Consider the following 72,089-nt stretch of genomic DNA (forward strand, 5'->3'; position numbering starts at 1 on the left):
GCTCCTGTTACAAGTGCGGATCAGTGGACCACTTCATTAAAGATTGCCCGAGGCTGTCTGAACAGAATGTAAATCAGAGTGGGAAACCGGGTGCTACCACTGCTCGAGGTAGACCATCTAGAAATATGGGCAATGCTAGTGGTGGTCAGAGAGGATCTAGAGATGCTACGACCAGATCCGAGGCTCGTGCACCTGCTAGAGCATATGCTATACGTGCCCGCGAGGATGCTTCTTCGCCTGATGTTATTACCGGTACATTCACTCTCTTTGATACTAATGTAATTGCTTTGATTGACCCCAGTTCTACTCATTCTTACATATGTGAAACCTTAGCATCCAGTAAGACTTTACCTATTGAGTCTACTGAGTTCGTAATTCGGGTGTCAAATCCCTTGGGTCGTTATGTGCTTGTCGACAAAGTGTGTAAGAAATGTCCCCTGGAAATTCGAGGTTCCTGTTTTCCGGCGGACTTGATGCTTTTGCCGTTTGATGAATTTGATGTTATCCTTGGTTTGGATTGGTTGACCGCGCATGATGCGGTTGTGAATTGCAAGAGCAAGACCATTGATTTGAGGTGCGCAAATAACGAAGTAATCCAAATTGAGTCTGCGGACTTGGAGGGGATGCCAGCTGTAATATCAGCAATGTTGGCACAGAAATATGTAAGAAAAGGGTGCGAAGCATACCTTGCGTATGTACTTGGTGACAAAGAATTAGAAAAGAAACCCGAATCTGTGCCGGTGGTTTGTGAATACCCGGATGTTTTTCCGGAAGAATTACCGGGTTTACCACCTGTTCGGGAGGTAGAGTTTGGTATTGAGCTTGTACCTGGGACTACGCCGATTTCGATAACTCCGTATCGTATGGCACCAACCGAGTTAAAGGAGTTGAAAGCTCAGTTGCAAGAACTGACGGATAGAGGTTTCGCTCGCCCAAGTTTCTCACCTTGGGGTGCACCAGTATTGTTCGTGAAAAAGAAGGACGGAACCATGAGGTTGTGCATTGACTATCGTCAGCTGAATAAAGTGACGATAAAGAACAAATATCCGTTGCCGCGCATCGATGATTTGTTCGACCAACTGAAGGGAGCCTCAGTGTTCTCAAAAATAGATTTGAGATCGGGCTATTATCAGCTGCGAATTCGAGATCCCGATATTCCTAAAACTGCCTTCAGAACGAGATATGGTCACTACGAATTCTTAGTGATGCCGTTTGGGCTCACTAATGCCCCTGCAGTATTTATGGATTTGATGAATCGGATCTTCAGACCGTATTTGGATCGGTTCGTAGTTGTGTTCATTGATGACATTTTGGTCTATTCAAGAGATGAGACCGAACATGCTGAGCATCTGAGGCTAGTGCTGCAAATTTTGCGGGATAAGCAGTTATATGCTAAGTTCAGTAAGTGTGAGTTCTGGTTAAGAGAGGTTAGCTTCTTGGGTCATGTGGTATCCGCGTCGGGTATTCGAGTTGACCCGAACAAAATTTCAGCCATACTTGACTGGAAACCTCCGAGAAATGTTACTGAAGTTCGGAGCTTTTTGGGGCTCGCCGGTTATTACCGACGATTTATGAAGGGTTTCTCGATGATAGCCACACCAATGACGAAGCTACTTCAAAAGGATGTTAGGTTCGAGTGGACGGAGAAATGTCAGAAAAGTTTCGACCAACTAAAAACTCATTTGACTGAAGCTCCAATTTTGGTGCAACCCGAATCAGGTAAAGAGTTTGTCATTTATAGTGACGCATCCCTACTTGGGTTGGGTTGCGTATTGATGCAAGAAGGTCGAGTCGTGGCCTATGCGTCGAGACAATTGAAGCCACACGAGAGGAATTATCCGACCCATGATCTCGAACTAGCTGCCATCGTATTTGCTTTAAAAATATGGCGACATTATCTGTTTGGTGAGAAGTGCCATGTATTTTCGGACCACAAAAGTCTCAAATATTTGATGACTCAACGAGACTTGAATCTGCGACAAAGACGTTGGCTTGAGTTGTTGAAAGATTACGAGCTTGTCATTGATTACCACCCGGGAAAGGCTAACGTGGTTGCGGACGCCTTAAGCCGGAAGTCATTGTTTGCTTTACGAACGATGAACGTGCATTTGTCTGTTCTACCAGACAATGTGTTAGTAGCTGAATTAAAAGCTAAACCATTATTGACTCACCAAATTCGTGAAGCTCAGAAAGTCGATGATGAATTGGTTGCAAAACGGGCTAAGTGTTTTCCGAACGAGGGATCAGAGTTTCAAATTGATGACGATGATTGTTTGAGGTTCAGAAATCGTTTGTGTGTTCCAAGGAATTTGGAACTCATTTCGATGATTCTGAACGAAGCCCATTGTAGCCGAATGTCAATTCACCCGGGGAGTACGAAAATGTACAACGATTTGAAACGTCAATTTTGGTGGCATGGTATGAAACGGGACATCTCCGACTTTGTTTCGAGATGTTTAATATGTCAACAAGTGAAAGCGGAACATCAAGTGCCTTCAGGATTACTCCAGCCGATCATGATACCCGAGTGGAAATGGGATCGAGTCACAATGGACTTTGTGTCCGGACTGCCCTTGTCAGCAAGTAAGAAGGATGCGATATGGGTTGTTGTTGATAGACTGACTAAGTCGGCTCATTTCATCCCCGTACGTACGGATTTTTCATTGGATAAACTAGCTGAATTGTACGTTTATCAAATTGTGAGATTACACGGGGTACCTGTTTCTATCGTGTCGGATAGAGATCCGAGATTCACCTCACGATTTTGGAAGAAATTGCAAGAAGCTCTGGGTACCAAGCTGCATTTTAGCACTGCTTTTCACCCCCAAACCGATGGTCAATCCGAGCGGATAATTCAGATACTTGAGGATATGTTGAGATGTTGCATCCTCAAGTTCAGTAGTTCATGGGAACGGTACTTACCTTTGATTGAATTCGCTTACAACAATAGTTTTCAATCAAGTATTAAGATGGCACCTTACGAGGCTTTGTACGGTCGTAAATGCCGTACACCATTGTTTTGGACCGAGCTCGGTGAAAGTAAAATTTTCGGAGTTGATTTGATTAAAGATGCTGAACAGAAAGTAAAGGTAATCCATGAAAGTCTGAAGGTAGCCACGGATCGTCAGAAGTCGTACGCAGATTTGAAACGAAAAGACATCGAGTATCAGGTGGGAGACAAAGTGTTCCTTAAGGTTTCACCTTGGAAAAAGATACTCAGGTTCGGCCGTAAGGGCAAGTTGAGCCCAAGATTCATTGGGCCGTACGAAATCTCCGAACGAGTTGGTCCGGTTGCGTATAGATTGATTTTGCCCCCGGAGCTTGAAAAGATTCATGACGTCTTTCATGTTTCGATGCTTCGACGCTATCGATCTGATCCATCGCATATAATTAGCCCATCAGAGGTTGAAATTCAAGTCGATATGAGCTATGAAGAAGAACCGATGCGTATCCTAGCTCGTGAAGTGAAGGAGTTGCGAAACAAAAGAGTTCCGCTAGTAAAGGTGTTATGGCTCAAACACGGGATCGAGGAAGCTACTTGGGAGACCGAGAGCTCGATGAAAGAACGATACCCAACCTATTTACCGGTAAGATTTTCGGGGACGAAAATTTCTTAAGTGGGGGAGAGTTGTGACAGTCCAAAGTTGACCCTGTCGAAAAGTGGTTTCGGGACCACGAAACCGAGTCTTATAAATAATTAAAAGTTATATTCTGTGTTTATGATGTGAGTAAATGCATGTGTGAAAGTTTCATGCATTAATTTGATCATCTTTATGTGAATTTATTAATATGGACTTATATGAAACTTTGTTGGAAAGTGAGAGGCTAATTTTACAATGGTCTAATAGTACATGCATTGAAAGGAGTGGTTTTGCATGTCAATTTACCCATGATAAACATAGTGGCCGGCCAAGGAAAGAATATGCTCCACTAATTCAAAAATTAAAATAATTTTGTATTAACAAATGATTTAATAATTGAAATAAAAGGAATTAAATAAAAGAGAAGAAGGAGGATGGTGTTCATCTTCTTCTCATACCTCCCTTAAGCCGAAACAAGGAGGAAAAGAAGAAGGGAAAACTTACCTAGAGCAATTCGGCATTCATCTTTAGCTATTAGGAGGTAAGCTTTGAATTTGTTGATTTGGCTTTATAATATGCTAAGTTAAATTGTGGATGCACTCTTGGTAATGTCAAGAAAGTTGAGATTTCTTATGGTGATTTGAGCAATATGCCGAATGATTAAGTGTTGGAATTAGGGGTTATTTCATGTTGTATGGAACAATGGGGGAATGACTAGAATGGGGTAAAGATTTTTGGATGAGTGGCTTAGAGGAGCCTAGTACATTCGGTCAAAGATTGAGTCTATTTAGAATGTAAATTTCTTCCTCTATGATTATGTTCCTTGCATGTTAAATGGTTCTTGATAAGACCAAAGGAATGATCAATAGGCATTAAAAGGCTAAATGTGTGAATTTAAGGTATAAGAACCTATAGGTAATTACATAGGTAATGTTGAAAATTAATATAGTATATTCGGCCATGTAGAGTATATCCTAGAGATATTATGTTTAATTCTCTATAATCGGCTAAATGAGTGATAATGGTTTATAATGTTGAATTGAATTATATGTATAAGTAGTTAGCAAAGTGATTAAACTACCGAATTTAATTATTAAATGTGTTCTAAGCTTGCTGAATTTTGAGATGCGATTGGGAGTAAATTTGTCATGAGCATATTTTGTTAATGATAAATATGATAAATGTATATATAGCTGAATGTGATATGTGTGAATTATATGTTAAATTAAGGTTTGGTAAGCTAGCTATTAAGGTGAAATGCTAATGTTAGTATTTGATTTGGTAATAATCTGTTTGGGGACAGCAGCAGTAAGGTGATTTTGGAAAATCGCCATAATTTGTAGGAGTTGAATTAGAAGCTGAGTGAATTATGTCATTAAAGCTTCAAGGGTCTATTTTCTTACAAAAGAAACTATAAAAACAAAAGAGTTACCGATCTAGAGATATTTGAAGTATTGTGGGGCTGAGTCAAAATGACTGCTGGATTCCCTGTTCTGTTTTTAGAAAATCATTATAAATTGTACAAAAATGATTATAAGATAAAATTTATATGCTTAGACTCCTTAATGAGTCTATTTTCAAATGAGATCAAATACAACACATTTTGAATTCTGTAAAATGAGAAATTGGATTCGTAGTGAAGAGTGGTCAGAATAGTCAAACAGTGAAACAGGGGAAACTTTAAGAAAAATCTGGTATTGATTGGCCAAGCCTAAAATTCTGAAAATTTTATGGATGGAAGATATACGAGTCTATATTCAGGGAAAATTAACGGCAAGTAAATTGGAGTTTAGTAGCTCCAGTTATAAATAATTTAGTAACTACTGCTTAGGAAAACAGCTCGTAGTGAATATGTGATTTTGTTGTAAACATTAATGAAAGTTTGCCAATGAATTATTTATTGATTATTATAAAGCTTACTATAATCTATGTGTGTGAAAGTCGGATCAATATATATATTATTCTGAAAGTAATACTTGAATAGTCGATTAATGACTATTTTAAATTTTGTTGAACTTAAGCTCAAGAGCAAAGGGGAACTAGATCCGATAAAGGGAAGGAAAAAGTAATTGAATAGCCGTTGAAGTCGTTCGATGACATTTGAGGTAAGTCTTCGAGTAATGACCCTACTTGAATTATATTGAAATGAATAGTCATACTATGACGGATAGTCGAATGTGCTTAGAGACTATGTTATAAAGCCAATTGAAATCATGCTCTTTGTGTGTGGCTACTGAGCCGAAATTTGAAAGGCTTAATAAATGTTTTGTGTTTGAGCCTTAGTAACGAAGAAATGATATGGATGTGTTATGATTATTGATATATGTGTGCATGAGCATTGGAATATATCCGGGCTAAGACCCGAAGGCAATTATGCGAGTTGATATATCCGGGCTAAGACCCGAAGGCAATTATGCGAGTTGATATATCCGGGCTAAGACCCGAAGGCAATTATGCGAGTTGATATATCCGGGCTAAGACCCGAAGGCAATTATGCGAGTTGATATATCCAGGCTATGACCCGAAGGCAATTATGCGAGATGATATATCCGGGTTAAGACCCGAAGGCAAATGTGTTTGCGGCTGTATTCGGTTAAATACCGAAGAAACTTGGGTTTGAATGTGAGCGTTTTGTGCTGTAACTAATTCAATAAATATGCTCGACCAACCCGAACGATAAGGTATGTTTGCATGTGCATTGGAAAAGTCGATTCGTTTTAAATAGTATTCGTGCGATCGGCTAACGAATTTTCGGCTTTTAGAAAGGTTGATACCTTGTGTATATATGTTGATGAAGTGTGAAGTAAGTATGATTATGAGAATGTGTGTTAATAAAGTGACTCAGTTAGCTATGTGAATGTAATACTGTAGTCAAAGCCGATTTCATTACTTGAGACTTACTAAGCTTAAAATGCTTACCCGGTTGCTTTGGCTCTCTGTTTTATAGATTTTGTTCGTTAGCTATCGGATTCGGGATCAGCGAAGTCGAAGTCATCTACACTATCAAAGCTCTTTTGGTACTCTTTTAGTTGAACTCTGGATATGGCATGTATAGGACTACCCCCTGTTGTTTAAGTTCTTTTTGTGATGTATGTGTGTAAAGCCATGCGAAAATGGCTCGTAGAAGTGGAGTATGGCATTAGACCATTTGTGTTTATGTATGTATATATGGTTTCACGATGTGACTATGGTTTGAAATGGAAGTGTTGGGCTAATGATCAGCCATTGGAATGGCTAAATATGATCACATGTGGACCTATGTATGGCAAAACCCTAGTTGGTCCATGGTAACCACAAAATAGGTAAAGTTTACCTTGAAAACAGATGCTGACAGCAACAGTGGTGTAGATTTGAAAAATCACAAAAATTCGTAGGAGTGGAATTAAATAGTGAATAAATTATGTAATCGAACCTTGATGAACCTACTTTCATATGGAAGTAACGAAACAATCATATGAACAGTACAGTAAGAGATATTCCGGTTCTTGTGGAACGGGGCCAAAACAGTTTCTGGATTCCCTGTTCCGCCTTTGGAAATTCACTATAAATTGACCAGAGATAATTAGGGGTCATACCATATATGCATAGATTTCTCTCTGAGTCTAGTTTCCATAGAAACAAACGGCATCAGTATTGAAGCTCTGTGCAGTGAGATATCCAAGTCGTAATGGGAAGAGGTCAGTGTAGTCGACCCCTGTAACATGGGAGACTTTGACTAATAAACTGTACTAATTGGCCCGACCAAAAATTCTAGAAAAAAATACATAGGTGGGGACGTGAGTCTAGTTTCAGGGAAAAATCACAAAACTGATTTTCGAGTTGTGAAACTCAAGATATGATTTTTGAAGCGACTAGTACTCAGACTGGGCAGTGTCTGGAAAAATTTTTAAAAGTCTGTCAACACCTCGTATTCGACTCCGGTGACGGTCCCGGGTTCGGGGTGTTACACGAAAAACAAAGAACCCTCAAACGTAAACACAAAATTCTCTGAATGTGTTATGAGTTCTTATCTAATGGGTGTCTCTTTCAATTCTAAGATTGTAAAGGAGCCTATTTATAGGCTAAATTAGTAAGTCAAATAAACTATACTAATAAATGCTAAATATATTATACTAATAAATACTAAATCTTCTAGAAAGAAAATATATTTTTGTTTAACTTGACTTGCAAGCAATCTCTTAGAATTTGGTTCACACAATTCTAACACAATTAAAATTTACACCTTTTTCGATTAGTCTTTTTTAATTAACTAATTAAACAATAAAATTTCTAAATCGAACCTTCACATACCAAAAATAGTAACTCCATAAATATTTAATAAAAGTATTTACGAATTCAATTTTCAAAATCAAGGTCCTGATATCTTATTTTTCAAAACCACTTGACTTTCGAGACAACCATTTATACTAGCCATTTATTCAATTAACTAAAATTTCATCAAAATAAATATATTATAAATTATAATTGACTCATATAATTTAAATACTAATTGTTTTGGATTTACTCGCCGGATTTGTGGTCCCAAAACCACTATTTTCAACACCACTAAAATCAAGCTATTACATAAAATAATTTAATTATACATGTATATGTATTCAAATGTTATGATCTTGTTATATGAAATACTAACTTATTGGTTGTTTTGGGGAGTTGTATACGAATGAGTAAGGATGCTAAGAATATGTCAAGTTGTGTTTTTTAGTTCAAATACTTCAATTGTTATATGTCAAGTTAATTTTCATATGAACTTACTAAGCTCCACTAAAGCTTACTTTGTCTCATTTTCCTGTTTCTTGTAGTTATCGTTTTGCAGAACTCAGTGATCGGATCAACTTGAATATCGCACTATCTAGCCTCTATTTTGGTAGACTTTTAATCGTTTATTTTGGTTGTGTGGAATGTAATAGGGGTTTAATTGTATCTAAATGTTTTGTAAAAGAAAAGTGTAATTTGTGATGTATATAATATGTATGTTAGATAGCCTTTTGATATGTTTGGTTATGATTTGAAATGTTGATTTTGAATATGGTTGTTAACCTTTTGAAAAATGAGATATTTATATGAATGGTTGGCATGATTTAGTTATGTTATGAATTGATTAAATAGGTGAGATTTTGTTGGAGTATATGGCATGATAGTTTGAAGCTTGAATTGCATGTTAAACACGGGTATGGTTTAATTCTAGTTTTGGTAAGAAATGGAGTTAAAATTTTGGTTTTGATTTGGATTTTAAAGCTTGACATGTTAATTAGTTTTGGTATCAAACTTGGAAGTTATATGGACTTGGCATTTTTGGTCATCTTGGATGATTGAAAGTTGTGTTTTGCTTGTATAATGGGAGTATGAGTGGTTGCCTCTTACCTTAGCATGAATTAAACTGAAATTTGGTGTTGTTTCATGTTTGTGATGATGTCTTATGACATATTGGTTAGAACTAGGAACATAATATGTTTTAGTAAGCTTTTGGTGTATCTTGAATAGGTCTATTGAATGTTTAATGGCATGGTTATGGCATAGGTAAACAATTGATTGTGTAACTTGATGTATAAGACAAATTTTGACACACACGGGCTAACACACGACCATGTGTCACAAATGGGTATGTGACACTAACATGTGCTCTATATGGTCAGGGTGGTTTTGGGTAAACATGGTCTCAATCTATTACACAGCTTAGTGACATGGCCTCATCTTGTCACACGGCTATGTGACCCTACTTTACACTTTTGCCTAATCTATTCTACAATGTTTTAAATGAGTCTCTGTTTGTTTTGAAATTGAATTTAGAGCTTTTGTAAGCTTGAATTAAGTTCAAATATGTATGCAAGACATATGACATAATTTTTTTGATGAGTTGATGATTTAAAATTGTTTTGAATAAAATACTTGAACTAAATTGCATGCTCTAGCTTTGTTATTTACTGTATCATTCTGTAACTTGATTCTAACAACGGAGACGGGTGAGGGGTGTCACAATATTAATAAAGAAATTAAGAATCGTGTAAAATATTTATTTTGTGGATGTTTCATGTAATAATGATATCGTAAAATAAATAAGACTTTAAAAGTGAAAACATAGAGGAAATTAAAGAATCGGGCATAACTGATAAATTTGTGTCATATACTTATCTTGTGATATAAAGTATAATCATGATGTTAATTAAAGAATACTGTTAAAAAGAATAAATCATATAAAAGCCATGGTAAACTAGGTAGAAATCGTGGGATATAATTGGCATGCCATAGGAAACCTAGCACACTCGTGTAATTAGCATTTCGATGCTCGTGACTTGATTATTAGCACTTATGTGCTTCTGTTTCAAGCACTTCTATAACACCTCTTACTTGAGCCCGAACCTAAACTCGAGCAACAGATGCTACATTTAAATATTGAGTCACTTCCATTCTAAATTCACTAATTATGTTTCATTTCAATTTATAAAAGCTTATTTAATACAAACTACTTTAATTTCCAATAAGTCAATTACATTCCCATATTTCATAAGCTATACTTGACTTTTAGGTTCCCACTTCTTTATAATTCATGTCAATTTACGTATTGTTATTTCATTAATTTTCCTCCTCCTCAACATTCCACGCCCAATAATATATATAAAAGAATCATTTAATTTAAGTATAGCATTCATATACAAAATCTATTTAATATAGATTAAAATCAAACATTATATTTCTTTCACAAATAAAACACAAATATGATAAGATTACTAAGACTCTTACCTTTCTTCTTGAATTCCATCTTCAAATCAAACTATTCACACTTGTATTTATTTTATGATTTTCATATTTTAGCATACTTTTATTTCATTTACAAATTTAGTCTATAAGTCTTAAAACTTAACAACTTCAACCAGTGTAGTCCAAAATCAAATTTCATTTGAAATTTCCGAAACTAGACATACCATCCTTAATATAAAAGTTATGATCAAAATTTTATGTCAAGCCAATTAATTCAGTTTTTTCTTCAAATCCTCCGCTGTTCTACTGATAGGGAGCTCTGACCCTTTTCCATAGAAAAATATTTTTTCTTTCAGTAAAACATTTATATAATATTTCTACTCATTTATCTTTAAATTAGACTCTTTAAGCTTTTTGGAAATATAAATTTCATCTTCTCATTATTTTTGTACAAATTTTAATGAGTTCTCAAAATTAGAAACAAGGAGTCCAAAATTAATCTAACTTTGTCTCACTTAACTTTATTTATCTCATAATATATAATTCCATTATTTACAAAATTTATTATATACAAAAGCAGACTCAATATGCTTCAATATCATGTTTGGTTCAACATCTAAATCAATTTCTCTAATTTTTGGTGAATTTTCAAATTTGAAACATTGTTATTATTTTTTTTCCAAACAACTTTCATATTCATGAAAGAATTTGTTTTGTCAATTTCTACAATTAAGTATTAATCATTGACACTATAGTACATGATTTTTATAACATAGCAATACACTTAACTTATCACATAATTCACTTTATTCTTTTGAAAAATAATCAGGATTCTTTTTAGTACTTATCTCTTTTTAGCTAGAATTTTCACTTCCTTAGCTTCACCACTTTCTTTTGTCATCTTTGTCATCTCCTTTTTTTTTCTCTACAACGTTCTTCATCACTTACTCTTCTTTCTCTTCAGTAACATATTAAGAACACAACTTTATATGAGAAACTCTACTTCAACATCATTTTCATGCTTCTTCAACAATATCAAGCTTTAAAACATAATGAAATCTTTATCTTCTTACCTTCTCCTATTGATTTCAAGCCTTAGCTTGATTTTCTCTGTCCTTCAATTTCAGTTCTTTTAAATCAAAGGTGATATTCATACTCACCATAGTCTTCTTATCATTTTTTTCCACTTGGAGGCTATTGAAATTCCTTTGATTTCTAGGTGAAAATGGTGAATTTTGATAGAAAAGACTAAATTGAATAAAACTCAGGGCACGTTTGGTTCGCTGTATTGGATTAGAGGTGTAATGAAATAGAGGTGTAATAGCAAATCAACTGTTTGGTTGAATGTAATGGAATAGAGGCGTAATAGTAATCTTGTGTTTAATTGAATGGAATAAAGGTGTAATAGCATAATGGAAAAAACTAAAATGACTAGAATACCCTTAGCATAAATTTATTTTGGTAAATGATTATTGTTATTGTTATTTAAATTTTAATAAGATTATTATTATCAATAATAAATAATTTAATCATATTTAAACATAATTATTATTAAATATATTAAATATATTATAATTAAAATATATAATTTAATAAAATTCTTAATAATCAATATTCTTATATGAATTTATATACTCATTTCCTTTTATATATTAATATACCACATTAACCGGTTTATATTTATATCAGTGGCACAAAAAATTTGGGAGAAGATTTTTGAGGATTGCTTTTGTTTGCAAATAACAACATTCATTCTGTAGGGAAAAAATTATGAATGAGCCTGCTTATTAATTACCTTTTTTATTTTGTACTGAAGTAGTTGCCACTGGTTCAAAAGTCGATATATATGTAATATTATTAAAATAATATTTTTATTTTAATTATTTAAAAATATTTTTAATTAATGCGATGTATATGAATATACACATTTAATTAGTTTTATTTTTAATAAAATTTTTCTAATTTATTCATTCAATTTTAATCACCTTACAATTTATTCATTGTATTATATCTACTGATCCAATTTTAATATATTGAATATTTGTTTTTTAATCAAGTTCTTTACTTGATTATATCTAATGTTCCAATTTTAAAAAAATTCGATTAAAATTTTTGAACTACATCAACTTAAGAAATTCGATCCCAAATTCAAATTAAATATACCAATAAAAATCAACTTACTACATCACCACTTGCAAAATATAACTCTCCAAACATTACTATGGAGTAAACAAAAAAAAAACAGAACATATATATGTCTTACAATTTTTCTTTAGTTTAGAAGGTTTGATAAGTTACCAAACCTCTTGAATTGCAACTACAGCTTCAGCTTGCCAACGATTTATGTCTGGAGCAAATCGGTAGCTAACAGTCCAATACCTACAAAATTCCACATAGAACATCAATTTACTGGAACAATAGTGGTCAGAATAATAATATATGACTTATGTAACTATTCACAAGTAATGGTACTATGACTTGAGAACAATTCAGGGACAACATGAAACTGAAAAAAGATCATCAATACAAACTACTACAGCAGCAATAAAATTATTATTGCAATTCCACCCAAAGTATATGGACGACATCCCATTGCCTCAGCACTAACATAGCACATTATTTTTCTTAATTGAACAATTGGGCAATAAACTGATTTAAACAACAAAGTTGAGTTAGTAAAGGAAGATATGGCAGCTATTAAAAAAACATATCTTACATCTAGATCATAGTTTTTAAAACAATCTTCACATAGTGCCCTATCATATGTCCTCTTTGTTTTATTTATTTTCCACATTAGCATGTTGCATCAAAGCTGGACATTGACAACAAATATGCCCCTCACTATAATCACTAAGGAGGAAATATTTATATTGGTAGACAGTGTCATACCGGTTGGAAAACTACTGGTTTTTTGTTGAGTTAGGAGCTCTGTCAATGGAAGAAACAAATGTATAATGATTTGGTACCGGAAGAGACAACCGAAGCAATGAGCCCAATGAAGTTAAACACAATTTCAAATAACTTCAGAGGTTTCTAGCAAGCAGTGAAAGATTTTATAGGTTCTGGAAAAGAAATGCAAACCGAAACTCAATCATTCGGTTAGTTGATTATGTGGTTCTGTTTTGGTTTTAGAAGTGTTCAAACCACCGTGAGGCAATCTTAATGTAGAAGACATGAAATATTATAGTTTGTGCGGAAATGTGCATAAGAATATTGTGTATTGTTGTTGTATTTGATTGTGGAGCATATGCACAGTAATCCCAGAATTTGTAATTGATAACTCAAGGAATAGATATGATTTCTGCATTTACCTGTTACAAAATGGTTGAGTTGATGTTTATCGATGCTTAATGCAGGCTAGCAAGCAAGCTGAGGACGCTCCCAAGAAGATAATCAGAGTTCAAAAGCGCTGTTGGAGATCCATACCACATTTGTCGAAGCCAGGAGAAACAACTTCGAACTTGATGAAACCAAACAGAAAATCCCCACAGCCTGAAATAGTGGATGCTAACAACATGCTATTGTATTCTCCCTAACTCATTCCTTAAATATAAATAGGTTTGTGCAAGCAAGGTAAACCGAATAGCTTGCATAGGCAACTCTAGTTTGCAAATCCAATGAAAATAGTTGATGATAAGTGAGATATCAAACGAAAAGCTTTTGATATGATAACAAAAAGAAGTAATTCAGATTGAGCTAATAACCACATGATAGTCTTAAGATGTGGAAGATAGATGGTAGGAAATCATTTTCATTCACTCTCTTCTGAATCATCACCACTACTGTCTTGTGAATCAATTTTCATAGCCTTCACAGCATTTCTTGCTTTAAAATCTTCAACAGCCTTGTCAAAAGTGCACCTCACATGCCTACACATCAACATCAGATTTTGACATGCCTCTTTCAATACCTCTCTTGCTGGATCACCTGCAAATTTTCACATAGAACAACTAAAGGAACTTGAACCCAACCAAAGTACTTGAAAAAGAGTGTTATATTGAGTTTACCAGTGGTTTGAACTCTAATATTAACTCGAGCCTCTGAAGGATGAGGAATACTGTAGCCACAGAATGTAACCATTTGGCTGCACAACATAAAAAGGATAGCTTCCACTTTCAATACAATCACTTAAAACAAAGAAAACCCAGCATGAATCAAAGCCAAAAACAGAGGTGAGTGAATTGACTCTTGATTCAAAGTGAATCTAACAGCTTTAGCTATGGTATGATCCTCATCAGTTAAAGAAAAAGTGGCAGCACTATTATCAGTGAAAGACCCGTGTTCCATTATTTCCTTTAATCCAATTTCTAAATCTCCAAACCAAGAAACAAAACTATTAAAAGGATGAAATTGAATCCAATAATCATTGGGAAAACATATTTTTAAATAAAAAATAAGGTTGTATCTTCCTTACCGGTTCCAATGGACAGAACATAGTTTCACCGATGGAGAGGAACGGAAAACGTGAGAAGGAGGCTGCTTTCTGATCGGTGTTCGAAGTCCAGTTGTGACGCCAAAGAGAGGTAAGACAGAAAGGTAGAAGCTTGAATCGGTGGAGATAGAAAGGTAAGACAGAAAGGTGAGGAGAGTGGAGAAGAAAGGTAGAAGGAAGAAACAGAAGACGGTGGATTTTGGGCAAGACAAAAGCGTGAATCAGGAGGGTAAAACAGGGACCAAAACTCAATTCGGACCTAAACTGAGCACAAGGAAGGGATTGGAAATCGGTGGAATTTGGGGATTAGATCAGCAATGTAATAGACCCGTATTAGGATAATACACCCAACCAAACAATGTATTGAGTGGGGCCCACGATTAGGGGTGTAATGGCTATGCCAATACACCTAACCAAACATGGTGTCAAACTTCACTTTTTCTTCTCATGGTGGACAACAAGTAGTACAATGACGGGAAAATATATTATTTTCATCTTTTCTTCATATTTACTTAACTATTAACCAAATAATAAAATATTCTACGTAACACCCCAAAATTTGGGCCTAGAAGAACTAGGTTTTGAGCAAGGGAACAGTTAGGAACTGCACATAAATACTTAGTTGTGCAAGGAAGTAACATAAATGAATGTCTGCTTCAGTGGTTAAGTGATTTAAGAGTGTTTGGGAGTGTCTAAGAAGTCTTGGGTTCAAGCCTTAACTTATGCAATATTTTTATTTTAAGTGAATAAAATCCTTGGATCTAGATAGTAGGTTCTTAAATTATTGTGGTTAAAATATGACACAAAATAGCTTGTGGTCTAGTGGCAAGATGGCATGTGGTGTAATTGTGAGATTTGAGGTTTAAGTCTTGGGTTGCGTAATGGAGTATTTATTTTACTGCTTGAACTGTGTAGGTAGTGGAGTTGGATTGAAATACTGCTAAATGGAGTTTGAACTTGTCATAGAGAGATTTGGGGAGGTTGTTGTTGTGGAGTGATAATAGTAGAAAATTAAGGGATTTGGGGGTTATCAATTGGGATCTTTATTTTCTTTTTCAGTTCTTTTCCAAAATTTTAGACGTTTCAATTCTCCCAATCCCCTGCCAATTTTCTTTTTGTTGATTTTCCTTTCCCTTTTCCTCTCTTTCGTCTTTAGCACTTTTCGGTTCGATATGGCTCGATTGCTGTTGGTGTTCTTGGTGTGTGTTCTAGTAAGTTTAGTTAACGTGATTGAAATTTAGGTTCTGATAATCATTACTTAAGGGGTTGTCTTGTGTTAGGAGAAGATTAAGTGACTGGAGTTCTTGCCTAACAGAGTCGCTGTGTGTGGAATCGCCAATGTTTAGTCAAAGGTAACGACTTTTGTTGTTGTTAAAGGTTGCTCGTCTCGCTAGGGTTGCGAATAGGTGTTAATTGAGTGACTGATTGGAGTTTTAATTGATCAAATTTAGGTTCTGCTGGTCTCGAGAGTGTTTCTGCATCAAATCACATCAGGTGTGTAACAGCACTCTATAAACGATATCGGTGAAATGCCGAGAAGTGTGTGTAATCACACCTCTTTAACTGGAAATCGGTAAAGAATGAAAAGTCAAAAATAAGGATGTTTGAGGCCACATGAGCGTACGAACGCTCGTGGGGTAATTCGAGCCCATGAAACATGGTGCTTGACTATAGAGGCCGCCATGAGCATTCTCATGGGCTTAGGCCGAAATGGGCCACGTTGGGCCGAAATGGGCTGTGTGGGCCTAATGGGCTTGTGGGCCTACACGGATGAAATCCATGAATTGTGACAAATACTGAATTGGGCTATGTAGATCTCATAGTCATGGCAGAATCTGGGCTAAACGGGCCGCACGAGAGTGTGGGCCCACTTGGGCTAAGTAATGGGCCTTGGGCCCATTTACACTGTTATGACCATTTAGGTTACCTGAGTCGCTCAAGGCGACTACAGACCTTCCGAGAGGTCGAAATCTACACTGAGACTCCAAAATAGGTAAAATGACCAAAATACCCCTGAAGGATAAAATAACTATTTTACCCCTAACAGATGAAAATGACTAAAATACCCCTATAGGGTAAAATGACTGAAATACCCCCATAAGGTAACATGACCGAAATACCCCCGTAAGGTAAAATGATCGAAATACCCCTATAGGGTAAAATGACCGAAATACCCCCATAGGGTAAAATGATCGAAATACCCCTATAGGGTAAAATGATCGAAATACCCCCATAGGGTAAAATGACCGAAATAACCTTATAGGGTAAAATGACTTTTATACCCCTAGGAGATAAAATGACTGTTATGACCTTATGTTATGTATGACTGATTTGTTCTATGATATGTATGACTATGATTGAGCATGACATTTTGCATACATGTATGATATTATGTCACGACATGTTGCATGGGGTTGGGTTGTTATATTTGGAGGAAGTGTACTGTACTGTTAAGGCCGCACGGGTCGCCTAAGACGATTGTGGACCTACTGGTGGCTTTGCCACATATACTGTTACTAGCAACTTTGCTACGATACTGATACTGGTAGCTTTGCTGCGATATTAGTGTATTGGCTGGGTGGGTCGATTTTATCCCCATATGGTGTGTTGGTGGTACGGAGTGGTGTGTTGGTAGGATTGGGATGGGTTACATATTGCATTACACTGTTACTGTATTGGGCTAAGGCCCACACTGTACTATCACTTCATAGAGCTAAGGCCCACACTGTACTGTCACTTCATAGGGCTCAGGCCCAGACTGTTACTGCATGCTGTTTACTGAATGACTGATAGGGGATTACACACTAAGTTTTCGTAAACTCACCCTTTCTTTTATTTACTTACAGGAAATCCTCAACCATAGGAGATTTGGTGTTGTGAGGGACTCGGAGGTGGACACACTACTGCAGCTGTTTATTACTAGATTTTATTTAAATTTAAAGTTTGTGTTGGGTTTGTTCATGTAATAATGGCCTTTTAAGTTTGTTTAAGTTTTTAATTGGGCTTTTGCTTATTTCCTTTAAATTGCTAGTTTAGGGAAGATGAATTTTCAAAATAATAACTGTTTTCAAAGTCACGAACTTTAAACTATTGAAGTTTTCAAATTCTTCTGCATTTTAAAAACAACTATTATAATAGTAGCAGATATTAAGGCAAATGTTTTAATTAGATGATTGTTAAATAATACTAAAGAGGCTTTAAGCTTAGTGATAAAGGGTTGCGCGCGGACCAAGATCGAGTTGCCAAGTCACGAGAAAACTCCTATGAAGGCTCTATACGATCAGATCTGAAACGAAACAATAAGATCAACTTTTAGAATTTCCAGACTTGAAATTAGAACCCTAAAGTAGCAAGAGATGATCAAGAAACGAAACACTTATGAAAAGAGATTTCTTGGAAGCCAAGAACACGGGATAGCAATTAAGATCAGCTCCAATCTGACGAATATGAAAAGGAGGAAACAAATAGCAAGTTAAGTTTAACAAATCAGCAAATCGTTTGAATCCTAATATAGAGAATGGGACGGCAAAAATTCTGGAATTAAAACAGATCTTGTAGTTCAATGTTATGCCGATTTGCTCAAATTAAAACAGCCAATTAATTTTCCCCAAAATTCCAGCAACCAAATCAACTAGATCTGGAAAGAGGAAATCGGTAAGATCAATTGGGAAAAAGTAGGATTTAATCGAATTTGGCTGCCAAGGAAGAGTGCCGATTGGTCTTCTTCAATATTAGAGAGGGCTGGAAATTCAACAAGAAGATTAAATAAGTTAGATAAAGAAATTAGACACAAGCAGAATTAAAGAAAAGAAATTGACAGCAAGCAAATAAAAGATAAGTCCTAAGAAGCCTTGAAATCCTAAAAGATTTCACAACTCCCTTCAAACGGCTCTAATCTCCCCTCCAAAGAATATCAATGGCAAGAAGAAGGCTGAAGATGGCTCCCACAATCAAAATATTGTTAAAACAACTTCTAAAGAAAACTCAAGAGCGAATTCTCAGAGAAAAACTCAAAGAGAATTCTGCACTTAAACAAATCTGAAATTTTCAATATAATTGAGAAGTCACTACAAGGGTGGCCGGCCATGCCTTTAAATAGGCCTTATACTAGTCCTAATCTCATTAGGAAAACTTAAGAATAAACCCTAATTAACAAAAAATAAGAGGGAAATTCGGCCAGGCATTTAAATGGGCTGCTTAGGGCCGAATTTTAACATATAATATTCTTAAAGCTAAAAATTAATTTAAACAATTAAAATGTTTGTAAATTGGGCCCTTTAACAATTTGGCTTGATTTTCAAATAAGTATGGGTGGACTTCTTGATTGGGCTTAGAATCTTCTTATTGGGCCTTGCCTTCAAGAATTTGGGCTTGTGATCCATCCCCTACCGAAATTAGGTCATTGATGCTCGTAACGGAGATCCAATGCGCTTTGGCTACAAGATTTGGTTTATTGGACCAAGATTTCCAAGATTTGAAATCTTGATTTTCTTGATTCTTGAAATCGCTCCAAACAGCAAAATTGGGCCAAGATTCGGTTTCTTGATTTTCTTGAAAACAAGAAAATGAATCTTGATTTTCTCGTTCTTTCGTGTACGCCTCTAAGGCCTTGCTAACAAACTCCTGAATGGTCCCATTTAGTTTGGAAAGCATTTGTCGAGCCTTTGATCTCGTATCACTTAGAAACGATTTTTTTTCCAACGAGACAAATTTGCGAATGACACTTCAATGTGACACGCCAGATTCGACCATAACGTCTAGGCCAGGTTTAGGGTGTTACATTCTACCAATCAACATCCAACACCAAATATTCATTAATTACTATCATGATAATACACCAAATATCCTTGAAATATCACATAATCTGTTAAAATTATAATTTAGTCCTCATATTTCTTCACTTATTCAATTTAGGCCATTCTTATTAATTCATTTTCCACTTTGGTCCATTTAACCTTTAGAATATTTATACTTTTGGTCCTTTAATTTTTTTGAATTTACACTTTAACCCCTCAACTTTTTCTTAATTTTACTTTTTCCAACTTTCTTCGACACTTAATTATCATCTTCTTTACTTAACACTGATAATTCCTATTCTATTTATCATTAAGGATCTATTTCATATTCTTTCCTAATTTGCATAGTTTATGACCGAAGGGGTTTCGGGGATGTTTCAACTTCAATGCTTGTGAATATTAGCACTTGCTTGCTTGTGATATCTTAGCACTTTTATGCTCGTGTTATTCTGAGTATCATTCATGGTTCTTTATTATTTACTCAAGGTATTTATGTATGAAATAGTAAGCAAAGGTCTGAAAAGGATAAAGTTTGAGTCGTGACCAAAGCAAATAAGGTTTGTGCTAAGGAATAATAAACTTTAGTATGTGTCTTGAAATGAAGTGATAATGTGTTCTTGATAATTTGATTATGAATAAGTAAATTGCAAACAATTATGATAACAAAGAATTAGCGTATTAAATAGATATTATAATATATAATTAGATATAGTAGAATTCATCCAAGTACTTACTAAGCTTCTATGAAGCTTAATGCATTACTTTTAATGCGTAGTGTGCAAATAATGTTAGAGGAGAAGAGTTCGATTAAGCTAGGTAGATCACATCTCATCTTCAACAAGGTATTGAATATGAATTATGAAGGTAAATTATAAAATTAGAGTTGCATGTACATAAATATTTTAGTGGTTGAAAACTAATGATTGTAACAACCATTTTTTAGTGGTATCGAAAATGGTGATTTCGGGACCCAAAATCTGACTAGTGAGTTAGTAAATATTATTTATTTAATATTTATAAGTCTATTAGAGTGTTGTATTAAAGTTTGGTTTAGTGATTTTGATGTTTGAATAGTTAATTAGGTAAAAATGACTAAATCATAAAAGTTAATCGGTACGGATTTTTATTAGTTAATAAGTTTGAATAATAAAGGTACATTGGTTATGGGGTAAATATACCATAATTAAATGGTAGTAATGGTTAGTGCTTGATTTTTTTAACTTAATATATGTTATGTTAATAAAATTAAATTAAAAGAACAGTAAATTATAATAAAATAAACTAAAAACATGTCATCTCTTTCATTTGTTCTTTAACCCCACCGAAAACCACCATAGAAGGAAGAAGAAAAGCTTCAAATTATGCTACCCATTCGATATCTTTCTGTTGACTTCGCTGATTGCTTTAGGACTTAGTTATTTTTATGTTTTCTTATGTTTTGTTTCTATATTTATCTGCAAACTAATAATACTTTATAAACACATCTAAAGTTTAAGTATATGAATATAGTCAGATTTGATATTTTCTTAAATTTCAAGTTCATACTTAAGCATTGAATTCTATCAGAGTATTCACCATAAGCAAAAGCATGAAATAATCAAAACTGTCTAACTTATACAGAGTTTGCCAAAGTTGCTGCGAGGTGATAAGGTTGACAAACTGTGCTAAGTGTGATCGGAGTGATTAGCGAACTGCTACTCGTGAACCCTTAATAAATTTTGATATAAGGATATAAGAGAAACCTTGCGAATCGTGTTCAAAGTATCTAAACATGTAAGGGTAGTGTAACACCCCTAACCCATCTTCGTTGCCAGATTAGGGTTACAGAGTATTACCAAGTAAAACGGAACATTCAACTTTACCATAGAAACAATTATACAACATTAATGTTAACATGTAAAAATTAAATCTAATCATGAGAAATATACACTTATAGGCCTTAAACAGAGCCTACGGGGCCCTAAAATTAGTTTGGGAACAATCTGGGATCAAATTGAAACAAAATAGAAAATTTTGGAAAAACATGAAAATTTGGGAAACAGGGGTCACACGGCTGTGTGACATTGCCCAAATAGTGTGGACATTAGAAGTATAGACACACGGCCGTGTCCCAGCCCGTGTGTTTATTGCGTGTAAAATAACTAATGCAATTGTGTAAGTGTACAAGTCATTCAAGTAATAAAGTGATAAGTAAGTATCGTCTCCACAGGGATGGAAAAGTGGTAAGAAATTGAGTATGTTGTTATAACACTGTTAATTATACCAAAATATCATGAAACAATCTCAGAATGAATAAAAAGCTAGAAGAATGAATTACTAAATTTAAATGATAAAGAACAAAGAATTGATATGGCAAATAAAAAGATGTGGCAATTCTCAGAGAATATCAAGAGTATTTCTGTTGTTGAATAAATAGGGTTAGAATTATTCAGGAGAAATACTCGTATCAAGATAACACCAAGGAAAAATATTGTCTAATCTACTGCCCAAAGATTTGCTACTATGACCTGCCTCTTTCGATAGCTCAATCTTAAGCAAAAAATCTAAGTTCATGTACGTCTACAGAACATGGGATTCATAACTGTAGTGAACGTCCTCTCTGTACAACTTGTAACCTCTCTGTACAACTTGTAACATCTATGTCTAGAGTACTACGGATATTATGTTGAGTATTCACTTGCACCAAACGATTCAAGATCCAGTATTCTTAACCTTTTCAGAATTAAAAACACCTAAGAACACGTCATACATTCAACTATGTCTAGAGCTTGCATGCATGTATTTAAAATAAGCATGAATAGAGTGTAACAGTGATATAGACAATTTCAAATCCTAGACATTAAAGATGATAAAACATTCACCCAAACAACTCCAACCTAAAACAGATTTAGTTCATGGGTGGAAAAGTAAACATCAAAATAGAATCATTCATTAACATTTCTCAATTAATTTCGAATCACAGAAAATTCAATTTAGAAAAATAAATGCATAATTGCAGGATGTTCATTCCACACTCTAGCTTCTCTTTTATCTTCCGATTGTGTGTGAAACTAGGATAGATTTCTCTTCCCCTTCCTCACATCTGTATTATGTTCTCTTCTAAACTTTTACCCTTTCTTTCTTTGGAATTCTCCAATGGAGTTCTTCTTTGCGCACACAGAGAGAGAATTGTTGTTACCAATCTCTTTCTCACGCTGATTATCCTCCATTTTTTCTTCTTCTCTCCTTCTTTTATTGGGTAGAACTTTCCCACCTCAGTACACATTTTTCATTCATCTTTTCAGCTTTTTTTTGGTTCATGTTAAGCTGGCTGAAAATGAGGTGGATAGAGTGCTGACTCATCTTCCCAGAATTCCCATGGCAATTCTGTTGGCAATAAATCTTACCAATTGTCATAGAAATGTTTCACTTCCCTTATTTTGTTTTTGCATCCTTTTCATCCTCTTCTTCTACCTGCACCTGTGTTCACACAGAACCACACATTTCCTCCTCAAGTGACAACAGTAATAAATAATGGCCAATTTAGCGCAATCCAAGCTTTGTTATGCAATGTTCTAAAATTATCCTAAAAATGCATATGTATTTACTTAATTTCAAAAAATTAATTCCATTTAGAGGCCTAAAATATAACTCTTTTCAAGAGTTATCACACACCCTAAGCATTAATTATTACTTGTCCTCAAGCAAATAATTTATCAATATGCATGAATGCATAGAATTGCCAAAATAATCAGTCACAAATTATACTGCCAAATCATAATGAGCATACTATGTACCTCTATTCTTAGCAATCTTCTACTGAAACAAAGTAAATGTTCCTAAAAGTAAATGTTTCTAAATATTTTAGTAATTAAAACTACAGCTGATTCTTCTGAATATACCTAGGTTATATCTCTCCTAAACTCAGTTTTTATTTTATTTTATTTATTATTAATTTCCAACACAAAATTTTTCTAGGGAATTCATATATTGTCATATGATTTTTTACTTGAGAACCTCAATAGAGCATACACTAGACTACCATGTATTATATCATGTCACAATTTGAATATAAATCACTCATGAAACAAAAGCTTTTAACTAAAAAGATGGATGGAACAAACAACTACCATCTTAGCAATTTAGCTTCAAGATTCAGTGAAGTGTCCCTAAAATATCTACACTTTTTTTAAACAAACACTTATATTTGAACTCATTTTTCTGGTCAACAATATAATGGAGCAAAACAAAATATTACTGACCTACTTAACAGGTTCAAACATTGGAGTATTCATATTATTTTACCATGATAAAAATTGTACCCTATTACTATATTGAAATTAAGTCAAGAAGTCCTAAATTTATTCAAAGAATGCTACTATAGCCTAATTGAATTTATGTTTCAATTATTCTACTTTTAGAAATTCATTTCAAGAACTGTCATATTCTAAACATGCCTAAACAACTATCACCATATTTTCTAAGTTTACAAAGAAGAGATATTATCCTCATTGAACATCATTGATAACCATATACTCACATAATCAGGTAGTTGAATGGCAATTGAATGTTATGGCAAAAAGACTATATGAACAATTAACAATGTAGTATATATGCACAACACACCCCCAAACCTAAGGGATGCAGTGTCCTTAATGCATGAACATGAAAAAATAAAATGAATAAAAGCTACATAAATGCATGAAACATATAGAAATCAAAATGAATGATCATGAAAATATAAAAATCAAAGCTTGGAGGGGAAGGAAACTACTTCACTTGGGTTGTATGGATTTCCTTGCAGCTCGTTTGTAACATTGCGGCCTGTCCTGGTTATCACTATCAGTGTGAATGATTTTACCAACAGCCTTCTTGAATCCTTTTCTCTTAAGTTGGTTAATAGACACTTATTCCTCATCATCGTCGGTGTTTGACTTTGTGAGTTCATCAATCAGTTGATGAACTGCACGTTCCTAGGCAGTCATAGGGGCCTTGGATTGTGATACAGGTGCAGTAGTCTGAGTGGTATCCATTCTCTCATCATCAGATTCAATGTGGATAGATTTTGTCCTGGCTTTATCTCCTTCTAGTTCTTGGTTGTGCATGGGAGCAGTTCTAGCTTCTTCATCTTCTGTATCAAGATTCAATAACAGTTCCTTAGGAAAAACAAGAAATGGTGGCATTGGGCGTGAGAGGTTCTTTTGCAAGGATTTACAAATACCAACATCACATTGGCAGACATATCCCTAAAAGATGGTCATCTCCTATTGAGCTTTGCCAAAGTCAGTGATAAGCATTTTCTGATGCTTTTTCAACATACACAATTATTGTTTCTAGCCTTCTATAGCTTCAATCATTCGCCACTTAAACTCAATGTGAGAAGTCGATGGGATAGCAGAAGTAGACATAGGGGGAGAAGATAGAGATGTGCCAGTTTGCCTTGGAATTTCCTCGCTAGCCAGTTTTTATGCAATGAGCTTAGTAATATCCTTTGTTCAATAGGTGGTCTTCATTTGATGACAGGGGAACCTTGACTCTTTGGCATAGTATAGTAATTAGTGAGGGGAAAATTAAAGTACTAGCATTCTTTTGGGCACTACGATGAATCTCACAAAGGATAATGTTGCCAATATTAATCTTTCAACCCACCATTATGAAGTGAAGAAGCAATAATTGGTCCTTAGAGATTGTAGCATTATGTGTAGAAGGAATTAGACGAGTTCTCAAGAAATGGTACCAAATCTTGCATTGAGGCTTCAATGAGACTTTTTCGATGGTGTAACAGTCATTTCTTGATATTAAACATTATGTATGTTCCAAACAAACATCAGTGAGAACCTGGGCTAAGCACTTTGGGGACATTGTCTTCACAAAGTTAGCATGCTCGTCAGGACCTTCAAATAGCCCATATTGGGCATTGATGGAGTCCTTATGAAGTAAAACTGATGCGCTACGCCCATATATAAATATGTTGTCAGGAGAAGTAATGTAGGCATAAAACTCTTTCACTACTTTTGGGAAGACATCATCAAGATGAAGATAGAAGATCCCCCACCTATGCTTTTCGAAAACTGATGATATGGCTTCTGTATACCCCATGAAAGTATCATCCTGAAAAAGGAATCCTTTTTCATACAGAATGGTCGTTTGGTACTATTTTTGTGGTATTTTTCTTCCACAAGTTTACTGAAGAAGGTGTATGGAGAGGCAGAGGTTGAAGCAGAAGCTATTTGGGAAGCCATTGAAGAGAAAATAGAAAGCTAGAAAATGAAAAATGCTAGATTTTAATGCGGTTATGAATGAAATAGAGAGTAAAAGCAAAAAATGAAGCGGAATGAAAATGTGGGAAGAAACTGAATCGGCTAGGTTAAAACATGAGAGAGAAGTAATTGTGACATGTGTGATAAGACGGGCCTTAATTGTAGGTTGACAAGGCAAACAATTGACATTTAACGGGAAAAGAAAATGGAATTAGCATAAATTTATGTGAATTAAAAGGATTTGGGCCAATGGCTTTAGTTTGTATGTGTTTTGGTCCAAGGGAAAACCTGTAACAAGAGAAAATAAACAGTTAAATAAATTTATTAGGTAACAAATAAGAAAAAGAAAAAATAAAATAAATAAAGAAAATTTCTACGAAATAACAATTATTAAGTATTTCGAAGAGAAATAAATTTTTTTTCGCGCATTATAGGAGCTCCAAAATAATGTTTCAGGCGTTGACCATTGACTTTGAAAATGGATCCTATTTTTCCATCTTTAACATCGATAGCTCCATGAAGGTATATACACTCGACTTTGAATGGTCCAGACCATCTCGAGTTTAATTTGTCAGGAAATAGTTGAAGTCTGGAATTGAAGAGTAAGACTTGTTGTCCAGGTATAAATTACCCTGGCAAAATTTTCTTGTCATGCCAGCGCTTTTTCTTTTCTTTGTACAGTCTCGTATTCTCATAAGCTTGAGCTTGAAATTCATCCATCTCATTAAGCTCCAATAATCAATGATTGGTAGTAATACCCTAGTCCATGTTTACTTTCTTGATTGCCCAAAATGCTTTGTGTTCTAGCTCAACTAGGAAATGACATGGTTTTCCATAGACAAGCTTGAAAGGTGACATTCCCAACGGTGTCTTGGAAGCTGTGCGATAAGCCCACAAGGCTTCATCCAACCTCGCTGAACAATCCTTGCATTTGAGATTGACAACTTTCCTTGCATTTGAGATTGACAACTTTCTCTAGAATTTGCTTGATTTCTCTATTGAAAATTTCAACTTGTCCATTTGTCTGTGGGTGGTATGCCGTGGAAATTTTATGTTTAACCCCATATTTGTTCAGAGCGTTGGCAACTAATATGTAATCAAAATGTGAACCTTCATCACTAATTAAGGCATGAGGGGTACCAAACCTGGCAAAAATATTTGTGTGCAGGAATCTCAAAACTAATTTGGCATTATTTGTAGGTAAAACCATAGCTTTAACCCATTTAGAGGTATAATCCACCGTGACAAGAATGTAGATTTTTCCCCAGGATGGTGGAAATGGACCCATGAAATCAATTCCCCATACATCAAATAATTCCACCTCTAAAATATTTTGCAGCGTCATTTCGTGTCTCTTTGATAAGTTACCAGTTCTTTGAAAGTGATCACATCTTTGACAGAATTCATGAGCATTTTTAAACATGGTGGACCAATAGAAACCAGATTGTAGAACCTTTGTAGCAGTTTGCATGCTTCCAAAATGTCTGTCATAAGGTGCAGAATGACATTGATACATGATACTTTGAATTTCATCATCTGGAATACATCTCCGAATTACTTGATCTACACACTGCTTAAATAGGAATGGCTCGTCCTAGTAATATTGCTTGACATCATGAAGAAATTTCCTTTGTCCTTGATGATTGAGCGTAGGTGGTAGCAGCCCACTGACTAGAAAATTAAAATATCAGCATACCATGGCAATGTCATAGCCAACGATAATAGCTTATCAGGGAATTCGTCTTTAATCATTTGACTATCACCATAAGTATTTCCTGCTTCCAGTCCTGACAAGTGATCTGCCACTTAATTTTTAGTGCCTTTCCTATCTTTGGTTTCCAAATCAAATTCTTGCAGCAATAATATCTATCTAATGAGTATGGGTTTGGCCTTTTTTTGTCTCCAAGTATTTTATGGCAGAATGGTTTGTACAAACTGTGACTTTGGTGCCCACTAAATAAGCTCTGAATTTTTCAAATAAAAACACCACTGCTAACAATTCTTTCCCCGTGGTGGTGTAGTTGAGTTGTGAATCTATCAGCGTGCGACTGGAAAAATATATAGCATGAAACATCTTGGCTTTTCTTTGCCCTAGTAGTGCTCTGACAGCAAAGTCACTTGCATAACACAGCAGCAAAGTCACTTGCATAACACAATAGTTCGAATGGTAGAGTCTAGTCTGGTGTAGTGACTATAGGTGCTATAATTAATTGCTCCTTTAACTCTCCGAACGCTTTTGAGCATAACTCGTTAAAATGAAATGGTCTATTTTGCTCCAAAAATTGATAGAGAGTTTTGGATATCTTAGAAAAATCTTTGATGAAACAGCGATAAAATCCAGCATGACCCAGGAAGCTTCTAATTCCTTTCATTGAAGTAGGTGGTGGAAAATTTTCAATAACTTCTATTTTTACTTTGTCGACGATAATTCCTTGCTGTGAAATCTTGTGGCCCAAAATAATGCCTTCACAAACCATGAAGTGGCATTTTTCCCAATTCAGCACCAGATTTATTTCTTGACATTGGCAAAGTATTAACTCCAAATTTTTTAATCAATCTTCAAAAGTGTTTCCAAACACCGAGAAATCATCCATGACTACTACAAGGAACTTCTCCACCATGTTGGAAAATATTGCCATCATGCAACGCTGGAAGGTTGCTGGGGCATTACATAACCCAAATGGCATTCTTCTGAAAGCAAATGTTCCATAAAGACGAGCGAATGTAGTCTTTTTCTTCATCAGTAGGAGATATAGCAATTTGATTGTACCCCGAGTATCCATCTAAAAAATAGTAGAAGGCTTTCCTTGCTAGTCTGTCCAGCATCTGGTCTATAAAAGGTAGAGGGAAATGGTCATTCTTCGTTGCTTTGTTAAGTTTTCGATAATCCATACAAACTCTCCAACCTGTGATGGTACATATGGGAATGAGTTCGTTGTTATCATTGCTGACTACGGTGACCCTTCCTTTCTTGGGTATACACTTAACAGGGCTCACCCAAGAACTATCAGAAATCGAGTATACAATTCCATCATCCAACCATTTGATAATCTCCTTTTTAACTACTTCTTTCATTATAGGATTCAATCTCCTTTGTTGTTCAATAGATTTTCCATGGTAATCTTCAAGTTTTATTTTGTGCATGCAAATTGCTGGTCTAATTCCTTTGATATTCACAATTGAACGTCCTAATGCTTTCTTGGATTTTTTTAAAACCTTTAATAATTGAATCTTCTATTGACGAGCGAAGAGGGTTAAAAGATCAATTTAATAAGTCTAATGATTCAAAACTCCTCCTAAATCCATTTCTAGATTGTTGAATTTCTATCAGTTCTCTATATTCTTCAGTCAATTCTGTTTTAGTTAATTCAACAGAGTCTGCATCAGAATTGTGGTGCATATGTCTTGTAAATTCTTCCTAAATTAAAACATCAACAAACTCAATAGCATGCATTCTTGATATGGGTCTGCACAATTTAAAGCATCAAAACACATTAAATGTCAACTATTGATAAATAATTTTCACGGTTAACTCACCTTTTTGTACATCAATCAATGTTCTATCAATTTCTATGAAAGTTTGTCCAAGTATTATAGGTACCTGTATATCTTCTTCACATTCCAGAATAATAAAATCTACTAGAAAGATGAACTTGTCAACTCTTACCAGTACATCTTCAATTTTACCTTCTAGATGGACATATGATCTATCAGCTAATTGTAGTGTAACTGTAGTAGGCCTTGCCTTTCCTATCCCAAGTTTCCTAAAAACAGACATATGTATTAGATTGATACTTTCACCTAAATCGCATAATGATTTACCTACATAATGGTTTCCAATCAAGCAAGGTATAGTGAAACTCCATGGATCTTTTAATTTTGGTGGCAATCTATTCTTCAGCATTGCTGTGCACCCTTCAGTAAGTGCAACGGTTTTGAACTCCTCTAACCTTTTACTATTGGATAGGATATCTTTCATGAATTTCACATAGTTAGGCATTTGTTCTAATGCTTCCATTACTATGGCATTTTTATTGGCTTTACAAGATGAATATGCTTCTATATACTCCCTTTTTTTTATTTGTTCCACTACTGACTTGGAAGTTTTGCTTTCGAGAACTTTCAAACTTTCCTCCTCAATAAAGGCATCAGTCACAACTCTTAGCAGCTTAGTGCCACTCCGAAGTGTTATGGCCTTACGTTGTTCCTTTCCTTGAGATCGAGAACTTTCTGTGTCACTAGACAATGCTCCTTATTGTCTAGAACTTAATGCAATGGCAATTTGTCCCACTTGATTTTCCAGAGCTCTTACGGAAGCTGCCTAGCTCTGAATAATTGCATCATTCTTAGCCATATACTCCTTTAATAGAGCTTCCATAATTGATGTTGAAGATGGAGATCTTTGTTGCACATTTTCCCATGACATTGGTTGACTGTATCTAGGTGGTACACCAACCACATTCTATCGATTAACATTGCTGGCATTTCCCATTCCCTTATTACTCCAATTGAAAGTTGGATGTTGTTTCCACCTTAGATGGTATGTTTTAAAGTAGGGATTGTTCTCGCTACGATTAAAATTCCCCATGAAATACGTAGAGGCGCGATTGGATGGGTATTCATAAAAAACATGATCTTCTCTATAGTATACGCATGCTAGTTCTACAACCTTCATCTCCTACACTGTAGAGGGTCTTTTTAGAGTTTTAATCATATTTTTTAAAGATGATACCCGAGAAATTAACGATGTAATCACATCAAGTTCCATTGTTCCAACAACTCTTCTACCAATTTTAATTCTGGTAGTGGGGTACTAATAATCATTGTTTGTTATTCTTTCCAGAATTTCATATGCTTCATTGTAGGATTTGTCAAGCAACGTTCCATTAGTAGATGTATCCACCACCATTAATGTATGAGCATTTAATCCATTGCAGAACATTTCCATCTAAGTCCAATGCTAAAAACCATGTATCAGGCATTTTCTAATTAGTTCCTTAAAACATTCCCAAGCTTCATATAATGTCTCATCTCTAGATTGCTTCAACGATGTAATGTCGTTCTAAGCTTGGCATTCATGTTGGGAGGATTGTACCTAAGCAAAAATCTCTGTTATAGTTTATTTTAAGATGCCTTCGTACCTGATGGTAACGCATTCAACCATGGTCTGGCACGATCTCGCTATGAATAAGGGAACAATTTTAATCTAAGGGCATCTTCAAGAACACCCTGCTGCCTAAATGAGTCACAGACTTCAAGAAAAAGTCTCAAGTGCAATCTTGGATCTTTAGTAGGTAGACAACTAAACTGCCTTACCATCTGCAGCATCTGAAACATTACTGGTTTTAATTCAAAGTGTTGAGCTTGAATATGTGGCCTAACAATTCCTGAATTTAGATTATCAAAAATAGGCACTTCATGTTCTCTGATGGGTCTACCTCTATCATTTGTAATTCGAGGAATATCAACATTCCTTTCATTCAGGAGTACCTGATCTTCTGTAATTAGATCATTTATAATCATCTCCATTTCTCTTAACTCTTTTCTTCTTCGCCTTAAGGTTATTTCAATTTCAAGATCAAAACAATATTTTGTGTCCTCTTGAATATTTCTTCTCATGCACTAATACAAACTTGAAAAATCAAAAAAAATTCTAATTAATTGCTCTAACAAAAATAAAAAGAATAATAACAAATCAACTTTTCACCAATGTTCCTAATCCCCAACAGCGGCACCAAAAACTTGATGCCTGTGAAATAACTAATGCAATTGTGCAAGTGTACTCGTCATTCAATTAATAAAGTGATAAGTAAGTATCGTCTCCACAGAGATCGAGAATTGGTAAGAAATTGAGTATGTTATTATAATATTGTTAATTATACCAAAATATCATGAAATAATCTCAGAGTGAATAAGAAACTAGAATAATGAATTACTAAATTTAAATGATAAAGAACAAAGAACTGATATGGTAAAGAAAATGATGTGGCAATTCATAAAGAATATCAAGAGTATTTCTGTTGTTGAATGAATAGGGTTAGAGTTATTCAGGAGAAATGTTCGTATCAAGATAATGCCATGGCAAAATATTGTCTAATCTATTATCAAGATAATGCATGCTATTGCCCAGAGATTCGCCACTATGATCTTAAGCAAAAAACCTAAGTTTATGTACGTCTACAGAACTTTGGATTGATAACTACAATGAACGTCCTCTCTATACAACTTGCAACATCAATGTCTAGAGTGCTACGAATATTCTGTCGAGTATTCACTTGCATCATACGATTCAAGATCTAGTATTCTTAACCTTTTCAGAATTAAAAATACCTAAGAACACATCATACATTCAACTATGTCTACAGCTTGCATTCATGTATTTAAAATAAGCATGAATCGAATGTAACAGTGATATAGACAATGTCAAATCCTAGGCATTAAAGATGATAAAACATTCACCCAAAAAACTCCAACCCAGAAAAGATTTAGTTCATTGGTGGAAAAGTAAACATCAAAATAGAATCATCACCAACATTTCTCAATTAATTTCGAATCACAGAAAATTCAATCTAGAAAAATAAAGGCATAATTGCAAGAAGTTCATTCCACACTCCAGCTTCTCTTTTATCTTCTGATTGTATGTGAATCTAGGATAAATTTCTCTTCCCCTTCCTCACGTCTGTATCCTAGTCTCTTCTAAGCTGCTACCCTTTCTTTCTCTGCAATTCTCCAATGGAGTTCTTCTTTGCGCAGAGAGAGAGAATTGTTGTTACCAATCTTTTTCTCACCCTAATTCTCCCCCCTTTTCTCTTCTTCTCTCCTCTTCTTTTATTAGGTAGATCTGTCCCACCTCAGCACACATTTTTCATTCATCTTTTCAGGTTTGTTTTTCTTGTACACGTTCAGCTGGCTAGGAGTGATGTAGATAAAGTGTTGAATCATCTTTCGGAATTACTATGACAATTCTGTTGGCAATCAATCTTATTAATTGCCACGACAATATTTCACTTCCCTTATTTTCTTTCTGCATCCTCTTCTTCTACCTGTACATGTGTTCACACAGAACCACACATTTCCTCCCTAAATGATAAAAGTAACAAATAATGGCCAATGTAGCGCAATCCAAGCTTTTTTATGCAATGTTCTAAAATTATCCTAAAATGCAGATGTATTTACTTAATTTCAAACAATTGATTCCATCTAGAGGCCTAAAATATAACTCTTTTTAAGAGTTATCAGTGTCTGACCGTGTGAGTATTCAAAAGAGGGCCACACGACTATGTTGCAGGCCATGTGCCAAACCGTATGTGTATTCAATGTTGGGTCACACAGCCGTGTCGCCAGCCATGTAAATCTAATAACTAAAACAATAAAGACACACGACTGTGTAGGGTGGCCGTGTGTGGCACACAACCGTGTGACAGCTCGTGTCCTAGGCCGTATGCTCCAATTTTAGCCCCTAAAACAAGCCATATCAAAGCCTATTCTTACACACCAAGACATACCATTTCCATATACATTCATATCATCAAAACACACTCAAAACATACCAATTCAATCATCCTATAAGTTCTAACCATTATGTCATTCAAAGGCACCATAATTCATACACCAAAACCATTTAAGAACAAGATTACAAAACCAAATTTCAATCATATAACATGAATACTAAAAGACCATTTCATCTCAATCTATACCATCACAACTTACCACTTTAGATAGGCATAACCAAAATGACCATATCCAAATAAGTTTTAATATATACAAGCCAAACCAAAACCCTATATACAAATAGGTACAAGTATAGCCAAAACACACCATATGATCAAACTAATCTAAAGTACCTATTACTACAAAGTCCTATACATGCCATTTATAACCATTTTTTTTCAAAATAACCAAAAACTACAAAAGTGGTCAGTAGATAGTGTGATAGAGCTTCGACAAGATTCCAACCGGTCGAGCTTTCTGAAGATCTACAAAATAGAGAAAAACAACTACGTAAGCAACCAGTGCTTAGTAAGTTCATACAAAAGAACTCAAGCTTACCAAATAAAAAAATTCATGATTAAACCATTCAAGCATTGTTTATTCCCCATATGCACATTTCTTCCTAATCACACCACTTCACAAGTTAGTAACCATATACATATATAAGAACATATTATTCATAACATGTAACATATTGTGCATAAGATTTCAACGTATAAATCATCAATCATACATTCAATCATCTTCCATTTCAATTCAAATGTACATAACCATTCCATATCACACAACAAACCTTTACTAAATAGTTCATTTTATGGTTTCCTTTTCATTTGTTGTCATTTTTGGATAACATCCTTTTCAACCTTTTCATTTGATATCCTTTCTGGATAACATCATTTTCAACCTTTTTATTTGTTATCCTTTCTGGATAACATCCTTTTCAATCTTTTCATTGATTCAGAAATACCGAATGTAATGCCATGGTATCTTTCAACCATGGTCTTTTCCTTTTTGAGTATAATACCATGATGTATTTCAATCACGGTTCTTTCCTTTTCTCAAATCAAGACAATCTTAAACATCAATACATAGATACATATATAAAGATATCAATTAATCTTATAAATTCAAATGTAATATTTTAAAATGATATACGAACTTACCTCGACAAAAACTATTGTAGAAATGAAGCCGATAACTAATCCAACACTTTAGCTTTTCCTCAATTTAACTTCAGTTGATTCGTTTCTTGACCTAAATAGTAATTTAACTCAATTAAATAATTCAAATAGCTTAACTTTATAAATTCTAACTTATAACTCATTTTAATGTAAAATTACAAATTTACCTCTAACATTTGAACTTTTATGCAAATTAGTCTCTAAATCTGAAACTCACAATTAAACCACAATCAATGAAAGATCATCATATTTTATTTTCTCTAAGGTCCATTACAGACCATGTCTTTCATTATTTCATAAAATTATCATTGACTTTTACCATTTTCTCAAATAAGTCCTTAAGCTTAAATTCATTAAAATCACTTAACAAAATGTGTTTATTGAACAACCAAGCTTAATAATCTATCAATTAAATTCACTAACACTATAAACTCATTCATGGAAGTCCCTAAAATTTTAACGATTTTACAAATTAAACCCCGGCTAGCTAGATTAAGTTAATACGAGTTCAAAAATGTAAAAATCATTAAAAACAAGCATCAAATACATACCATGCATCCAAAACAAAGCTTGGCCGAAAGTTTTACTTCTCAACTATGGCAGAATCAGTTTTCAATAGAAAATGGGTAAAATGATACTAATTTTTACCTTTTGTTTTGTTTAACATATCATTTAATTATTAAATTACAAGATTAACTTTTAAAAACTATTATAATTACACTAAAACCTATCCATAAACATCCACTAACTTAGAATATGGTATAATTATCATCCAAGTCCATTAATTTACCTTTTCAAAACTATTTGACCCTATTAGCTAATGGAAATCAACGTTTTCACCTTTTTCAATTTAGTCCTTTTTACTTAATTAACTATTTAAACTTAAAAATTTCTTAACGAAAAATTAAAACAACCCTCATATAATCCTATAAACATTAAATAAATAATAAAATAATGACTTACTTGTCGGAATCATGGTCCTAAAACCACTATTTCTGATACCACTAAAAACGGGCTATTACAGGTAGTTCGTAAAACTTACCCTATTTAAAGAGTATTACACTGCAAAGACTTAAAATGTGCGAGCTACACTAGGAGCGAACCTTGATGTTGAGATGTGTCTACTATTTACTTAAATTTAGAGTACCACCTAAATAAAAGTTTGTTTAAATGTATTGATGAAAGTACTTAAATGATTTTTCGCTGCATGTTAGCAACTTAAGCATATTTTATGTTTTAACTTGTAATGTGTTTGGAGGTTAGGTTGGTTGTTAATGGAGAGTCACTTAGGTGACTAATGTGGTGTTCGATAGCTAGGGTTCAGCAACTAGACTGGGTATGAGGTGTTACAACATAACCCTTTTTTTATGCTTCTTATAAAAAAATCAGTTAATACAAACAAGGTTCATAGAAATGCCAATGGCCAAATTAATATAGTAGTTCTCATTTTTAAGTTTATAAAAAATATTTCCAACCAAAATAATTCAAGACTTAAAAATGACAACAACTATACTTGAAATTATATATTGGAATCAACCCAAAAATCAAATTAGACATTCCTCAAAATTTGTCATTAAAATGACTTTAAACAAACACGTTTGATGTGAAATAATATTTAATTGTTTGGTGTGAAAGAATCTTGATTTTATTAATATATGTAATGACTTTAATCATTGTTGATTAAGAGAATTTTAAACAATATCAAAGTCCAAAAACATATGATGTCTAGATTTAGAAAACTTGTATATATAAATTGAAACCATCAAATAAACATATAAAACAACTAGTTTAATGATGATTGAGAACAGATGTAAGGTCACATATTATGATGAACCTTAGGGCTTGATTAATAAAAATGACCGATAATATTATGAATCGTGATTTAAAAATCTATCAATTTATAACATTAAAATTAATCTATCACTGTTCAGAAATAATTACCAAGTAATTATCAAATAGCATATATTAATAAAAAAAATTTATGAACAAAAATACAAATACATATAAGCATATAATGTGATAAGTGAAATTTACCTCAATTTCTTTTCTTCTATGAAAGTTTTAATAGCAACTTTCTTGTTCAACGTTGAGTCTTGATGATTTTATCAAAAAGTAATCAAATTCAAAATATATTGATAAAAAAACTTTTATTTCAAAATAACTTATATGATACTAAGACACCCCAATGTTAAGAGCACCGAATCAAAGTCCATACCGATATTAAATCTTTCACCATTCATCTAAGATCATAAAAAAAAGTTAATCAAAACAATTATAACTGACCACAAATTAGCTAAAAAAAATCAGATATGAAACATTCAATAAAAAAACTTCCTCTAAAAAATTTGCATCTTGTCGTCTAAGATATTGGAAATCATAGAGGATAATTTTGATCATCAATAAAAGGAACTGCACTTTGAGCAATATTATAATAATAAATATTCTCAATAGTAAAACAATCGAATTATTTATACCAAATTTACGGAATAATAATATGTATGTCAAATATTGGCATAGAGAGAAGTAGTCAAAATAATAACTTAAAACAAATTGAAATAATGAAATTTCTTTTAGTAACCTTTAAAAAATGGTGAATAAGCCAAAATAATTTAGAGAAGAAAAAAATTGATTTGTATGCTTTGAATATTTCTCTTTCTATAAAAATATGATGAACAAATTAAAATAATGATGAAAATACGTATACCATAAATAGTTTAACGGGAGCTTTATGGGCAAGTTATATATAGTCGCAATGACGTGAACTTCACTATGAACTTATAGAGGCTCGTGTTGATAACGTGTTATAAGACTTAAAAGAAATATATAATGAACAAGAGAGAAGAACAAAAGATAAAAGGGTGATTCAACTTTCACATTGGCATCCAATAAGCTTGTACATGCCCTCTACTTATAGGCTTCAAAAACCATAGGTTACAAAGCATTAAGGACCAACATTAAGTTACTCTATAAATGGTTTATGGATTACAAGATAATGAATTTACGAGTTATGGACATTCATCTTTTAGGGGTTACAATAGGATAAATTTAAGGGGTTATGGACATCCATTTATCAATAGATTTACAACGGAAATAAGATTATAATCTTTCTAATATCAATTATGTTTTTTCAAATTTTAATTAATTAATTATTATGTTTAATGTTTTCAATTATATTATTCATGAACAATTAAAATTTTAACCTAAAATTATATAAATTAATTAAATAAAAATTTATTGTTAAATACAATAATCTCTTACTCAAAGATAAATGAAACTAGTTTGTAATAATTATAAAGGAAATTATTTGATACATTGTCATCGAAATTTTTAGACTTCACAAACAATGTTAGAGTTGAAAACTGTCATATAGAAGTATAGTAAAATATTAAAAAATATATATTTTAAAAAAGAGATAAATGTTAATTTTTCAAGACTATTTGTGAAATTAAAAAAAATACATTACTAGTATACCAAATGCTAAACCCCCGTACTTTATTGTGTTGGAGTTCTAAAAGTGCTTTTCCATCACAAAAGCGACCAAGAACACCTAATTTTAAGGGTCAAAACTACAATGGAAAAGTGTTTTTCTATCCAAACAAAAAGTTGGGGTTTATGTGTTTTTTACTTTTGACTTTTGCATTTAAAAATAAAAATTATCAAAATACTCTTATTTTTATATTAATTATTTAAAAAATATATAAAAATTAAATTAAATTAAATTTTTTGTATTTTTATAATAAATTATTTGAATATTTCATATATCATTATATTACATTATTTAAATATAATATATATCAATAAATTTATAAATAATTTATATTAATTAATTAAAATTATTTGAAATTTATATTTTATGTATTATTATATTAAATTATTTAAATATCATATAACTTAAATACATTTTAAATTTCTACTATATAGCATTTAAAAATGACAATGTAACTTTTAATCTCATTTTTTTACAGCAATAGAGTACTAAAAATTCAGAAACACACTTTTAAAAACCTCAATTTTGTTTCTAAAAGCATTTTTAGAGAACATTTTTCAACTGTAACAATAACGAAGGTCTAACCTCGACCCTAATTTTCAGGTAGGAAAAACCACCAGACAGAGCCTTAGGGGGCAAAATTCGTTTGAATTGCTATGAAAACTTTAGCATTTTACTCCATTTTTTTACGGAATCGTGATTTTCTTTTCTTTTTATTATTTACTTTGCTTTATAGCAACTTTGGAGGAACAAAGCTAATACAGGGGGAAAAAGACGTAATTACTTGGCAGACATTATCTTTTGCGTTTTATGAACATTCTTTTCTTTGCTCAATCATTTGTGTCTTTATGTTTTCCAGAGGATCACCACTCTTTTGGATTGGAGTAGGCATTGGGCTCTCAGCACTTTTTACATGGGTGAGCAAGTGGATGCTTTTTCTCGGGTGATATCTTTAGTATTATTGTATTGATAATGGCAATGGTTTCTTTTTGGTACATATTTTGATGAGACCGTATGAAATGACAGGTAGCTTCAAGCTTAAAGGTGAGGGTTTCTCTTATATGAGGTATAGTTGTATTGCTCTTGCCTGTAATCTTTACGATAGAATCGTTGTTTGAGTTTTGGAAGTAGAATACTTAAATAAAGCAATTAAAATGGTGACGGGTAAAATTCCATTTAATGTGAATGCTTTGGATGTTTTCTAGTTATTGGAGGTCTTAATTATGCTTCTGGTGCCATTTGAAGATAGGAAGTTGATGTCTTCCATTAGTTTTTCAAGTTTCCCATATACTACCTAAAGGTGCTTTCTTTTATCAGTCAAAACATTTTTTTGGAGGGTTTAGGTTTAGCTGTTGTCAGAGTCTGTATGTTTTGGTCTAGAAGACTTTACATTATTATAGTAAATCATCCAGCTTGACGGATTCTTGAAGAAACTGATGAAAAAAACTAGAAGAGTAAACAAGAAACTTAGAGTGAAAAGATATATATCTTTGTAATCATTCAACCATACATCAACACAACTACTTTACTGAATTTATATGTATCAATAAAACTGCTCTTCAACTAATAACTGCGTAAGCTAACTGCTAGCACATTTATCACATGTCTAATATTGTTTACAACAAGCACACCAGATATAACCACTATAACTGCTGCAGTTGACTAACTGAACTGACTTCATACACTAACACAGCTGACCTAATTTGAACAAATTTGTTTGGCCATGTACTTGATTCTAATTGTTATATATTATTTGGAATACCAAAATCCAGGTTATCATAGATAGTGGTAGTTCAAAGCAAAACTGGGGAATACAATATTTTCCTAGGCAGCCTTGAGTTGACCTTCAAAATTGTGGTTTGATATATTCAAAATATTTTTCTTCATCCATCCTAGAGGAAGATGAACCCCTACCTGGTTGGGCCCAATTTCTGGGGGTTTCAGAGCTGATAACAAAGTTGTTAATGGAAATTAGTTATCTGGGATATAAAATTGCTAGTCAGTCAGTAAGTTGTGCCTCTTTATTTATTTTCCGATCTTAGTTGAATGGTGTTGAGAAGCTGACTTAGTGGCACAAAGTTGCCTTGACATACTGATTACAGAGACATGATTTATGTCCCCTGTATTATGGCACCGAGAAAAAGTATGTCAATTTACAAATGTTGAAAATAATAGTATGATACTGAATATTTTGCTACATTCAGTTCCTTGTGTCATAAAGAGGACCAAAGCCCTATCATGGCTTGTTAGATATGTAACTATACTGTCTTTCATGGGCTTCTGTTTTGTAGCTGAGCTGTGTCATAATGTATCTAAATTATGGTCCCTGTTTTGGGTATGCTTAACTTTCTTTATGAGCTTAAGATGGTACAAATGGCAAAACTTTTTAATGTAACTCTGCTATTTAGGTCCTGACATTCCCTGATACGAGTCTCAAAGGCCCAACCCAAGCCCAAACAAGAAGACAAACCATGCTTACTTGAAAATCAGGTCAAATTGTCAAAGTGACCCAATTTGTAAAGTTTTATTTTTCTTTAATTTTTAGTTTAAATTTTTATGTAAATATTCAGTCCAAGAGGCCCAATTAAAAGCCCTTGGCCGAATTTCCATTTAAAATTAAAATAATTAGGAGTTTGTTTAGTTTTAGTTTCTAATTAGATTAGGAAAATATTTGAAAAGCCTATATAAAGGCTTGGCCAGCTATCGTGTTAGATACTTCTCAAATATATCAAAAATTTCAGATTTGTTTAAGTGCAGAATTCTCTTCGAGTTTTTTCTCCAAGAATTATCTCTTGGGTTTTCTTTAGAAGTTGTTTTAACAATCTTTTGATTGTGGGAGCCATCTTCAGCCTTCTTCTTGCCATTGATATTCTTTGGAGGGGGAGATTAGAGCCGTTTGAAGAGAGTTGTGAGATCTTTCGGGATTTCAAGGCTTCTTAGGACTTTTCTTTTATTTGTTTGCTGTCAATTTCTTTTCTTTATTTTTGCTTGTGCCGAATCTTTATCTAATTTATTTGCTGTTCTTATTGTGTTTCCAGCCTTTTTCTATCTTAAAGAATCGGACAAAAATCCCCAATTTCTAGGGTTCTTGCTGATTCATTCATACTCTTTTTGGGTGAAATTAGATTGCCGAAATTTGGAGAAAACTATCTTGGTGTTCAATTGGGCAGAATCGCAATCTCCTTTAGGGTTTCAAGAACCCTTATTAACACTTATTTCTATTCTCAATTTGATTCTTTGCTGACTTGGGGATTTTATTTCAGATCTGGAAATTCAAAGTTCTAATCTTTTAATTTTCTGTTTCGTTTCAGATCTGATTGTTTAGGGTTTTCGTAGGAGTTTCCCGTGACTTGGCAACTCGATTTTGGTCCGCGCGCAATCCCCGTATCATACCCCGTTCTCTTGCTTTTCAACGCACTGATACAGTTGATGCACCTGTAAGACAAGTTGAAGCAGCCTCTGTTACCAGCAACGTAAGTGAAAAGTGTGAAAAATGAAACAGAAATTGCCGAGCCAAAGAAATATGGTAATATGGAACATTTTTTATTACCCATAAGATGTTGTATAATGTGCAACTCTTCCTTTTCTGAGGTAAAAAGGAACATTACATGGGCAACTCTTGTATGTGAGACTTTAGCAAGACTAACAGATTTTTGTCCTTCCCCTAGAATAAGGGCTTTACATTTTAGGTGATAGTATAAACTGATCTCTAGTATGAACTTAATTTTCTAGCATCTTAAATGATGGTTTTAGATTTAGTTAACGACTGGGTTCATTGTGTTGTTCTGGAAATTGTTTCTCTAAAATTGATGCAGATTTCTTTTTGCAGCTTTTGTGGATGTTTCTCCCAAAGAAACTATGCACAAGAGTGCTTTTGAAGATGCAGCTGAGCTAAGTTCACCAAATTGGGTTCAGTCTTCCAAGGATGTAAGGTTTTAAAATTTTTTTTCTTATTAAGAAGTTGTGCTAGCATGGATATATCTTTAGGAGTCTGAAGTATCTATTTGGGAAATTAATTCTTTTCAATATTATATGAAGCTTTCTGACAATGGAGCTGTATCCAAGCAGGATGCCGGTGCTTTTCGGGGTTTCCAGGCAAGCGGTATGAAAAAAGCTAGTTGTGGAGTTTATGATTATTGGAATGGAAGCATAGGACATTTTGGGTTGTATTTGGCTGTAATATCTTTCTGAACAAAACAATAAAAACATACATGGAGAGTTTTGTGTCAAGTGCAACACTCCTAAACCTTGTAATCTTCTTTGTTAAATTTTTGTTGGGACAATGGGAGGTAAGTATTTGAACATAAAAAAATATATATTCTCTATCGTATTAGAGATCAATAATTCTTACCTAAGACAACAATTTTGGATATCATTGTTTGACTTGTTTGTATATTAAAAAAAAAGAAACATTAGTAGGCAGTGTAGGAATATAGGAGCAAGCGCTTAAAGTCACTGGATTGGTCATGTGTTGATATGCAACAGTTTTCTTAGTAATTAATGTTATCTTTTAAAATAGTCATCTCCTTAAAACTGCATTTTGTTGATGCGTTCATTGGCATAGCTAAATGGTGGTTAAATATTTGGTTTATTACCTCATTGGCACAGAGGCATTTCTGTTGCCTTCTTATCATGTATGTGATAGCCCTAAAGTGACCCTAGTCGGAAAGCAGTCTCGGGACCGCTAGACCGAGTCACCAAATTATTTGAATGTGATAATTATTGCCTAAAATATGTGAATAAAAATGTGTGAAAGTTTTAAGCTTCGATTTAGTTAATTGCATGTGAATTTAGTTGATAGGACTTATGTGAGAAAATTTAGAAATGTGCTAGGCAAATGCAAGTGGCCTAATAGTGCATGTAATCAAAGGGGTGGACTTGCATGTCAATTTCCCCCCATTTAAGTACTAGTGGCCGGCCATGACAAGGGATGATGGGCAAAACATGTCATGAAACATGTTGTGTTAATGGAAAAATAAAATAAGAAGCATGGGCAAAACATGTCATGAAACATATTGTGTTAATGGAAGAATAAAATAAGAAGCATGGGCAATAAACTAATAAGAAATTGAAGGAAGAAAACAAAGAGAAAAAAATGTGTTCATCATTCTCATGCATGACCAAAAAAAAAAGAAGAGAAAAGCTCTCATGTTGTTCTTGGCCGAATAGGAGAAAGAAAAAGAAGGAAAAAGAGCTTTGAGGAAATCGGCTATGGTGGTTTGATAGACTAAGGTATGTTTGATGATGTTCCATGAGATGCATGCATGTTTTAGTAGTTAGCTTGAGTTCTAAATAGCCCATGGTTCAAATCTTTACTATGTCATGGAGATGATAATCGGCCAAGGTGGATTGGTGTTGATATCATTTGCATGCTAAAAGTGAAGCTTTGTAATGGTGCATGTGATGGTGGATTGATGATTCTTGAATCTTCTTTTTAGCATTTTTGAGTGAGACATTAAGTTCTTTGTTTAACCATGACCAAAAATTGAAATGGTATGGTGTTGTGATGCAATCGGCCCCAACATAGACATGTATGTTCGGCCACATGAATAAGTACATAAGTTATGTGTATGTTCGGCCATAGGTAGCCTATTGATGGCTTTAGCTTGACTTAGAAAATTCGGCTAAGGGGAAATATTAGCTAGTATGTTGAATTCGATTCGTGATTTCGTACATATGTGACTCTAGTGTCTAATGTATATATGGGCTAAGTACCTTGAGCTTCTCTTTTGATGTTCGAATGAATTGTATTAAATTGCTTGATGTGATTAAAAATGCGTATGACCATTGTGTATTTGAGCTAAAAGGTGGCCATATGACCTATCAAACTCCTTGTCATATTCGGCCATAAGCTAGCAAAATGAGACTTTAATGAGTTAAATTTGTTTGAATTAAGCTCAAGAGCAAAGGGGAACTAAATCCGATAAAGGGAAGGAAAAAGTGGTCGAATAGCCGTTGAAACCGTTCGACAACATCCGAGGTAAGTTCTTGAGTAATAGAGCTTAAATTATGATTTGATTAGATCATGTTTTAAGCAAATCAAAATCATGCTCCTTGTGTGTGGCTATTGAGCCGAAATTGCAAGAGTGATAAGTGTCTTGTGTTTGAGTTTTGCTAATGAAAATGAAATACGAATGTGTCATGATTTATTGTTAAATGTGCATGGTTATTCGAATGATGTCCGGGCTAAGTCCCGAAGGCTTTGTGCTAAGTGACCATATCCGGACTAAGATCCGAAGGCATTTGTTCGAGTTACTAAATCCGGGTTAAATCCCGAAGGCATTTGTGCGAGTTACTATAACCGGGCTATGTCCCGAAGGCATTTGAACGAGTAGCTATATCCGGTTAAATTCCGAAGGTACGTGATTTGGGAATGAATGATCTTGCTGTAAAAATTTCAGTTAATACGCTTGAAACATCCCAACATTGAGGTATGTTTCGTATGTGCTTTGAATTAGTTGAGCCCTTACAAATAAGTATTCGCTCAGTTGATAAATGAGCTACCGGCCTTTGGCTAAGTTGATCTTTGTGTATGAATAAAAGGGTTGGTAATGTGAAGTAAGTATGATATTAAAAATTTTTGCGTATGAAATTATCCGTTTAGCTACATGAATGCTATACTTTGGTTGTGTCTAAATTCTTTGCTCAAAACTTACTAAGCATTTAATGCTTACTCCGTTTCTTTGATTCTCTGTTTTATAAATTTTGGTTCTTCAGCTATCGGACTCGGGATTTTGAAGTCGAAGTCGCCCACACTATCAAAGCCCCCTTTTGGTACAATTTTGGTTGAACTTCGAAATGGCATGTATAGGACTACCCTTTTTGTTGTGGGTCATGGACCCTTTGGATTTGTATAATTTTGGATAGCCATGCGAAAATGGCTTATATATGTTTGAGCATAATGTTATACTCATTTGGTATGGATATGCTTAACAAGGATTGGCCATGGTAATGGTTAATCACTATCATAATTTGTGCTATTTATGCTAAAAGGGCTAGCTGATTCATGGAAACTATGAAATAGGTAAAGTCTACCTTAAAGGCAGATGCTGACAGCAGCAGTGATGTAGATTTGGAAAATCACTAAAAATAGTAGGAATGGAATTAAATAGTGAATAAATTATGAAAACGAACCTTGATGAATCTATTTTCATAGGAAAGTAACGAAACGTTCATATGAACAGTATATTATGAGATGCTAAAGTTTTTGTGAGACAGGACCAAAATGGTTTCTAAATTCCCTGTTCCGGCTTTGGAAATTCATTATAAATTAACCAGAGATAATTAGAAGTCATTCCATATATGAATAGATTCCTTTTTGAGTCTAGTTTCTATAGAAACAAACGGCATCAGTATTGAAGCCCTGTAAAGGGAGATATCCAAGTCGTAATGCGCAAAGGTCAGTGTGGTCGATCCCTATAACATGGGAGACTTTGACTAATAAACTGTACTAATTTTCCCAACCAAAAATTATAGAAAAAAATTTGTAGATGCATATATGAGCCTAGTTTCAGGGAAAAATCACGAAGCTAATTTTCGAGTTGTGAAACTCAAGATATGATTTTTAAGGTGACAGTGACGCAGTTAGCCAGCTTGCCTGGAAAATTTAAAATGGATTGTGCAAAGAAGTGATTTAAGTCTGCAAACCCTCGTGTCCGACTCCGGCGACGGACTCGGGTACGGGGTGTTACAATTTTATTGGTATCAGAGCTACGGTTTAGTCGATTCTAGGACTACCGTAATGCGTTGGGTCTAGCTATACATGCCATTTTATGTGATTATTTGATAGTGTGGTGATTTCTGACATTTGCAAATGTGTTTATTTATAGTAATGGATCCCGATCCCGACCGAGAGGTAGCTGATGATCTTGAGAGTGTAGCGCCTGCTCCCGCACAAGGGACAGTGCCGGTGGACTCTCAACCTAATGCTAGTAACCCGAATGATGAAGCTAGACAAGCTTTCTATAGCGTGATGAATGATTGGTTCAACCAATACATTCGAACTAATACGGCTGTTCCACAACCTCCATTCCCGACAAATACCACCCCGCACCTACCATACCTCCAGTAACTGACCAAATAAGGTCAAATAAGCCCCCAGTTGACAGAATCCGAAAACACGGGGCTACTGAATTTAAAGCCACGGACAGCGATGATGCCGAGCAAGCGGAATTTTGGTTGGACAACACTATCCGGGTACTAGATGAACTATCTTGCACACCCGATGAGTGCCTAAAGTGTACTATCTCCTTGCTACGTGATTCTTCCTACTATTGGTGGAATACGTTGACTTCTGTTGTGCCTAGAGAACAAGTAACTTGGGAGTTTTTCCAAACCGAGTTTCGAAAGAAGTATATCAGTCAGAGTTCATTGACCAAAAATGGAAGGAATTTCTTGAACTCAAACAAGGTTCCATGTCGGTTACCGACTATGAATAAAAATTTGTGAGGCTTAGCCGGTACGCACGAGAATGCATTTCCTCAGAAGCCGTGATGTGTAAACGTTTAGAGGATGGGCGGAATGACGATATAAAGCTGTATGTAGGCATTTTGGAAATCCGAGAATTTGTGGCACTTGTCGAGCGAGCTTGCAAGGCCGAGGAGCTCAGTATGGAGAAAAGAAAAGCTAAGGTGGGAGCAAAGGAGTTTCGTAAGAGGTCTTCGGGGAATCCCTTCCCACAGTCATCGAAGAAATTTAGAGATGGCTTAGGCTGATCTAGAGACACTTTAGGCTTTTCTAGACGAGATCGCGATCGACCCCCTGTGGATGCACGAGTCACTTCGGTCGCTAGTGTTGGAAATGATCGTCGGGACAGAGCAGAGTGCCAGTATTGTGGTAAATGGCATTCGGGGAGTTGTAGATTCCATGATCGCTCCTGTTACAAGTGCGGATCAGCTGACCACTTCATTAAGGATTGCCCGAGGTTGTCTGAACAGAATATAAATCAAAGCGAGAAACCGGGTGCTACCACTGTTCGAGGTAGACCATCTAGAAATACGGGCAATGCTAGGGGTGGTCAGAGAGGATCTAGAGATGCTACGACCAGATCCGAGGCTCGCGCTCCTGCTAGGGCTTATGCTATACGCGCACGCGAGGATGCTTCCTCGCCAGATGTTATTACCGGTACTTTTACTCTCTTTGATACTAATGTGATTGCTTTGATTGACCCTGGTTCTACTCATTCTTATATATGGGAAACCTTAGCATCCAGTAAGACTTTACCTATTGAGTCTACTGAGTTCGTAATTCGGGTGTCAAATCCCTTGGGTCGTTACGTGCTTGTCGACAAAGTGTGTAAGAAATGCCCCCTAGTAATTCGAGATTCCTGTTTTCTGGCGGACTTGATGCTTTTGCCGTTTGATGAATTTGATGTTATTCTTGGTTTGGATTGGTTGACCGCGCATGATGCGGTTGTGAATTGCAAAAGCAAGACTATTGATTTGAGGTGCGCAAATAACGAGATAATCCGAGTTGAGTCTACGGACTTAAGGGGGTTGCCAGCTGTAATATCAGCAATGTTGGCCCAGAAATATGTAAGAAAAGGGTGCGAAGCATACCTTGCGTATGTACTTGATGACAAAGAATTAGAAAAGAAACCCGAATCTGTGACGGTGGTTTGTGAATACCCGGATGTTTTTCCTGAAGAATTACCGGGTTTACCACCTGTTCGGGAGGTAGAGTTTGGTATTGAGCTTGTACCTGGAACTACGCCAATTTCGATAGCTCCGTATCGTATGGCACCAACCGAGTTAAAAGAATTGAAAGCTCAGTTGCAAGAGTTGACGGATAGAGGTTTCGCTCGACCAAGTTTCTCACCTTGGGGTGCACCAGTATTGTTCGTGAAAAAGAAGGACGGAACCATGAGGTTGTGCATTGACTATCGTCAACTGAATAAAGTGACGATAAAGAATAAATATCCGTTACAGCGTATTGATGATTTGTTTGATCAACTAAAGGGAGCCTCAGTGTTTTCAAAGATAGATTTGAGATCGGGTTATTATCAGTTGCGGATTCGAGATTCGGACGTACCCAAAACTGCTTTCAGAACGAGGTACGGTCACTACGAGTTCTTAGTGATGCCGTTCGGGCTCACTAATGTCCCTGCGGTATTTATGGATTTGATGAATCGGATCTTCAGACAGCATTTGGACCGGTTCGTAGTTGTGTTCATTGATGACATCTTGGTCTATTCAAGAGATGAGACCGAACATGCTGAGCACCTGAGATTAGTGTTGCAAATTTTGCGGGATAAGCAGTTATATGCTAAGTTCAGTAAGTGTGAGTTCTGGTTAAGAGAGGTTAGCTTCTTGGGTCATGTGGTATCGCATCGGGTATTCGAGTTGACCCGAGCAAAGTTTCAGCCATACTTAACTGGAAGCCTCCAAGAAATATTACCGAAGTTCGGAGCTTCCTGGGGCTCGCCGGTTATTACCGACGATTTGTAAAAGGTTTCTCGATGATAGCCACACCAATGACGAAGCTACTTCAAAAGGATGTTAAGTTCGAATGGACGGAGAAATGTCAGAAAAGTTTCGATCAACTGAAAACTTATTTGACTGAAGCTCCAATTTTAGTGCAACCCGAATCAGGCAAAGAGTTTGTCATTTATAGTGACGCATCCCTACTTGGGTTGGGTTGCGTATTTATGCAAAAAGGTCGAGTTATGGCCTATGCGTCGAGACAATTGAAGCCACACGAGAGAAATTATCCGACCCATGATCTCGAACTAGCTGCCGTCGTATTTGCTTTGAAAATATGGCAACATTATTTGTTTGGTGAGAAGTGCCATGTATTTTCGGATCACAAAAGTCTCAAATATTTGATGACCCAGCGAGACTTGAATCTGCGACAAAGGCGTTGGCTTGAGTTGTTGAAAGATTATGAGCTTGTCATTAATTATCACCCGGGAAAGGCTAATGTGGTTGCGGACGCCTTAAGCCAGAAATCACTGTTTGCTTTGTGAGCGATGAATGTACACTTGTTTGTTCTACCCGACAATGTGTTAGTAGCTGAATTAAAAGCCAAACCATTATTGATTCATCAAATTCGTGAAGCTCAGAAAGTCGATGATGAATTGGTTGCAAAACGGGCTGAGTGTGTTCCGAACAAGGAATCGGAGTTTCAAATTGATGATGATGATGATTGTTTGAGGTTCAGAAGTCGTTTGTGTGTTCCAAGGAATTCGGAACTCATTTCGATGATTCTGAATGAAGCCCATTGTAGCCGAATGTCAATTCACCCGGGGAGTACGAAAATGTACAACGATTTGAAACGTCGGTTTTGGTGGCATGGTTTGAAACGAGACATCTCTGACTTTGTTTCGAGATGTTTAATATGTCAACAAGTGAAAGCAGAACATCAAGTGCCTTCAGGATTACTTCAGCCGATCATGGTACCTGAATGGAAATGGATCGAGTCACGATGGATTTCGTATCTGGGTTGCCAGTATCGGCAAGTAAGAAAGATGCGATTTGGGTTGTTGTGGATAGACTGACTAAGTCAGCTCACTTTATCCCCGTACGTACGGATTTTTCATTGGATAAACTAGCTTAATTGTATGTTTCTCAGATTGTGAGATTATACGGGGTACCGATTTCTGTTGTGTCGGATAGAGATCCGAGATTCACCTCGCGATTTTGGAAGAAATTGCAAGAAGCTTTGGGTACCAAGCTGCACTTTAGCACCGCTTTTCACCCTCAAACCGATGGTCAATCCGAGCAGATAATTCAGATACTTGAGGATATGTTGAGATGTTGCATCCTCGAGTTCAGCGGTTCATGGAAACGGTATTTACCTTTGATTGAATTCGCTTACAACAATAGTTTTCAATCAAGTATTAAGATGTCACCTTACGAGGCTTTGTACGGGCGTAAATGCCGCACTCCATTGTTTTGGACCGAGCTCGGTGAAAGCAAAATTTTCGGAGTTGATTTGATGAAAGATGCTGAACAGAAAGTAAAGGTAATCCGTGAAAGTCTGAAGGCAGCCACAGATCGTCAGAAATCGTATGCGGATTTGAAACGAAAAGACATTGAATATCAGGTGGGAGATAAAGTGTTTCTTAAAGTTTCACCTTGGAAAAAGATACTCAGATTTGGCCGTAAGGGCAAGTTGAGCCCGAGATTCATTGGGCCGTACGAAATCTCCGAACGAGTTGGTCCGGTTGCGTATAGATTGATTTTGCCCCCTGAACTTGAAAAGATTCACGATGTCTTTCATGTTTCGATGCTTCGACGTTATAGATCCGATCCGTCACATGTGATTAATCCCTCAGAAGTTGAAATTCAATCTGACTTGAGTTATGAAGAAGAACCGATTCGTATCCTAGCTCGTGAAGTGAAAGAGTTGCGAAACAAAAGGGTTCCGTTAGTTAAGGTGTTATGGCTCAAACACGGGATCGAGGAAGCTACTTCGAAAACCGAGAGCTCGATGAAAGAACGATACCCAAACCTATTTACCGGTAAGATTTTCGGGGACGAAAATTTCTTAAGTGGGGGAGAGTTGTGACAGCCCTAAAGTGACCCTAGTCGGAAAGCGGTCTCGGGACCGCTAGACCGAGTCACCAAATTATTTGAATGTGATAATTATTGCCTAAAATATGTGAATAAAAATGTGTGAAAGTTTTAAGCTTCGATTTAGTTAATTGCATGTGAATTTAGTTGATAGGACTTATGTGAGAAAATTTAGAAATGTGCTAGGCAAATGCAAGTGGCCTAATAGTGCATGTAATCAAAGGGGTGGACTTGCATGTCAATTTCCCCCCATTTAAGTACTAGTGGCCGGCCATGACAAGGGATGATGGGCAAAACATGTCATGAAACATGTTGTGTTAATGGAAAAATAAAATAAGAAGCATGGGCAAAACATGTCATGAAACATGTTGTGTTAATGGAAGAATAAAATAAGAAGCATGGGCAATAAACTAATAAGAAATTGAAGGAAGAAAACAAAGAGAAAAATGTGTTCATCATTCTCATGCATGACCAAAAAAAAAAGAAGAGAAAAGCTCTCATGTTGTTCTTGGCCGAATAGGAGAAAGAAAAGAAGGAAAAAGAGCTTTGAGGAAATCGGCTATGGTGGTTTGATAGACTAAGGTATGTTTGATGATGTTCCATGAGATGCATGCATGTTTTAGTAGTTAGCTTGAGTTCTAAATAGCCCATGGTTCAAATCTTTACTATGTCATGGAGATGATATTCGGCCAAGGTGGATTGGTGTTGATATCATTTGCATGCTAAAAGTGAAGCTTTGTAATGGTGCATGTGATGGTGGATTGATGATTCTTGAATCTTCTTTTCAGCATTTTTGAGTGAGACATTAAGTTCTTTGTTTAACCATGACCAAAAATTGAAATGGTATGGTGTTGTGATGCAATCGGCCCCAACATAGACATGTATGTTCGGTCACATGAATAAGTACATAAGTTATGTGTATGTTCGGCCATAGGTAGCCTATTGATGGCTTTAGCTTGACTTAGAAAATTCGGCTAAGGGGAAATATTAGCTAGTATGTTGAATTCGATTCGTGATTTCGTACATATGTGACTCTAGTGTCTAATGTATATATGGGCTAAGTACCTTGAGCTTCTCTTTTGATGTTCGAATGAATTGTATTAAATTGCTTGATGTGATTAAAAATGCGTATGATCATTGTGTATTTGAGCTAAAAGGTGGCCATATGACCTATCAAACTCCTTGTCATATTCGGCCATAAGCTAGCAAAATGAGACTTTAATGAGTTAAATTTGTTTGAATTAAGCTCAAGAGCAAAGGGGAACTAAATCCGATAAAGGGAAGGAAAAAGTGGTCGAATAGCCGTCGAAACCGTTCGACAACATCCGAGGTAAGTTCTTGAGTAATAGAGCTTAAATTATGATTTGATTAGATCATGTTTTAAGCAAATCAAAATCATGCTCCTTGTGTGTGGCTATTGAGCCGAAATTGCAAGAGTGATAAGTGTCTTGTGTTTGAGTTTTGCTAATGAAAATGAAATACGAATGTGTCATGATTTATTGTTAAATGTGCATGGTTATTCGAATGATGTCCGGGCTAAGTCCCGAAGGCTTTGTGCTAAGTGACCATATCCGGACTAAGATCCGAAGGCATTTGTGCGAGTTACTAAATCCGGGTTAAGTCCCGAAGGCATTTGTGCGAGTTACTATAATCGGGCTATGTCCCGAAGGCATTTGAACGAGTAGCTATATCCGGTTAAATTCCGAAGGTACGTGATTTGGGAATGAATGATCTTGCTGTAAAAATTTCAGTTAATACGCTTGAAACATCCCAACATTGAGGTATGTTTCGTATGTGCTTTGAATTAGTTGAGCCCTTACAAATAAGTATTCGCTCAGTTGATAAATGAGCTACCGGCCTTTGGCTAAGTTGATCTTTGTGTATGAATAAAAGGGTTGGTAATGTGAAGTAAGTATGATATTGAAAATTTGTGCATATGAAATTATCCGTTTAGCTACATGAATGCTATACTTTGGTTGTGTCTAAATTCTTTGCTCAAAACTTACTAAGCATTTAATGCTTACTCCGTTTCTTTGATTCTCTGTTTTATAGATTTTGGTTCTTCAGCTATCGGACTCGGGATTTTGAAGTCGAAGTCGCCCACACTATCAAAGCCCCCTTTTGGTACAATTTTGGTTGAACTTCGAAATGGCATGTATAGGACTACCCTTTTTGTTGTGGGTCATGGACCCTTTGGATTTGTATAATTTTGGATAGCCATGCGAAAATGGCTTATATATGTTTGAGCATAATGTTATACTCATTTGGTATGGATATGCTTAACAAGGATTGGCCATGGGAATGGTTAATCACTATCATAATTTGTGCTATTTATGCTAAAAGGGCTAGTTGAATCATGAAAACTATGAAATAGGTAAAGTCTACCTTAAAGGCAGATGCTGACAGCAGCAGTGATGTAGATTTGGAAAATCACTAAAAATAGTAGGAATGGAATTAAATAGTGAATAAATTATGCAAACTAACCTTGATGAATCTATTTTCATAGGAAAGTAACGAAACATTCATATGAACAGTATATTATGAGATGCTAAAGTTTTCGTGAGACAGGGCCAGAACAGTTTCTGGATTCCCTGTTCCGAATTTGGAAATTCATTATAAATTAACCAGAGATAATTAGAAGTCATGCAATATATGAATAGATTCCTTTTTGAGTCTAGTTTCTATAGAAACAAACGACATCAGTATTGAAGCCCTGTACAGGGAGATATCCAAGTCGAAATGCGAAAAGGTCAGTGTAGTCGATCCCTGTAACATGGGAGACTTTGACTAATAAACTGTACTAATTGGCCCGACCAAAATTCTAGAAAAATTTGTAGATGCATATATGAGTCTAGTTTCAGGGAAAAATCACGAAGCTGATTTTCGAGTTGTGAAACTCAAGATATGATTTTTAAGGTGACAGTGACGCAGTTAGCCAGCTTGCCTGGAAAATTTAAAATGGATTGTGCAAAGAAGTGATTTAAGTCTGCAAACCCCTCGTGTCCGACTCCGGTGACGGACTCGGGTACGGGGTGTTACATGTACCATTTTCTTGCTATACTGTTCAAGATTATATATATGGGGCCTCTTTGTCTCTAGTTTAGTTGTATTCATTATTGACTTAATTATGCACCTGCATATTTTTTACATGCTTTCTAGTTTCTTTCATGCTCTATGAGTAATACTTAAGCAAACATTATATTTCATTTGCAGGAGGAGCAGATCCTACCTTATCTGTGGATGCTTTAGAGAAAATACTGGAAGATCCAACAGTGCAGAAGATGGTTTATCCGTAATATAGCTTCTTTTCCTTGAATATTCTTTTCCTGAAGTTTTTTTAAATTGATTTCATCTTAGTGTGCCCTGAGGGGTGGTGGAAATTTGTGCTCCTGCCTGAAATGTGCATTATATAATACTTATTCTTTGGAATAGTTACCTAACACAAGGCCTGTCAAATTATTTCTTACATCTTTCCTTGTACAATATGTTTTAGGCATCTCAATGTTTTTGATGAATAAACATGATATTGCTTCTTTTATCAGCATACTAGTTAACTAGTCCTGCTCTTTTGTCCCTACACCCTTTACGCCCCTTAATGATTTTAATGCCTATTTACCCTAGTGTACTGAACTGTGGATGTTGCTGGTTAAAACTGAGTTATCTTCTTTGTTGCCTCTTCTTTTCTTTTCTTTTTCCAGCAACATTCTAACATTCAGAGCTTAAGCAAAAACCTTTTTTCATCAATGCGACCATTGTCATTTCTCCTAAATCTTGTGGACCTTGCCCAAGATGTTAGTGATTGAAAGCTGGCATTAGATCTACCGTTAGTCATTTCTCCTCATCTTTTTTGTGAACCTTGCTTATGAAGTCGGTGATTGAGAGCTAACACCAGCTATCTCCTATTAGTGCTTTTGGAAAATGAGATCCTTGCAAGTTACATTGAAGGCAAAGATAGTAGACTTCCATATATTACATGAACGTTCACCAGGATAAGCCATGGTAATAAGTTAAGTTGGCTAAAAAATCCCTCAAAAAACTTTGAAGGTGTAAATTATATTATAAAGCCTTTTCCAGATTTTCACATCTGGAAGTCATTTGTCAATTTGAAATTAGAGGTCAGTTGTGGTAGAAGCTGTCTGGTTATGGTTAGGTTGTTAGAACTTAAAAGAGAGAAAAGGGAGGGGAGTGCTTGGATGGGATCTTTCTTTAGTAGATATTTGTCAATAAACTGAATTAACCTTTCATTGCAATCTTTGTTTTATCTAGTGAAAGGAAATTTAATCCTTTATTTATCCGTACAGGTATTTACCTGAGGAAATGAGGAACCCTGAGACTTTTAAATGTAAGTCCACACTTTTGATAACACTGCTCTCCTCTGTTTTTCTGTTCTTTCTTTTTGGCTGAGGTCGATGGTTAGCAAGGAGTAGGGAAGGTAGGTTTTTATGGTCTCTGTAAAATATATCATATGTTAAAATCATTGGTGACATATCTTTTTTCTGGTTAAGGAGTTAATGCCTTTACTTGTTCTATGAAGTTTCAGTTTTAATTAATTTCATTTTTAAGTTTCTGTATCCTGAAAAAACTTGTTTCGTTTCCCAGGCAAATTTAGTAGAACTATTTGTTTGCAAATTTCTTTGGTCTTTTGATGAATAAACTCTGCTGCAATTTTATGGATATCATTTTGTATATTCCAATTTTCTTACTGTTGTGCATATTTTTCTATTAGGGATGCTACAAAATCCTCAGTACCGTCAACAACTGCAAGACATGCTGTTAGCTTCCTACTGACCTTCTGCATTTGATTACTTTTAGGGGTTTTCCTTTCTCTTGATTTACACTTGTCACAAGCACTGTCCCCAAAGAGAATTTATTGTTGCTTGCTTCTTGTCTAGTTCTATTACAGTTGTCTTGCTCACTATTGTATCTGGACTTTTTAATGTATGATTCCTGGTCTTCTTTTCTTCTTACAGATTGTTTGAATGGAGAGTTGGAATATGATGAAATTAGAAATGAATACTCTAATATATTGAGGAAAAACTCACTCGGAACTATTATTTCTCAGAAATATTTATAGATATATACATGAAGCACTGAATCATGTAAGGAAAGAACATCTCTAATTAGAATCTCTAAAAATCAGCTATAATCCCTAAGCACCCCCTAAGGTTGGTGGTGCATAGATGTCTCGCATGCCCACATTGCAAAGAAGATTATGATAAGTCTTACAGTTGAGCTCTTTAGTAAAAACATCAGCCAACTGTCTTTTGGATGCTAGATAACATAGCTTAAGACACTACTGGCTACTTTTTCCTTGATAAAATGACTATCTATTTCGATGTGCTTGGTCCTATCATGTTGCATTGGATTTTGAGCTATGTTGATGGCTGCTTTGTTATCACAGTATAAGGTTGATCCATTTTCATTCAACAACTTTAGCTATTCCAATACCTTTTGCAGCCATAAAAGCTCACAAACACTTTGATTCATGGCCCTATATTCAGCCTCTCCACTTGATCGAGTAATAACACTTTGTTTCTTACTCCTCCAAGTGACTAAGGGCACGTTTGGTTCACTGTATTGGATTAGAGGTGTAATGGAATAGAGGTGTAATAGCAAATCAACTGTTTGGTTGAATGTAATGGAATAGAGGCATAATAGTAATCTTGTGTTTGGTTGAATGGAATAGAGGTGTAATAGCATAATGGAAAAAACTAAAATGACTAGAATACCCTTAGCATAAATTTATTTTGGTAAATGATTATTGTTATTGTTATTTAAATTTTAAAAAGATTATTATTATCAATAATAAATAATTTAATCATATTTAAACATAATTATTATTAAATATATTAAATATATTATAATTAAAATATATAATTTAATAAAATTCTTAATAATCAATATTCTTATATGAATTTATATACTCATTTCCTTTTATATATTAATATACCACATTAACCGGTTTATATTTATATCAATGGCACAAAAAATTTGGGAGAAGATTTTTGAGGACTGCTTTTGTTTGCAAATAACATCATTCATTCTGTAGGGAAAAAATTATGCTTGAGCCTGCTTATTAATTACTTTTTTTATTTTGTACTGAAGTAGTTGCCACTGGTTCAAAAGTCGATATATATGTAATATTATTAAAATAATATTTTTATTTTAATTATTTAAAAATATTTTTAATTAATGCAGTGTATATGAATATACACATTTAATTAGTTTTATTTTTAATAAAATTTTTCTAATTTATTCATTCAATTTTAATCACCTTACAATTTATTCATTGTATTATATCTACTGATCCAATTTTAATATATTGAATATTTGTTTTTAATCAAGTTCTTTACTTGATTATATCTAATGTTCCAATTTTAAAAAATTCGATTAAAATTTTCGAACTACATCAACTTAAGAAATTCGATCCCAAATTCAAATTAAATATACCAATAAAAATCAACTTACTACATCACCACTTGCAAAATATAACTCTCCAAACATTACTATGGAGTAAACAAAAAAATAGAACATATATATGTCTTACAATTTTTCTTTAGTTTAGAAGGTTTGATAAGTTACCAAACCTCTTGAATTGCAACTACAGCTTCAGCTTGCCAACGATTTATGTCTGGAGCAAATCGGTAGCTAACAGTCCAATACCTACAAAATTCCACATAGAACATCAATTTACTGGAACAACAGTGGTCAAAATAATAATATATGACTTATGTAACTATTACACAAGTAATGGTACTATGACTTGAGAACAATTCAGGGACAACATGAAACTGAAAAAAGATCATCAATACAAACTACTACAGCAGCAATAAAATTATTATTGCAATTCCACCCAAAGTATATGGACGACATCCCATTGCCTCAGCACTAACATAGCACATTATTTTTCTTAATTGAACAATTGGGCAATAAACTGATTTAAACAACAAAGTTGAGTTAGTAAAGGAAGATATGGCAGCTATTAAAAAAACATATCTTACATCTAAATCATACTTTTTAAAACAATCTTCACATAGTGCCCTATCATATGTCCTCTTTGTTTTATTTATTTTCCACATTAGCATGTTGCATCAAAGCTGGACATTGACAACAAATATGCCCCTCACTATAATCACTAAGGAGGAAATATTTATATTGGTAGACAGTGTCATACTGGTTGGAAAACTACTGGTTTTTTGTTGAGTTAGGAGCTCTGTCAATGGAAGAAACAAATGTATAATGATTTGGTACCGGAAGAGACAACCGAAGCAATGAGCCCAATAAAGTTAAACACAATTTCAAATAACTTCAGAGGGTTCTAGCAAGCAGTGAAAGATTTTATAGGTTCTGGAAAACAAATGCAAACCGAAACTCAATCATTCGGTTAGTTGATTGTGTGGTTCTGTTTTGGTTTTAGAGGTGTTCAAACCATCGTGAGGCAATCTTAATGTAGAAGACATGAAATATTATAGTTTGTGCGGAAATGTGCATAAAATATTGTGTATTGTTGTTGTATTTGATTGTGGAGCATATGCACAGTAATCCCAGAATTTGTAATTGATAACTCAAGGAATAGATATGATTCTGCATTTACCTGTTACAAAATGGTTAAGTTGATGTTTATCGATGCTTAATTCAGGCTAGCAAGCAGGTTGAGGACGCTCCCAAGAAGATAATCAGAGTTCAAAAGCGATGTTGGAGATCCATACCACATTTGTCGAAGCCAGGAGAAACAACTTCGAACTTGATGAAACCAAACAGAAAATCCCCACAGCCTGAAATAGTGGATGGTAACAACATGCTATTGTATTCTCCCTAACTCATTCCTTAAATATAAATAGGTTTGTGCAAGCAAGGTAAACCGAATAGCTTGTATAGGCAACTCTAGTTTGCAAATCCAATGAAAATAGTTGATGATAAGTGAGATATCAAACGAAAAGCTTTTGATATGATAACAAAAAGAAGTAATTCAGATTGAGCTAATGACCACATGATAGTCTTAAGATGTGGAAGATAGATGGTAGGAAATCATTTTCACTCGCTCTCTTCTGAATCATCACCACTACTGTCTTGTGAATCAATTTTCAAAGCCTTCACAGCATTGCTTGCTTTAAAATGTTCAACAGCCTTGTCAAAAGTGCACCTCACATGCCTACACATCAACATCAGATTTTGACATTCATCTTTCAATACCTCTCTTGCTGGATCACCTGTAAATTTTCACATAGAACAACTAAAGGAACTTGAACCCAACCAAAGTACTTGAAAAAGAGTGTTATATTGAGTTTACCAGTGGTTTGAACTCTAATATTAACTCGAGCCTCTGAAGGATGAGGAATACTATAGCCACAGAATGTAACCCTTGGGCTGCACAACATAAAAAGGATAGCTTCCACTTTCAATACAATCACTTAAAACAAAGAAAACCCAGCATGAATCAAAGCCAAAAACAGAGGTGAATGAACTGACTCTTGATTCAAAGTGAATCTAACAGCGTTAGCTATGGTATAATCCTCATCAGTTAAAGAAAAAGTGGCAGCACTATTATCAGTGAAAGACCCGTGTTCCATTGTTTCCTTTAATCCAATTTCTAAATCTCCAAACCAAGAAACAAAACTATTAAAAGGATGAAATTGAATCCAATAATCATTGGGAAAACATATTTTTAAATAAAAAATAAGGTTGTATCTTCCTTACCGGTTCCAATGGGCAGGACACAGTTTCACCGATGGAGAGGAACGGAAAACGTGAGAAAGAGGCTCCTTTCTGATCGGTGTTCGAAGTCCAGTTGTGACGCCAAAGAGAGGTAAGACAGAAAGGTAGAAGCGTGAATCGGTGGAGATAGAAAGGTAAGACAGAAAGGTGATGAGAGTGGAGAAGAAAGGTAGAAGGAAGAAACAGAAGACAGTGGATTTTGGGCAAGACAAAAGCGTGAATCAGGAGGGCAAAACAGGGACCAAAACTCAATCCGGACCTAAACTGAGCACAAGGAAGGGATTGGAAATCGGTGGAATTTGGGGATTAGATCAGTAATTTAATAGACCCGTATTAGGCTAATACACCCAACCAAACAATGTATTGAATGGGGCCCACAATTAGGGGTGTAATGGCTATGCCAATACACCCAACCAAACATGGTGTTAGGATATACGGAACTGATACAGAGGTGCATTATTATGCACTATTAAACAGAAAGCACTAAAGTATTATACAGAGAACATAAATGTGCTAATAATTAGAGAGCACTTAATATCCTAAAAGTTCTAATCTCGTCTACTTGGGTAAGTTATTTCATGCATGCATATCACTTTTACACTTTTCTCATAATGCTTTTACATGCTTTACAATTTAATTCTTGTACCACTAATCTATATATTTATATCTTCTCCACCTTTAATACATGTATTATATTTCAAAATTCATTATTCATCCATAATTTTCTAGTAATCCATATCATGTACTTCATATATCACGTTTACATGTTTTGCAATTTAGTCATCAGCACAATATTTCTTGTAGCAAAACAATACACTTTCTAAATATGCATGCAAAATAGAATAATAACCGGTCATAAACCGACCAGACCAACAGGGCTTTCGTCTAACATTATAATTAGCTAACATTCTCACAACATAAGAACTCTATCAGAACTGAACAATTACACATACATATCTCTGAGAATAAAAGAATATATATAATATCAAGAAAAGATCATCATGTTCATTTCGACTGTAACCTTCACACACAGACATCTTTACCACTTAATTATCATTTCTCTGACTAATTCTGTTATCACACTTTATTCCATTCACTAAAAAAAACTTTCAATTAACACATACATTCTTTTAAGTATCATACCTCAATATTTTGTCTCATAAAATTTAACTTCTTCTTTATTTACTCTCTCACTTGTTTACTTACTTGCTTGCTTAAACAACTCATGATTATAACTTACTCCTTCCTTATTCAAATTCTTTTCTTAACTGATAACTAAAATATTCTTAACCCTTATACTCACCTAAATCTATTTATCATACCTTTACCTGAACTTTCATGTAACATAATTTCTTTACTAGCCGTTGAATTACTTGAAATACTAAAGATACTCAAGTCTCTTATCTGAATATAACATGCCAAAGCTTTGTCCCAGATATAGTCTTACATGGGATGTTTCCTATACTGCCAATGCCATATCCCAAGTATGGTCTTACATGAGAGTTCTCATATCGGTGCCCATGCCATGTCCCAGACATGGTCTTATGGGGGACCTCTCATCTCGGTGCCAACGCCATGTCCCAAACATGGTCTTACATGAGACCTCTCATCTCGGTGTCAACACCATGTCCCAGACATGGTCTTACATGGGACCTCTCATCTCAGTGCCAACGACATGTCCCAAACATGGTCTTACATGGTAGTTCTCATATCAGTGCCCATGCCATGTCCCAGACATGGTCTTATGGGGGACCTCTCATCTCGGTGCCAACGCCATGTCCCAGACATGGTCTTACATGGGACCTCTCATCTCGGTGTCAACGTCATGTCCCAGACATGGTCTTACATGGGACCTCTCATCTCAGTGCCAACGTCATGTCCCAAACATGGTCTTACATGGTAGTTCTCATATCGGTGCCCATGCCATGTCCCAGACATGGTCTTATGGGGGACCTCTCATCTCGGTGCCAACGCCATGTCCCAGACATGGTCTTACATGGGACCTCTCATCTTAGTGCCAACGCCATGTCCCAAACATGGTCTTACATGGGACCTCTCATCGGACCTCTCATCTTGGTGCCAACGCCATGTTCCAGACATGGTCTTACATGAGACCTCTCATCTTGGTGCCAACGCCATGTCCCAGACATGGTCTTACATGAGACCTCTCATAATTTCAATAATGCCAATGTCATGTCCCAGACATGGTCTTACACTGGCTCACATATCGATGTCGATGTCATGTCCCAGACATGGTCTTATACGAGATCGCACGCTGATGCTATATCCCAGATATGGTCTTATACGAAAATCACATATCAGATGTTGCCACAGTCCAACCATGGTCATTTCTGTCAATTCATTACATATCACTGAACAAAAGTACTCATTCCTATGTTTTACTCAATTTGATCTTTCAATTCAATTTTCATACTATTATAATATTCATGGTTCAATAGCAAAGACATAAAACAAACATCATTTTATTTCTAATTTAACAATTAAACATAAGATTCTATCATATAAACATACTGATTACACTTATTCAAGCAAGTGTACATAAACATACATTCCATCTATTTGTGTATATTTACTTACCTTATTTACTTAATCAAATATGTTGAGCACATAACATCATATGCGCGCCAAGCAAAAGCAGATGAGCATATCACCATATAAACTTTCATTTTATTCTACGTTTCTACATTTCTCAACTCATGGTTGTGTTACTTCATACGTTAACACATACTCATCATGAATTTTCTATTCATATCTTTCTAAATTCCGTTTCATCATAAACACATTTCAATTACCTCAACATCAATTTTTTTAGCATTATTGGAAACAACTCGGATAGAAGTCATCTTTGTCTTACAAAACAATTTCATTGGAGTTGAAAGATATTAAATTATCACGAGTAATAATATGGCATGTATAACTAAACTTACATACGTTATGTTAGTCCGAGAACCGACTAAACCATAGCTTTGATACCACTAAAGTAACACCCCAAACCTGATCTAAACGTTATGACCGAATCTGGCGATGTCACATTTTAACACCCCTTACCCGTATTCGACGCTCAAATAAGGTACGAGGCATTACTAGAAGACATACATTTGCATATGTATTAAACCGAGTTACAACATTTCATCCGAATTAAAACTTTTAAATTATTAACGTGCTTTTATAATTCTTTACAACATATCCTCGAAATATTATATTCATAACAAATAGGGCCTACGAGACCCGATATTTACTCATGTAATTCAAAGCTTCATTTCCATTTCATTCAATTTACAATTTCTCATGTTCACAATTCAAATCAATTTCTCAATCCAATATTTATATTTAAATCATCAAGAATATAATTCAAGTTACACGAACTTACTAGGCTAAATTGCAGAAATACCAACCTCAAATTTTCACCCAATCTTGATATAAATTAATATTTCATTCAATTTATTAATTTAAATAATAAAACAATTCATTTCATACAATTTGGTCACTTTTTGACATTTTTACCAATTTACCCTTAACATACTACTTTTATTCAATTTAGTCTTTGAACCTAAAACATTCAAATTGGTCATTTTTAATGAGAACTCATGCTATTTGAATAATCATTTCTTTCCCTCCTCCTCCTCTGCATTCCACATCCTTAATGTATAATATGCTTATATGTAACATTATTTATAATTCCACCATTTATTTATATATTAATTCAAAGCTGTCCACTTGAGTCATAGTCACTAAATTATTTATATCTTTAGCTACGGAACTCCAAATTAAGCTCCGCTAAATTCCTATGAAACTAGACTCACATATATTCTTACCATAAGATTTTTATAATTTTTGGTTTCGCCAATAAGTACAGTTTATTCTATAAAGTTTCCCATGTTTCACTGTTTGACAGTTCCGACCCCTCTTCACTAAAAATTAATTATCTCTTTGTACAAAATTTGGATGATGTTTCCGTTTATTTCTATTGAAAATAGACTCATTCAAGATTTTTAACATATAAATTTAAGCCTCTAATTTTTTTTGTTAAATTTTTTATGATTCTCCAAAGTCAAAACAGGGGAACCCGAATTCATTCTGACCTTGTCTCACAAAATTTATTATATCTCATGATTTACAATTCCATTGCTTACACCATTTCTTCTATGAGAAACTAGATTTAATAAGATTTAATCCCATATTTTTCTCATCCTCTAATTCGATTTCCACAATTTATGGTGAGGTTTAAAATTTAACCTATTGCTGCTATCCAAAATTGTTTTAATGCAAGATATTGATTACTAAGTTTATAACTCCCTAATTCCCTTTCTCTATAATATTTCCCACAATTTTCACTTATTTCCCTTCACTAATATATCAAGAACATAAGACTTTATTTAAGAAAACTCGACTATAACATCATTTTCATGCTTTTTCAACAATAACAAACTTAAAAATATATTGAAATCTTGATGTTCTTACCTTGTGCTATTGATTTCAATCTTTAACTTGATTTTCTCTCTCCTCCAGCTTCTATTTCTTGAATCTAACTTGACATTATAGCTCCCCATTGTCTCCTTATTATTTTTCTCTCCTGGAAGCTATGGAAATTCTTTTCATTTCTAGGTGAAAATAGTGAATTTTTGGTGAAAGGACCAAATTGTAAAGAAAGCAAAACTTTCTTTCTTCTCTTCTCTTCTAACGTTGGTTGCATGGAAAGATGATAATTTTTTCATCATCCTTCCTCCTTTTTATATTAATCATCTAATAATAAAATAATACCAAAGATATTAATAAAATATTAATTAAATAACATTTATCTAATTAATTAATTAAAAATATCACAAACATCATCATTACCTTTTAGAATTCTCTCTCTATTTGACCATTTTGCCCTTTATAATCTTTTGAAATTCCATCCTTGAGTCATCACTTAATTTGATAAAATTGTAATTTGGTCACTCAAAATTCTTCACCTTTTTAATTTGGTCCTAATTCATCCATTTTCTGTAGTTTCTAGATTATTCCACCCTTAAAATAGTTACACTATTAGTCCTTGAAATTTTTCATATTTACACTTTAACCCCACAAATTTTGATTATTTACTCTTGGGCAACAAAACTTTTCCCACTTTTCAATTTAATCCTTTCTTGAATTAATATGTCATAATATACTTCCCGATGTTGACATAACTTAATATTACCCTTTTTATCACTTTATTTCCTTATTTTACTATATCAAGGATATTATCTTACTTTCTTACTGTAGTGATTTTCAGGGTATTACAAAACTCAAATGCATTTAACTCAAATTACCTTTCAAATGAATGACCCACACTAATTGAAACAACTAAGTCAATTTTATCTATCGAATAATAACATTTCAAAATAATCCTTTGTTCTTGTTGTCAAGACAACCCAGACATTCAATCTATCATAATTCCCTCATAAAACCAATCAAAAATCTCAGCAAATTGCCTTAAGTCAAACGAAACATAACATCTCGTTTTAACTCGTTGACATAAATTTAGATTACCTGAGGAATGAGAACCGATATACAAGTTTAAGCTCGATCTTCCACCATTCTACACTTTTGTTGTTGACTATCCTTTCATGAAAGCTAGAAATGAGATGTATAATAAAACTATTTCAACTAATAACATCGAAACTTTAAATCACACAAAATCCGCCACCATCGGATGAATTAAAAGCACAGTGCTATAATGAAATCGGCCTTGCAATTGTATAGATAAAACAATACCTCAAATATCAATAGTGTAATTCGAGACCAAAGAGAAAAAACCAAATGTAGTCCCAATAACAACTAGTGTAGTAATACCACCTCTATAATCTGAGTTCTATAACATCGTTCTCCCATTATCAAATTAGGAATTATAACTATAATAGATGTTTTTATCTCCAGCAATGAATATCCCTTACAGATGAACCATTTTTAGTAGATTAAACAATAAGAATGAGAAGAAAAACAAGATAACGAAATCCAAGATGTGGAGCTCTACTGAATCTCTGAGAATACAACCCATATTGAATGATAAAGTGATTTATGATACCCTAGAGAAAATCTAGAAGAAGAATATAGCTCATATGCACTGGAACCAGTTGTGACAGACACAACATAATAGAATCTTCTACCGAACATAATAAAATAGAATGCCAAAGAAAGATAGAGCAATACTGATTAGCTAGCATTCTCTTATGATAAGAATCACATCCGAAAATGAACAATTGAATATACCTCTAAGGATAAAAGAACATATAAAATACCTAGAAGAGATCGTCATAAGTTACTCGACTATAATCGCTACATTCAAATATCTTTACAATTCAAACATTATCCCACTGACTACTAAATTCATCGATAATCTCACATTAACCCGTTTCACTAATGAAATCAATTCATAAGAAATTCGTGTTAATTTGTTCTTTAGATACCATACCTGAATAAATCAATTACCTGTGAATAACCTCTTCTTTAACAGCGACATTGCGTACCCCGAGTGATCTTCAAAAGAATTGATACCCTTTCTAAAGCTCTCTTTACTTGCTAACCTGATGCGATCATGGTCCAAGACCCAACTAAGGCTGCTGAAGAACCCATGGAGCTACCAAGGTACTGATTACTCGTGCTCGAGCTAAGAGGTCCATGGAAGCTGTTGCGGGCTTTATTGTTTGAATTTGGGCTGAAGCCGTTGCGGGGTTTATTGATCAATCATGGACATGCACTCCAAGCATGCCATGCAACCTACTTCAAGCTCAACTTTAGTTTTCTTCAGCTTGTGAATTTATTTGCTGGAATAAAGAATTAAATTCGGTTCTAGTTATTTTAGTTAAATTAGTTTAAGTATATAATTATGTCATAATCTGAACATATTTAATAAGATTTTTTAATTATGTCATAGTTTAGGACATTTTAAATACATAATTTAATTATGTCCTAGTTTGGAAATCTTTAATATATGTGTTTAGTTCAGACAAATTAAATTATGTTTAAGTTGGGTTTAATGTGTCTTGTAGGGTGATCAATGGATGGCATTAAATGGGGAAACATGCATTTGGACGTGCATGCATGGATGCTGGTTGATCTCTTCCAAGCAACTTTTCATGGAATGCAATGAACACAAGTGCTTTCACATTAGTCCAATCAGCTGGATGCTATATTCACACTAAGTGACCATCCAATTTTGAGTTTTCACACCTTAAGAGATGTTCGTGTGCTCTATGCAACATTAAAATGGAGACTGCACATTTGGCTTTCCAAGAAGGCATCAACCATGTTCACACCATCCAAAATCGTCATCTACTTGAACCATCAGCTCAAATTAAAGGCTACACGTTTTGGCTATTTGGGGAGTGCAAATGACATGGCTGTTGGCGTCACCTATGCATGAGAGTCTTCAAAAGTCATGTAGAATAGGTCAATAGTTAGTTAACTCAATTAAGCTGAATTAAATTAGTCCACTCGGCTGGACTTCTGTAAAGCTATAAATACTAAGCTCAAATCTTGTATTTGGAACTTTTGATCCTTTAATGAATTTTAATCTATTTGTGAGTTGTTCAACTCTCATTGTTCTTTTGTGACTCAAATTTACTTATCTAGCTAGTCTAGTGGCGTCAATATGTTTCTCTTTGTGAACTTATCACTCTAATGAATGTGGCGTTCACCCTATACCAACTGGTTTCTATCTCTTATAGATAGTAGGTCACGGTTAAGCTATCAAGTCCATTTTCAACTTAAGAGCTACTATAAGAATTAGGTCAATATTACCATATAATATTGGTTCTCTCTTTAGCCTTAAGCCAAACCTATTTTTGCCACCTCTATCCATTAAAAATTCCTTTGTTTCAAGCCAACTTTGTTCGTTTACAACCCTTTCAAGAACTAAGTCCATACTTCTTAATTTTACGATTGAAAACATAAGATGCTCGATTTGCCCAACGAGTACGAGATCGCATCATAACCCATTCTCGACTCTGACAACATTATTATTCATTCAGTCACTAATCTTTTTGATTTCATACTTGTAGGCTTAACCAAAAAAAATCTTGTGAATTCCATTGTATACAACCTTGAGGGTGGGGGTGGAGATCGTAAAGCCTCAAAATTTGACTCTTGCATATATAAACACATAGCATAGCATTCCTCATTAACATAATCATTATAAAAGTTTATGTATACCTTCATAAGTTTCTACTCATCCTTAACAACATTTTTACCCAAATACTTGAGTATCACATTCAGCATTATCGGAATTAGCTCGGTTGGAAAACATTTTTGTCTAAAAATAAAACAAATCTCATTAAAGTCGGGAGATATCACACTATCACAGGTTATGTAGCGGCATGTATTTCTAGACTTCATACATGCTACATTCAGTCCAAGAGCTGACTAAACTATAACTCTGATACCACTAAATGTAACACCCCTAACCCATATCTGTTACAGAATTAGGGTTATAGAGCATTACCAAAACTTTTAATTTAAAACATTCAATTACAATCATTTATAAAACACATCATATTCAATTCAAACACATGCATAATGTCCCTTTTTCAAGCCCTCGAGGCTTTAAAAGATCTTAAGAAATAATTCGGGACTAAATCAAAAAATTTAGAACTTCATGAATAAAGATAGAAAAATTCATACTACAGTGGTCACACGGCCGTGTGACCAGGGCATGTGACTCACATGGCTGAGACACACTCCGGTGTCTCAAGTCGTGTGGGTATTCGAAGTAGGGACACACGGTTGTGTCCCAGCCCGTGTCCGTGTCACTATCTTACTTGGGTCACACAACCAAGCCATACGCTCATATATCAGGCCATGTAATGCTTGAAATGTAACCAATAAAAACCTACAAGGGACACAAGGCTGTCTTGCGTGACCGTGTGTCACACACGGTTGAGACACATGCCCGTGTCTTAGGCTGTGTGGATGAGAAATAGGCCATTTTCAAGCCATTTCATTCACTCTAAACATGCTCACACACACAAACCATTTGTACCTATTTCAAACATCAAAAAAATGTACCTAAAACATGCATAATGCAGTTAAATCAAATTGGCAACTATATCTACAACCAATATGCCAACAGGCACCTCAATCACAACGATCAAATATACTTAAACATATGCATAATTTAGCCATTCCTAAACCATACATTTCTAATCTAATTCAATACCAATCTTACCATAATGACCACATGCCAAAGTCACATTCAAACATACCAAGTTTCTCATTCAAAAATGCATTAACCCCTTATCAAAATAACACACACCAAATAAGAATCAAAGGTACCAAGGTTACATCAACCAAAATGACATATGCATGTCAAACTCATCAACTAACATAAAACACAAGTCCACCTATACATGCCATTATAACTTTGATTTGGACACCAAAATCTACCATTATAATCGTTGGATAGTGTGATAGATCTCTGACTAGCTTCCTAACCGATCGAGCTTCCGATAATCTGTAGAGTAAGAGAAAGACAACCATACAAGCAATGAATGCTTAGTAAGCTCATATAAATTTTAAACATAAAATTCCATTTTTATACATGAACTTTATAAGTCATAAATAAACCTATACCATTGCTTCAAGATTTATCAAACTATATAACTATCAACTCACAAATGAATAGGTTCATTAACATCCCGAATACTTTCTATTCATACCATAATAAAGTCTTATAAGCTGAATTACATAATCATCAACCTTTTCTTAAAATAGTGAACCATTTCATTTACTTACTTACCATTTCATTTACTTAGCATAAGGTTAATTATGTATCAATTCACGAATCAGTATACCTATTCATGACATAAGTAAATTCCTTCCTTACAAGTAAGTCCTTTAACTCGACAATCCTTTTTATTTCATCATATTTCGTCACATCTATGAACTTACAATTTCCATATATAATCTCACCCGTTTCATTTGTATAACTCACAAGATATAAGCATAAACATCAACCATAACCACAAGCTAGTGCACTTAAACATAACTCCTTCACATTTAACTAATAATCATTCTGTAATTCATCATTCATCTCAAACTTTCCAATAAACATGTAATCTGGAATTACTTACCTTCACTAAATAAGATTAAATCTAAATGAATAAATTAATCATACCTGTTATACATTTACAAAGCACTTATAGGCTTAGTATTGAAAATGATTCATCGTATGCTTCCTGTACTATAATAGTTCAACCCAAACTCATTTATATATGTATATAAAAATATATCTTTAACTAAATAATCATCAATATAACGATACTCACATATGATCAAGTAATTCATTGAACATTTAACATTTAACACTTACTAATTTCTTGACTATACATTAGCCTTTAACATTAAACTAATTTTATAAATTTCATTCACAGTTAGCCCGATGAACTAGTAACTTGAATAGTATACTCGGGTGACTACACCACACCAAAGGCATCATAGATGCATAACAGGGGCACCATAGTGCGAATAGAGGCACCGAAGTATATATTGGGGCACTAAAGTGCAAACAGGTGCACTGAAGTGTAACTCTTGTACAAGTGTGCATTCTAACCCTATTGGTATGCCAATCGTATGCTAGTGATTACTACATTAAACCAAGCATTTCACGTAATCCATTTATTTTAAACATATTTATCATTCAAGGGCACTTCATTATTTTCGTACACATGATATAATATCAATACATATATTCACATTGTCAATGTGGCATTACATAGATTAACATCATCTATTTATCACTTTCATCTTTCTCGATACACGTGCTGTAATAATTCATAATCATGCTGAAATCACATATATATCATATCTCATAAATATTCAATAGTTTTCTAATAAATCCTTTCTCACCTTATATTTAGTTATAATATTTCGAGTTTCAGCTCACATTTTAAACATCATATATAAGTATATACATTCATGAATCAGCATTAACATTGTTTATATATATAGGTTTGTACAATTCTATACCTACGAGCTTACCTGGCTAAATTACAGAAATGTCAAAGTATAGGGGCATTTTGGTAATTTTCCATTCTCCTCGATTTTCCACCCGACATTGATCTAAATTAATAATTGTATTCAATCTATTAATTTAGATAGTAAAATAATATATTTTATACAATTTTGTCTTTTTTGACATTTTTACAAAATTGCCCTTAAAGTTTCACTTTTATTCAATTTAGTCCCTGAGCCTAAAACAAGCAAATTAACCATTTTTACCCAAAATTGAGCCCATCTGAATACTTATGCTCTCCAACACAGGCCATTCAAACAGTAATTTCATAACAAATCCTTATATTTTTACTATTTTAACAATTTAGTCCCTAACATCTAAAATCACAAGGTTCATCAACGGCAATATTACAAATCTTTAACAGTTTCAAAATCAAAGGTACGAGCTAGCTATAACTAATTGCAACGATCTGAAAAACATAAAAATTATTAAAAATGGAGCCAAAATCACATACCATGCAATAGGAAAACCACTATGGCTGAACTTAGCTTAAAACCTCCATGGACATTCATTTGTTTGAAGAAGAAACTGAAAAGATGATAACCAATTACCTTTTCTTTTTATTTTATTTTAATTTAATTTACCAAATTACCATTTTAACTTTAGTTAATAATTAAATAAAACATCAAATTCATATCCATTATTGTCCACTAACACCTTGAATGGTCTAATTACCATTTAAGTCCTTTTTCCTTTATTCAATTAACCATTTAATCGCTCAAATCAAATAGTGATTAAATTTTACATCTTTTCCTAATTTAGTCCATTATAATTAATTAACTATTGAAACGTTAAAGTTTTTCAATGAAACTTTAATACAACCTGAATGACACTCCATAAATATTTATAAAAAAATTATGGTTTGATTTATAGAAACGAGGTCCCGATACCTTATTTTCTAAACCCACTTGACCTTAGGGTCTTACCACTTGAACCTATTAAATCATTTATATAACAAAAATCACTATATCACAAACCTTTTTAAAACCATGTTTGACTCGTAAATATTAAATGATAATATTTACGAACTTATTCATCGAATTTTGTGGCCCCGAAACCACTGTTTTTGACACTACTGAAAAATGGGTTGTTACATCTTCTCCCTTCTATTCAAAAATAAAACCATTGCTACCTTACTCTTGAAGCTAATCAGGGGTTTCTCACTAATATGAAACTAAAGATCGGAGTTCATGTATGAGGTTGTTTCTCACACGGGGTAAGTATTTTGGACTCACGTCTTGTTTTTATAAGAATGAGTTTGATTATGTACGTAAATGGGAAAAAAAGAACTAAGGCCTTGCGTGGTGAATGTTTGTGCTAGAAATAAGGGTGAGATTTGATAATATTCCTATGTCTTATAAACAATGACTTTTAAGGGTCCGCAAGAGGATGTGTGAACTTGGGGATCAAGCTGTTGTTTATGGAAGTAAGGTGAGTCCCTCAATTGATCATTACAAGTGTATTATGCTTATCTAGAAAATTCTATGTTAAAATTCTACGCTAAGTGGCCAAAGCATGAGATTAGAACTAGTAAAGCATGATATGACGAATCTAATAAGAAATGTAAGACTTATGAAACTGAATGAATATGGTGCTTATGTCTGAAAGTAAGAAGATCGAGTCTGATAGGAAGTGCATGTGTGTCTGGTAAACATAAGAATGTCTATCATAAGTGAGTTAATACGTGATGAGTCTGTGTCTATCTCCAAAGTCGTCAAAGGGATCCGTTAGGACAAAATCACAAATCTTTGAAAGGAAAAGTCCATGTCCATGGCACTACAGAAGATGATATCATGTAATACCATAATTGGTGGGTTATGACATCATATTGGAAGAATATCATATCGTGTAAGACCGTAACTGGTGGGTTATGGCATCATATGGAAAAAATTTAAGGAAGGTTATT

General features: G+C 34.5%; 3 protein-coding genes, 1 long non-coding RNA gene and 1 other non-coding gene across 24 annotated transcripts; 3 read left to right on the forward strand and 2 right to left on the reverse strand.

Moving 5' to 3' along the window:
* Positions 1 to 12,419: 12,419 nt before the first annotated feature.
* LOC107956761 (DNA-directed RNA polymerases I and III subunit RPAC2) lies at positions 12,420 to 14,450 on the reverse strand. 2 transcript variants are annotated; one of them, XR_005916265.1, is made up of 3 exons: positions 14,285 to 14,450; positions 13,589 to 14,204; positions 12,420 to 12,656 (listed from the first exon to the last, which is right to left on the reverse strand). XR_005916265.1 is itself a non-coding variant. In XM_016892295.2 (2 exons), exons 1-2 carry the CDS (start codon positions 14,370 to 14,372, stop codon positions 14,029 to 14,031), a joined length of 264 nt encoding a protein of 87 aa, XP_016747784.1. In that variant the 5' UTR covers positions 14,373 to 14,450; the 3' UTR covers positions 13,783 to 14,028. The 2 variants fall into 2 exon arrangements, 1 of the variants encoding a protein (XP_016747784.1); XM_016892295.2 differs by lacking the exon at positions 12,420 to 12,656 and having other exon boundaries at positions 13,783 to 14,204.
* Positions 14,451 to 30,708: 16,258 nt separating this feature from the next.
* On the forward strand, positions 30,709 to 30,814 carry LOC121219687 (small nucleolar RNA R71). Its single transcript, XR_005916578.1, has one exon. It is a non-coding gene; the product is annotated as a small nucleolar RNA R71 (small nucleolar RNA).
* Positions 30,815 to 38,378: 7,564 nt separating this feature from the next.
* On the forward strand, positions 38,379 to 42,402 carry LOC107956762 (uncharacterized). Of its 19 annotated transcripts, none has more exons than XR_005916269.1 (7): positions 38,379 to 38,506; positions 38,763 to 38,820; positions 38,930 to 38,969; positions 40,312 to 40,393; positions 41,215 to 41,376; positions 41,733 to 41,830; positions 41,942 to 42,395. XR_005916269.1 is itself a non-coding variant. In XM_041097739.1 (6 exons), the coding sequence occupies exons 1-5, from the start codon at positions 38,560 to 38,562 to the stop codon at positions 41,796 to 41,798; spliced, it is 399 nt and encodes a 132-aa protein (XP_040953673.1). In that variant the 5' UTR covers positions 38,532 to 38,559; the 3' UTR covers positions 41,799 to 41,830; positions 41,942 to 42,398. The 19 variants fall into 19 exon arrangements, 1 of the variants encoding a protein (XP_040953673.1); XR_005916274.1 differs by having other exon boundaries at positions 38,930 to 38,947; positions 41,972 to 42,394; XR_005916275.1 differs by lacking the exon at positions 38,379 to 38,506 and adding an exon at positions 38,537 to 38,679 and having other exon boundaries at positions 38,930 to 38,947; positions 41,972 to 42,394.
* An 11,225-nt stretch (positions 42,403 to 53,627) lies between these two features.
* LOC107956763 (uncharacterized) lies at positions 53,628 to 55,258 on the forward strand. Its single transcript, XR_001700244.1, has 3 exons — positions 53,628 to 53,707; positions 54,717 to 54,757; positions 55,142 to 55,258. It is a non-coding gene; the product is annotated as an uncharacterized lncRNA (long non-coding RNA).
* Positions 55,259 to 56,993: 1,735 nt separating this feature from the next.
* Positions 56,994 to 59,116, reverse strand: LOC107956201 (DNA-directed RNA polymerases I and III subunit RPAC2). Its single transcript, XM_016891926.2, has 4 exons — positions 58,885 to 59,116; positions 58,706 to 58,782; positions 58,454 to 58,625; positions 56,994 to 57,078 (listed from the first exon to the last, which is right to left on the reverse strand). Exons 1-4 carry the CDS (start codon positions 58,983 to 58,985, stop codon positions 56,994 to 56,996), a joined length of 435 nt encoding a protein of 144 aa, XP_016747415.1. The 5' UTR covers positions 58,986 to 59,116.
* Positions 59,117 to 72,089: the final 12,973 nt, after the last annotated feature.

The sequence above is a fragment of the Gossypium hirsutum genome, chromosome D07 (assembly GCF_007990345.1).
Source record: "Gossypium hirsutum isolate 1008001.06 chromosome D07, Gossypium_hirsutum_v2.1, whole genome shotgun sequence".
NCBI lineage: Eukaryota > Viridiplantae > Streptophyta > Magnoliopsida > Malvales > Malvaceae > Gossypium > Gossypium hirsutum.

What these genes read in the sequence shown, in the direction of transcription:
- LOC107956761 (XM_016892295.2), bottom strand. Translation starts at nt 14,372, where the DNA reads ATGTTGTGCAGCCAAATGGTTACATTCTGTGGCTACAGTATTCCTCAT. An exon ending in TATTAGAGTTCAAACCACTG is followed by an intron (nt 14,205 to 14,284) that starts GTAAACTCAATA and finishes GAAAATTTGCAG; the next exon opens with GTGATCCAGCAAGAGAGGTA.
- LOC107956762 (XM_041097739.1), top strand. Translation starts at nt 38,560, where the DNA reads ATGAAAACTTTAGCATTTTACTCCATTTTTTTACGGAATCGTGATTTT. An exon ending in TAATACAGGGGGAAAAAGAC is followed by an intron (nt 38,680 to 38,762) that starts GTAATTACTTGG and finishes TATGTTTTCCAG; the next exon opens with AGGATCACCACTCTTTTGGA. An exon ending in CAGCCTCTGTTACCAGCAAC is followed by an intron (nt 41,377 to 41,732) that starts GTAAGTGAAAAG and finishes TTCTTTTTGCAG; the next exon opens with CTTTTGTGGATGTTTCTCCC.
- LOC107956201 (XM_016891926.2), bottom strand. Translation starts at nt 58,985, where the DNA reads ATGGAACACGGGTCTTTCACTGATAATAGTGCTGCCACTTTTTCTTTA. An exon ending in AGATTCACTTTGAATCAAGA is followed by an intron (nt 58,783 to 58,884) that starts GTCAGTTCATTC and finishes TATGTTGTGCAG; the next exon opens with CCCAAGGGTTACATTCTGTG. An exon ending in TATTAGAGTTCAAACCACTG is followed by an intron (nt 58,626 to 58,705) that starts GTAAACTCAATA and finishes GAAAATTTACAG; the next exon opens with GTGATCCAGCAAGAGAGGTA.